We start from the raw sequence: 57,500 nt of genomic DNA on the forward strand, positions 1-57,500 counted from the left end.
GGCTGGGGTGTGTGTGTGTGTGTGTGTGTGTGTGTCCCCTCGGAGGGACACCTCCCCCACACCCCGCAGGGACCGAGGGGACTGGGCACGCCCCCCCTGCCTGATGGGGTCGCCAGGGCCCGGGCTCGCCGTCCCCATTTTTATTTCCCTTCTCTTGCTGGCTGGGCTGCCCGAGTCTCTCCTGGACACAGAGTTCTCTGAGTTCTCTGAGTTCTCCGGCCCCCGAGTGGCCTCGGGGCTGACACCAGCCTTGACCCCTGGGGGAGGCCCTGGGCTTCCTTATCTCCCCGGGAGTCCGGCCCGCGCCCAGCCCCTCCCCCATGCCCGGGCCTGGCCCCTGTGAGTGCCCCCCGCCCCCTCCTGACCCCTGTGAAGGCCTTGGCTCCTGCTGGGACCCCTGTGGGCGGCCTTTCCCCTTGTCAGGTCCCGGTGGAGGCGCCTCCTTTTCTCTCTCACCCCAGTGCTCGAGGGGGAGAAGGCTGACAGGGAGGTGGGGGGAAGAGGCCTCGGGTCTCTGGAAGGGAGGTGCCCCCCCAACAAAACGATAGCCAGATGCCTCGACTCCCTGCACCCCCCTGCCACCCGCACCCCCGTCTCTGTGCTGGGGTCCCGTGAACGCCCCCAGCAGGTGGAGCGAGATTCCTCCCCCATGCGGGGCCGGCCAGGAGCTGCCACACCCAGAGCCGAGATCTTCCCCGGGGCCTCAGCTCTGGAGCAAAACAGGGGGTCAGGGTCAGGGGACAGATGTACGGACGCTCCCGTTCATTTTCGTTTTTCTAAGAAGAGTCGCAAAGAGGTGTTTTCCAGGAAAAAAGTCTCTCCTCCATTTGCTTTGATTTCCAACACACACACACACAGACACAGAGAGAGAGAGAGACAGACACACACAGACACACACACACAGAGACAGAGACACACACAGAGACAGACAGACACACAAACACACTTACAGACAGACACACACAGACATACACACACACAAAGACAGACACACACAGAAATAGACACACACAGAGACAGACAGACACACAGACAGACACACACACACACAGACACAGACACACACAGATACACACACAAAGACAGACACACACACCGAGATAGACACACACAGAGACAGACAGACACACAGACACACATACAGACACACACAGACATACACACAGATACACAAAGACAGACACACACAGAGATAGACACACACAGACACACATACAGACACACACAGAGACAGAGACACACACATACACGCAGATACACACACAAAGACACACACACACACAGACACACACATACAGAGACAGACACATACACAGAGAGGCACACATAGACAGACATATACAAACAGACAGACACACACACAGACATACCCACAACAGGCACACACATACAAACACACACACACACACACACACACACACCCTTTGATGTTCCTCCTGCTGTTCTGAGCTTTCTCCCCCAGGAGCTAGCCGGGGCTGAGCTAACCTCCCGGCTGCGGCTTTCACAGCAACACAAAGGTTATTGACCTCGAACACAAATTGGCTGGGCCCCCAGCAGCCTCAGCCCCTCTCCCGGTCCCCCGGGTTTGTTCTGAGCATGTCCCCCCCCACCCCTCTTAGGTGCTGGGCCTGGCTCAGGCCTGGACAAAACAAACAGGGGCTGTCGGCAGAGAATTGCCTCTTCAAGGGCACAATGAACAGAAGGAGTGGAAACAATTACTCCGATAATTCAGGCCCGGATGTTAAAACACTCGCCACGCAACCCTGAGGTTTACCTAAATTATCTGGGTAATTGCCTCCATTTTCAGCTGGGATTTGGGTTCTGTAAATCCTGGGGGCTTCCAAATGATAAATAAGGAGGCTCTCATTCAGGCCAGAGCTGCGGGGACACATCATTACCGAAAGGGCTTGGGGTGGGGGCAGGGGGAGGCGGAGGAGGGGGGTGGTGAGTTGGTCCTTAATCCCTGCAAGGGAGCTTGGCCTGCGCTGTAGCTCCCGGGACCTCAGTTTTCTCCTTCATCCTCAGGAAAGACTTTTTCCTAGACTAGGAAAGGAGGAAGGAGAGAAGGAGGGGGGAAGGTGGAGGGAATGAGGAGGGAAGAAGGAAAGGAAGAAAGAAAGGAAGAAAGGAAAGAAGGAAGGAATGGAGGGAGGGAGGGAGGGAGGGTGGGCAGGAAGGAGGGAGAGCAGGAAGGAAGGAAGGAAAGAAGGAAGGAAAATGGGAGGGAGGGAAGGAAGGAGGAAAAGAAGGAAGGAAGGAAGGAAGGAAGGAAGGAAGGAAGGAAGGAAGGAAGGAAGGAAGGAAGGAAGGAAGGAAGGAAGGTAGGAGAAAGGAGGGAGGGAGAGAGGTAGGGAGGGAGGGAGAAAGGGAGGAAGGAAGGAGGAAGGAAGGAAGGAAGGAGAAAGAAGGGAAGGAGAGAGGTAGGGAGGGAGAGAGGAAGGGAGAAAGGAAGGAGGAAGGGAGGAAGGAAGGAATGAAGGAAGGAAGGAAGGAAGGTGGAAGGAAGGAAGGAAGGAAGGAAGGAAGGAAGGAAGGAAGGAAGGAAGGAAGGTGGAAGGAAGGAAGGTAGGAAGGGAGGAAGGGAGGAAGGAAGGAGGAAGGGAGGAAGAAAGGAAGAAAGGAAGGAAGACAGGAAGGAAGGAAGGAAAGAAAGAAGGAAGGAAGGAAGGAAGGAAGGAAGGGAGGAAGGAAGGAAGAAAGGGAGGGAGGGAAGAAGGAAGGGAGGGAGGGAGGGAGGGAGGGAGGAAGGAAGGAAGGAAGGAAGGAAGGAAGGAAGGAAGGAAGGAAGGAAGGAAGGAAGGAAGAAGGGAAGAAAAAAGGGAAGAAAGACGTGCAGGGTTGGGGCTGGAGCGATAGCACAGCGGGGACGGCGTTTGCCTTGCACGCGGCCGACCTGGGTTCGAATCCCAGCATCCCATAGGCTCCCCCGAGCACCGCCAGGAGTAATTCCTGAGTGCAGAGCCAGGAGTAACCCCTGTGCATTGCCAGGTGTGACCAAAAAAAAAGAAAAAAATTTAACATTATTTAAGCACTGTAATTTGCAAAGTTTTCACCAGACATTTGTCCCAGGTGTTCAATATTCCTCCTTTTTTTTTTTTTGCTTTTTGGGTCACACCCGGCGATGCACAGGGGTTACTCCTGGCTTTGCACTCAGGAATCACCCTTGGTGGTGCTCAGGGGACCATATGGGATGCTGGGAATCGAACCCCGGGTCAGCTGCATGCAAAGCAAACGCCCTCCCCGCTGTGCTATTGCTCCAGCCCTCAGGTGTTCAATATTCCAACTCCAGCCCGCCCACTCTGCCCTGCCCTCCACCAACGTCCCAGGCCTCCCACTCGCCCACCAAGCCCGCCCCCGCAGCAGGCCCTGGCCCGTTTACTTCTTGTCGCTTCTTACGTCTGTCCGAGTCTCCTAACGGTGCTGCTGCAGTTGGGGCAGAGGGAATTTACTGAGCTTCTCGGCCTCTGGGTTACAAGGGGCTGGGGGAGGGGAGGAGGGGGCCGTCCCTGTCCTCTGGGAGCTCATCTGTCTCCGGGGAGCCGGATACTCAGACTCAGCTAGAGACCCTCCTAGGGGCCAACCACCCTGCAGGCAAGGAAAGGCCTTGGGGTACAATTCTAGTAGACTCGACTTCTAGACCAGAACTCAGGGGGATGGGGGGGGGGCGGGGGGAGGACTGGGGTTCACTGGGGGCCCTCAGCCGGGGCTGCCACCACCCCAGCTGATCCTTCAACCAGCCACGGGTTCAGGGGCAGGGAGCAACCCTTGTTTTCTTGTCTCCTTTCTTCTCCTCCTCCTCCTCCTCCTCCTCCTCCTCCTCCTCCTCCTCCTCCTCCTCCTCCTCCTCCTCCTCCTCCTCCTCCTCCTCCTCCTCCTCCTCCTCCTCCTCCTCCTCCTCCTCCTCCTCCTCCTCCTCCTCCTCCTCCTCCTCCTCCTCTCTTCTTCTTCTTCTTCTTCTTCTTCTTCTTCTTCTTCTTCTTCTTCTTCTTCTTCTTCTTCTTCTTCTTCTTCTTCTTCTTCTTCTTCTTCTTCTTCCTTATCCTCCTCCTCCTCTTCTTCTCCTTCTCCTTCTCCTCCTCCTCCTCCTCTCCTCCTCCTCCTCCTCTTCCTCCTCCTCCTCCTCCTCCTCTTCCTCCCCCTCCTCCTCTTCCTTTTTGGGTCACACATGGTGCTGCTCAGGGGTTACTCCTGGCTCTGTACTCAAATATTACACCTGGCAGTGCTCAGGGGACCATACGGGATACCAGGAATCAAACCTGGGTCGATCGTGTGCAAGGCAAACGCCTTACCTGCTGTACTATCTCTCTGACCCCCAACCCTTATTTTCACTGTTGTTATTATTATTAATACTTTGGGGGGGCGACTCAGAAGTGAGTCCTAAAAGTACTCAGAGGATCACACACAGTGTCAGGGATAGAACTGGGGACAGCAGCATGCAGCCAAACATTTTTTTTTTTTTTTTTTTGCTTTTTGGGTCACACCTGGCAATGCTCAGGGGTTGTTTCTATTATGCCTAGAGCTGCATTCAGGAATTACTCCTGGAGGTGCTCAGAGGACCTTGTGGGATGCTGGGGGTCGAACTTGAGTCAGCTGAGTGCAAGGCAAACGCCCCCTCCCACTGCACTATCCCCAAGGCGAGCGTCTCCACACCTGTGCTATATCTCTGGCCCCTGCAAATTTTTTTTTTTTAACTCCTGGCTTTCCACTCGGTGGCCAATGCTGCAGTGCTCGGGGGACCCTAGGGCATGCTGGGGATTAAGCCCTGGGTGGGCCACATGCAAGGCAAATGCCCTGCCTGCTGTTCTCTCTCTCTCTCTCTCTCTCTCTCTCTCTCTCTCTCTCTCTGGCCCCTTGGAGGTTGGTGCCAAAGACTTGGGCAAGGAGAGGCTCAAGGGACACATTTTGCCAGGGTGTGAGGGCAGCTCCCCCCTCTGCGGGAAGAGCCACAAGTAGGAGGAGGCAGCAGGTGTGGGTCTGGGGAGTCTACAGAGCAGGGTCACTCCAGGGCAGAGCGGACGGAGGGGCGAGGGGTAGAGTGTTCCTTCAGGACTGCTCTCAGGCCGGAAGATGAGGGCCATCTCATCTGTCCATCAGTGTCCCTCCGACCCAGAATACCTTGCCTGGGGTGACAGACTGGAGCTAATGGCTGGGGATGTCATGATGGGGGGCAGGGTGTGGTGCAGTTGGGTGAAGATGCAGTATTTTTTTTTATGCTTTTTGGGTCACACCCAGCGATGCTCAGGGATCTCTCCTGGCTCTGCCCTCAGGAATTACCCCTGGCGGTGCTCAGGGGACCCTATGGGATGCTGGGAATCTAACCCAGGTCGACCGCGTGCAAGGCAAACGCCCTCCCCGCTGTGCTATCACTCCAGCCCCAAGATGCAATATTATTCTGGAACATTCAACGGCAAAGACAGGCTCCCTAAACAAAGTCTCCTCTAGTTGGGATTTCATCATCTCATTCCAAGAGACCCTCTGGAGCCGGCATGCTCAGGGGTGATTAGCTCCTCTGCCTGCTGGGTCATGAACCTCTCCCTCCCCTCTGACTTTTGAGTCACACCCGGCAATGCCCAGGGGTTACCGCTGGCTCTGCACCCAGGAATTACTCTTGGTGGTGCTCAGGAAATCCTATGGGGTGCCGGGGATAGAACCTGGGTCGGCCGCATGCAAGGCAAGCACCTTCCCGCTATCATTTCATTTTATTTTTACTATAATCATTTTTTCGGACGTTCATACGTTCGGACAGGCCTCATGCATGAAGGTACCGGCAGAGGAGCCCAGGCGTGTGTAATCCCATCAACGGCCAACATCCAGAGACTTAAAAGCGAGCTCCCAGAAGCATGGCCAAAGCGGCCACGAGATATCTTGTAGCCTACTTCTCCCTCTGGGAGAAACTGGCAAGCTTCTGAGAGTTTCCTGCCCACATGGGACAGCCTTGCAAGCTTCCCATGGTGTATTCATATGCTAAATCCAGTAACAAGCTGGATCCCATTCCCCTGACCCTGAAAGAGCCCCCAGTGTGACATCATTGGGAGGGCGGAGTGGAAAGAGACTTCTAAGATCTCAGGGAAAGGACAAATGGAGAGGTTACTGAGCCCACTCGAGAAATCGATGATTAATGGGATTTCGTGATCGTGATAATCATTTTTTGGCTTTTTGGGTTACACTCAGCAATGCTCGGGCGTTACTCCTGGCTCTGCACTCAGGAGTTTCTCGCCATGGTGCCCAGGATGCCAAGAATTGAACCCGGGTCGGCCATGTGCAAGGCCAACACCCTCCCCACTGGACTATCCCTCTGGCCCCACCAGCTGTCATTTTAAACTACGAGTGTGGGGGCTGGAGCGATAGCACAGCGGGTAGGGCGTTTGCCTTGCACGCGGCCGACCCAGGTTCGATTCCCAGCATCCCATATGGTCCCCTGAGCACCGCCAGGGAGTGATTCCTGAGTGCAGAGCCAGGAGTAACCCCTGTGCACCGCCAGGTGTGACCCCCAAAAAAAAAAAATAAATAAATAAACTACGAGTGTGGGCCAGAATGATAGTCCAGCAGGGAGAGCGTTGGCCTTATAGCAGCCAACCAGGGTTCGATTCCCGGCATCTCTTATATCCCCTGAGCACCGCCAGGAGTGATTCCTGGGTGCAGAGCCAGGACTAACCCCTGAGCATTGCCGGGTGTGACTCCCCAAAAAAAGGCATAAATAAATAAATTTTATTTTTGTTGAGGGAGACCCAGAAAAGTCAGCCCATCTGACCGAAAGATAGCAGGCGCGTAGATGTCCAAGTCAGAATTCCAGCGGCACAGGTCTTGCCCCCAAATTCCAGGCTCTTTCCCTAGACTCCCCCTGGGCCCAACTTTAAGGGGTACCTGCTCCCCCCGCGTGGATGAATGAATAACTTGTGCGAAAGGCCCCTTGGAGGTTTGGAAAACCCCCCTGCACTTTCTCCATCTCACCAGCAGATGGCGGCAAAGGAACGGCCAAGGCGAAACTGGCAGGCGGGCGGTGCTGGGCGGCTTCTGTTTGGAACCTTCCCTGAGCCGGGCGCGCTGGTCGCTAGAATTTGGTTCCCCGCCCGCCCCCCCAGCCCCCGTGAACCTTAAGGTTCACTGACTGCGGCTCCGCTTCCGTGTGGAGCCCTCTCGAGGCTTTGCTCCAATTTGGAGACCAGGATCTATTAAGAAATTGGGAGAAATAATGTCAAATATATATTTTTTGTGAATTAAAAAACCCAGAACCAGAAAAATGCTGCAGAATCAGCCTGTTTATCATAAAAAAATAATAAAAAAGAGGAAAGCACTGTGTCCTCTACTTCCAGAGCTGGGCACTGGCGATCACCAAATCTAGTCCCATCAGCCCAGTCTTAGCACGGTGACCTGGAGAATTTTCGGGGGGAATGAGGAGAGGGCAGAGATTGGGGGGTGGAGTTTGGGTTTGGACGGTGAAGGCCGCAGAGGGAAAGACAGGACTCTCTTTCCACCCCGCTGGAAGACGCGGATCCCGGGGAAGCCCCTTCCCCCAGGTCTACAGACGCCCTGAGTGGGATGCCGCTGTTGCACGTGGCTGAGCCAGGTTTAATCCCGGGCACCCCATGTGCTTCTGGAGCCCTGAGCACCGTGGGTTTGACCCCCCAAAATTACAAAAAAGAAATCTTGTCGATTTGGGTCATTTAGGCGTGCTGGATTTCTTCCCGGCATGCAAGCGAATTCGGGTTCAACATCCAGTACACAAGCTGGTGAGGGCTCATGGATTCAAGTGACGGCAAAAGGACACTGTCGTGGAGATGGTGGGAACTGTGTGTTGCTTGGGGCGGGGGGGGGGGGGAGGAACTAGACTGACCCTCGGTATCGGTCACTCACCTCAGGCACCCCAAGGCCTTTGGAACTCGGAGCCATTTTTGGATTCTAATTCCAGAAGGGTCTCAGGTGACAGAATCCCCAGGACACCCCTGGACCTCCCCCAGCCCCCTCCCCCTTCCCCCCTCCCCTCCTCCCCCCCTCAGCCCCTCCGCCCCAGACGTCGTCAGCCTCATGCAGTTCGAGCAGCTGAGAGTCAGGAGACTCGGGGCTGGCCTGTGGGCGAAAGCACAAAATACACGAGTGTATGCATATGTGTGAGTGCACATGCATGTGTGTCTATGTGTGTGCTTGCATGTGCATGTGTGCACGTGTGTGTACTTGTGTGCATGTGTGTGTGTGTGTGCTTGTGTGCTTCCTGCCAGTTCAGGTGACTCTGGGGTGGCAGCTCGCCCTGGAGGAGCCTCCGTGTCATCCCCGTGCTGCCGACCCGACCCGCAGGAGGGGGACAGCAGTGGAGGGGCGGGGTGTGGAGGGGCCTCGAGGGGCGCCCTGCTGGCAACTCCGGCCAGCCCGTGAGGACGGGGGAGTCCGGTGGGGGTGATGGTGGAGGCAGCTCTGCTGCCCAGAGAGGGAGGAAGAGAGAAACAAAGCTGGAGTGTGTGTGTGTGTGTGTGTGTGTGTGTGTGTGTGTGTGTGCGAGTGTGACTGTGTGCGCTGGGGACTGGGGCAAAGGTGGGTACAAAGAGCTTGTTCTGGGCTCTCCGGACACCCAGGGCTGAGCTGTCCCGGCCCGCCTGGGTCAGGGGGTGCTGGCCTGATTCTGGGGCACCTGCCCTGTCCTTTGGGGTGCAACACTGGGCCCCAAATTAGACTCCAGGGCATCCCCGCAGGAAAGCCCCATGCTTTCCCTCCCCCCCTCCCCATCCCACCCCACACACACCCGGGACTGCCTGGTCACTGCCCGCCCCAGGGTGCACAGCAGTGCCGCCTTCTCCGCCAGGACAGAAGGGGCCTTGGGTCTCGGTGGAGGAGAGAAACTCTTCCTGTTCTCCCGCACAGGGGCCCGGGGCTCGCCCCACAGCTCACGCCCCCTTCTTAGCACCCCTGTGATGTCCTCTAGCTGTCAGACACTTCTTGTGCCCCATGGGTGCCGGGACTCGCTCCTCTTCTCCCCATGAGCTCGGAAACGGCTCCCAGCCGGGGCCTGGAGGTGAGAGGCAGCAAGCCGGGACAATGAGCTCTGTGCTGGGAGCTGGGGGTACCGGCGTCCTGGGGTTAGAGTGTGTGTGTGTAGGGGGGAGTTGGGGGGAGCAGCCTCGGGAGTTCCGGTGCCCACTGGGCAGTTAGGGCCCAGCCAGTACTAGGAGACTGGGGGAAGCTGGGAAAACAAGGCGATGGAGGGAAGCCAGACACTCAAGTGCGGCTCCCAGCTCCCTGGAGACCGACCGTGGCACCCCGCAGAGGCGCTGAGAATTTCTCCCGCCAGCCCTAACGCGCGCCGGTCATGGGCGCTGCCGGTCAGTGCAACCCCAGGCGTTTCTAACCTGCCTCCCTCCTCTCCCCGCGCCTTCCCCGATTTCGGGGGCCCCTCTTTTTATTAGTCTGCGCCAGGGCCTTCGACCTGCAGTCTGACCGGCCCCTACACTTCTCTCCACCCGGGACGCGCACAGCGGGGCGCGCCCCTCCATGGAAAGGAGAGAAAAGTGGAGCACTACGGGGGTGTGTGTAGGGGAGGGAAGGGAGGAGGTTCGTGGGGAAGCAGCCGGAGGGTTCCAGACTCAGTTTCCCCCCCCCCCCACACACACACACTCTGTGAGTCAGGGGTGAAAGCCAGGGGCGAGGCTGAAGACGCTCCCAACGGTGGGGTGCGCAGCACGGCGCGCGCACGTGCCCCGCGAGGCGGCGAGTTTGATTACAGCCGTCGGGTGAACTTTGAACGGAGACATCTGTAACATATACATGTTGATTACACGCATCTTGATTGTCAAGCAACCAAACGCATCCCCATCCGGCGCGCTCCGGCGCAGGAAACCCCGCGATCCAAATTGGAGGAGACGGCCGCGGCCGAGCGCTGGCGGCGCACGTCCAGCCCCGCGGCACCGCCTCGCACCTGCAGCTCCAGCCGCGCCGCCTGGGGGAGGGGGGGGGGCGTGCAGGAGAGGAGGAGGGGGGGTCCCCGGAGGCCGATCGCCGGCCGGAGCCCAGGCCGAGGTGCGGCGTCACGACCCCCCTCCCCAGCGGGCGCTCATCCCCGCGAGGTCAGACCCGGAGCGCTGCGGGGCCGAAAGCGGGCGGAGGCAAAGCGCGTCGGCGCCCGCCGCTCTGCCGACTCCGAGGAAAGGTCGGGACGCGGCTTCGCTGCCGAGATGGAATTTTTGTGGCAGGGCCGGGCCCCGGCGCAAAAAATGGGAAAAAAAAAAGAAAAAAGAAAAAAAAACCCAGCAAAAATAGAAAAAAGTTAAGATGGGGGTCCAGGGCGGCGCACACGCTGGCCGAGGGGGGCTCCGCGATCCGTCCCAAACGCGCTCCCGAGGGGGCTGCCGGGGACCCCCGGGAAGTGGGGGGTGGGCGCGCGGGGGCAGGGAGCGCGGGGTCGTGACCCTGCCGCGGCCAGAGCGCGCCCTTCGGCCCGGGCAATTAGCGCCGCGAGGTCAGCAGGCACCCGACGCCTCTCCCCGCGGCTCAAAGCTCAGCCCAAGGCGACCTCCCCGCCCCCTGCGCCCGGCCCCGACGCCGGGGCGCTGCCCGGCTGCGAACCGGCTTTCCCGACGGGCGGGGGCTGGGGCCAGGCCGGCTGCGGGCCGCCCGCTCCCCGGGGGGTCCTCCAGGACCCGCGTCTTTTGTCCCCACCCCCGCCCCCCCAGATGTCCGCGAGGAAAGCTCGGACCCGGGGCGCGATTCGGGTCGTGCCTCGGGTGCGCGTGCGGGCGGAGGGCGCGGAGAGGTGGGGGTTGGAGGGGGGGGACGCGGTGCTTCCTCTTGGCACCCACCCAGCAGAGACCCCCAAATCGCTGTCGGTTCTTTTAAAGGGGGAGAACGAGGAGAGACAGCCCCCCCTCCCCGCCCACCCCCGACCCCCGATTCTCCAACTTCCGTGGGAACCGGGGGTCCGCGGGGCTGTTTTCCTCATCGGAGGGCCCCACGGGGGTGAAAGTGATATTCAGGAAAGCGGGGCCGCGGCTTCTTCCCAGGCTGGGGGGCGGGGTGGGGGCTGGGCGGGGGCGCGGGGCTGGGGGGGCAAAGGTCAAGTGCCCCGTCCCAGCGGCCAGCCTCGGCAGATAGGTGGCACTGGAGGCCCGGGACAGACAGACAGACGCAGGCGCCGCCGCCACCATAAAGGCCGGCGCCAGGTGAGTAATAGCCAGGAGAGGGAGCGAGATTGCGAGCGGCCGCCGGCAGCGCACCCGGTTACTCATTAACGTCCCTATGGACAAATAAGATACGCAGATTAAAAAATAAAATAAAAATAGAATAGAATAAAGCAAAAACCTTGAGGGGGGGCCCGACCGAGATGCGGCGGGGGTGGGGGGGTAGGGGTCCCCAGGGCAGGGGGATTCCTCTCCCGGGAAGAGGGGGGAACCTCCAGCCAGCACCGAACTCCCTCCTTTAGGGGTGCAAATGCCTCGAACCCACCCCGCAGTGAGGCCGGGAGCTGGCTGAGATGGGGGAGGTGGGTGCAGGGGCCCCCAGGAGCCCCTGATCTCTTTCTTCCCGGGCTAAGAGGCGGGGGTGGGGGGGTGGGGGGGTGGGGGTCCGGGCACTCTCCACGTGCTCCCCTTTCCAGCACTCATGGGGACAGAAGGTGACAGGGACCCTGGGGCCCGGCTGGCGGGCTCCAGTGTGGGGGTGGAGGCAGGCGTCAGGCGGAGTCCTCAGGTCTCAGCCCCCCAGTGAGAGGGCGCCTGCAGCATGCACACACACACACACACACACACACACACACACACACACACACACACACACACACACTTCTGAGGTGTGGCAGGGAGGGGGGCAGCCCGGGCCTCACCATTTTTTATTGAATGGTTCAGAGATAAATGGGGCGTCAAAAGCCTGGAGACCAATTGTAGGAGGGGGACTAGAGGTGGGCCCTAGGGTGGGGAGAGGGGGGTCCATTGTGAGCCCCCCCAGCCCCCTTTCCTCCCCAGAGCGGACCCCAGTCTCCGGCACAGGCACCCTGGGCCAGCCTGGCCCCCAGGGCGTGGGGGGGGGCACCGCGCGGGGAACCTTCCCTGTGTCTTCCCGGCCCAGCCCGGGGCGCTGCCTGGCCCAGCTCAGGCCTGGTTCTGTACATGCTACCTTGGACCAGGAGATATTTTTTGATTTGAATCTTCCAGGTCACGGCGAAGGGAGAATGAGGCTCAGGAGAAAACGCTTGGCAGTCCCGAGATTTATTTTTGGTTGGGTGTGGGGGGGAAACAACAACAAAAAAAAAAAAGCAGAGGGAGCCGGGCATTCTTTTTTCATTAAAACTTAAGTATCTGAAATTGCGATTCTATCCCATTCTAATCAGCCTCCCTTCCTCTCCCTCGCGCGCTGCCCCCTCATTTAAAGGAAAAGTCATTTCAGATTGGAGCCGTTCCCTACGCCAGAGCTGGGACTTTTGTTTTTAGCTTGGTAACTTGAGTGACATCTATTTGGGTTGCGTGGGGGCGGTCTTAATTATTTAAAGGCAAAGAGGAAACAGCCACTCTCCCGGTTTGCTACAGAAAGCATTTCACACGAGGCCCAGAGACATTTCAATAAAAATTTATTGAAATTTCAACGACGTTTTCAAGGGGCGGGAGGGATACAGGAAGCCAAAGAACTCAACAATGATAACACAAAATATACCTTCATACTTTTTTTTTTGTCTTAAACATCTCTTAGCACCTGACTTTTGAACTGTCAATCTCTAATAGGCACCAATTCCAAACACCATCAACATCGAAGAAGACAGTAGTAAACCCCACTTCGTTCTGCAGAAATCAGAGACTAGCAAATACAAAAGAGAAATTCGAAAGTCAATCCACAGCCTCAATGATTAAGCGAACCCCCTCCGACCTTCAAAGCCTCTTAGAACCACTCTGGGTGGGGGGTTGCTTCAGGAATCAGAGGGGCCGTGGGTTCAGGAGAAGACAAGCAACGGGGCACTTTCCAACTCTTGGATATTAATAAGAGAAAAAGAAAAACTTTGTTTTTTTTAATGTGTGCGTGCGTTTTCTTTCCTGCTTTCCTTCTTTTGCCGATGTGCTGTGTGGGTGCAGAAAGTGTGTTTTTCTAGTTTTAAAAGCGATGGGGAGGGGGTTGGGTGACCTTGAAGTAAACCACAAAAGCCCCCCCACCCCACCGACGCGGCAATCCTATTTACATACAGCTATGTACAATGTCAATAAATTAAAGTTCCATTTCCGAGCATTCATATTCCACCTATTTACAAGCGTTATCAAATAATTACATAAATACTTTGTCTAATAGTCTCACTTCTTTATTATTTTTTTTAAACCTTGTTATTGCATATACAGGAAAGAGAAACGCCCCCCGTCCGGGGCACGGGTGGGGGGGCAGGGGGGTGGTGTACGCTACAGCTCAGATAAAATAAATTCATGTGTGTGTTTCTCCCCCTGCCCACCACTCCTTGCCTTTGTCACCCTCCCCACCCCGACTTGGGGCTGGGTGGGGAAGGGAAGGTCCCTTTCCTCTCTGTATTCAGCAAGCATTCAAAAAGAAAAACCACAAAACACGACCGACCGTGGAACATGCAAGATGCAAGAGACCCACAGGGGCTCCGAAAACATCACAAGAAATAGCAAAAAAAAAAAAAAAAAAAGACACAGATTGTCCTTAATAGAGACTTAAAACGGGGGACCCCAGGCCCCCCCTGCACCCCCCCCCACACCACCCCTACCTCCCCGTCACTTTTCTTAAGTCCACAGAGGCGGCTGGCACTCAAGTTTTGAATCTCCAACCCACACACTTTTGTTAAATGTGTTCACTCGTCCCGGTATTTTTTTTTCTTCCTTTTGATTCTATTAGTTCTTCCCACATGACACAGTGATGGGGGGGAAAATAAGATATTTATCTAGAAATCTGTGCTAAGGCGGGGTGGTGGCGGGTAGGGGGGCCGCTCACCCCTGCCCTCTGGGTGGCCCTGGCTGGCTATACTTTCCTCCTTGGAGGTGGCCGGTGGCCTGGACTGAGGGGGAATCTCCCCTCCCCCACCAAGAAATGCCTGAACCCCCCCCCACTAATTTACCCCCCGGACCCCCAAAGCTCAGTGTCACACGAACACAGGGTCAGATCCCGGGTCCAGAACCTGCCAAGACATTGGCCCGTTTCTAGCTCCTGGTCTCTCGCTGGGGTCGCAGCCCCCATCCGGCGCCCCTGCCCCCTCCTTCCCCCCCCCCCCCCAGACAGGAGCCACACAGAAGGGGGCGGCCGGCCGCTGGTGGGGAGGTGACAAAGTGCACTGCAGACTGGGCTGGAATGGAGAGCCGTGTCCCCAGGCCAGGCGGGGCCCTACGGGGTCGCGCTGCGGGCGCGGTCGGGCTTGGCCTCCAGGCCGCTGACCAACCTCTGGATGCTCTGCAGCTCGCTCGTGGCCGCCTCCTTGTCGGGGCCGAGCTTGGGCGACAAGGACACGGCGGAGCCGGACGACAGCGCGGAGGCGCGGCTGTTGAGGTCCGAGCCCGACTCCACGGCCACCGCGGCCGGGCTGGCGGCCAGGGCGGCGGCGGCGGCGGCCTTGGCGTCCAGGGGGCCCGCGGCGGCCGCCATGGTCAGCAGGCCGCCGCCGTCGGGCACGGGCAGCGGGAGGGAGTAGGGGCTGTACCGCAGCCGCGGGCGCATGCTGTTCAGGTTGAGGAACGGGTGCCGGTGCACCGGGCTGGACGCGGCGGCGGACGAGGCGGCGGCGGCCGCGGCCATGTAGGTGTAGGGGTACGGGAACAGGCTTCCGAAGGGCGACATGGCCAGGCCCTGTGGGAGGGAGGAGGAGGAGAGATGTGGGTGGGCCCCGAGCCGGGCAGGGCCGGGCCGGGCCGGCCGGGCGCCCCCTCCCCCACCCCACCCCCGCTGGGGACTCGCAGGCTGAGGTTCAGTATGGGGGGGGGAGATGCTGAGACCTCTTAGATGTGGGTGCCCCTGGCTTGCCCTCCCCCTATCTAGGAGTCTTGGGAGCCTTATTATTAGGGGCTTCGCGGTTATTAGGGGCGCCAATGCCTGCAGGAACCAGGACCGGGGCGGGTGAAAGGCCTGGAGGTCAGGCCAGCGCTGGCACCTGTCTGCGGGGAAGAGACTGGCTGGGGGGGGCCCTCGGCCTGCGCCCCCCTCCCTTGGGAAGCCTAGAAGTTTTGTAAATGCAAAAATTAAAGAGAACTCCAGGCGGCTCCTTAAGGAAAGAAAGGAAAGAAAGGAAAGGGCTGGGGGGGGTCGTCGAGGGGGGCGAGTGGAAGGGGGTCTCGCTGGCTAGCGGGAGGCGTCACCTAAGTCGGAAAGCTGGGGTCCTGGGGGGAAACTGAGCAACCCCTGCGGGACACAGGAAGTGGCCGGGCTCCCCATCTCCCCAGATCCCATTTTCGGGGATCATTCAAGTTGGCCTCCTGGTCCACCTCTCACCGGCCCACCCTCGAAGGGGTGCCCGCAGGAGGTGCTGGGGGAACCTGGCATGTCTCTCCTGCCCCCCCACCCCTGGCTCCCACCCCCCTCGGCTGGGGCAGGTGCCACAAGGGGAACCTGGGGAAGGAGCTGGGCCACTCCTTCCTTCCCTGCCAGGTGTTTCCAGGGGGGCTGAAGCTTCGCCGCCCCCCCCCCCCCCCCCGCAAAGCTGTCTAAGCCCCTCCCCAAGCCAAGGGCCTGCGCCCATCCCCCTCGGACCCCCTCACTGTCTGCACCAGCCGTTAACCCTTGGAAGGGAAGGGCTGGAGGCAAGAGCAAAGCTTTAAAATGAGGGGTGGAGGGGGGTGTTGGAAGAATCAAGACTTAACCCCCCTCCCCTGGTAACGGGAGCTCCTCCCCAGCCAGTGGGGAGACTCCGGGAATGGTGCTCTACAGACATTTAAGAGACAGCTGAGCTCAGGGGCTGAAAGCCAGGGTGTCCCAGAGCCATGGGCAGGGCCCTGGGCCCTGGGCTCAATCCCTGCTACCTCACAAGGTCTCTGGAGCACCCCCACCCCCCCCTGCACCCCAGGAGTGACCCCCAAGGGCAGCCCCAGGTGTTAAGTCCTGAGCATCACGGGTGGGGGGTTGCAGCCCTAAACCAGATCACACCAACCCAAGCGCAACCGCTCAGGGTCAGCCCTGGGGGGGGGTGGAATTCTTCACGCAGCCGCTGTGTGACCTTGAATCCAACCCTGGCCTCTGTCCTGGGGGTGGACAAGCAGGCGCGCTGGCTGCCCTCTGGGCTTTATGACTATCTAATTGCTCTGCTGAGAAACTGCCCTCGGTTGGGGAGGAGGGGATGTGAGACCCCCCCCACCCCCACTTTCCCCACACCCCCATGTCCCCGATCTGGCCTTCCTGGAGGCGGGGGCTCCTTCCCATACCTGCGAGGCCAGGACGTGCTGCTGGAGGTGGAAGGGCAGGGTGGCCGCGGACGCCCCCGAGGCCATGGCCGAGGAATCCAGGCCCGAGACGCCGCCGGTGGACGCGCCGGACACGGTGGCCAGCAGGGGGCCCATGCCCGCGGCCATGCTGGAGAAGGCGCCCCCCATGGCGAACTGGCCGGGGTGCAGGAAGAGCGGGTGGCCGTTGAAGAACTGCTGGCCGGCCAGGCCGGGGGCGAAGCCCAGGCCGGGCAGCGCGCTCTGGCCCAGGTGCGCGGCGGCCGCGTCCGTGGGCGCTGACAGCGGCGCGAAGATCTCCTTGGCGGGCAGCGCGCGCGGCTCCTCGGCCTTGGCCGGCGCGGCCGGGCTGCGGCGCTCGTCGGCGCCCAGGCCGCGGGTGCTGGACGAGATGCTGGACGAGATGGTGGCCGGGCTGTGGCGCGAGTCGGGCGACGCCTTGTCCAGCCGCCCCGCGGCGTCCCGGGCGCGGCCGCCAACCTCGGCGCCCGCGAAGAGGTGCGCCTTGCGCACGGGGCTGCCCTTGTCGCGGCCCGGCTCCTCCGACGTGGTGGTGGAGATCTTGGCCGCGTCGCACGCCTCGGGGCCCGGCTCCTCCTTGCTGTCGGCCTCGGGGTCGCTCTCGCCCTCGCTGGCACACAGATCTAGCGCGGGGAGGGGGCGACACGGAGAGGCGCCGAGGCGTGAGGGGGGGTCCGACCCGAGCGCGCGCACGCGCGCGCGCGCAAACACACACACACACATGCACACATGGAAGCCGGCTCCCTCTCCCGGGGAAGGGGTGGGTGGGAGCCTCCAGGGTTTCATCTGCAGAATAGAGCCCCCTCCTCTCTCCCCCAGGCCCCCCTGCAGGGAAGCATCAGAAATCGTTGGAGATGGACTTGTGATTCCCCCACAAACTTTTTGGGACTTGCCCACACCGCAACCTGTCCCCCCACTGTCAAAAAGGAAAATGGACCCTAGACTAGGGGCATGCATATTTGCCCTGACTGCTAGCATTTTTGTTCCGAAGGGGGACAGCCCCCCCCCACCGCAGGGCCTGGAGAAGTCTTTCAAAGGGATTCCTTCGGAGAGTGACCCCCACTCCACCCCAAAGGAGCAAGCCTACCAGCACACAGTCCATACACCCCAGAAGTTACTCCACCAGGGGTAAAGGCAGACGAGAACCCCTCATTCTCTGCTGTCACTGCCCCCTCTAAATATCAGAAGGGAAAGAAAATAAAGGAGAAGAGCAGAGAAAGAGGGCGCTGGATTCTCTTTAAAGCTCCACTGTGGGGCTGGAGCACAAGCACAGCGGGTAGGGCGTTTGCCTTGCACACGGCCAACCCGGGTTCGATTCCCAGCATCCCATAGGGTGCCCTGAGCACTGCCAGGAGTCATTCCTGAGTGCAGAGCCAGGAGTAACCCCTGTGCATCGCTGGGTGTGACCCCAAAATGCAAAAAAATAAATTAAATAAAGCTCTACTGCACTAAAGACAAAGAACTTTCATTCTATTTCCCTTTTTTTAAAAATGATAAAAGTTGACAGTTGCAGGAGACACTGGGGACATGGGGGAAGTGTCAGGAGCTTAGTCTGGGGCTGGGGGAGTGTTTCTCTCGGAACCCCCCTTCCCTGGCCCAGGAGGGCAGAGGACACCCCAGCCTGCCCCAGACTAATATCAGTGAACCTCAAGTTTCAAGGTGGTGAAAAGTCAGTAGTGGTCTTCTTTTCTGGAGAATTGCTGGGAGGAGGGAAAGTTCCAGACCCTTTTCTAATCTAAACTGCCTCCCCACCCAAATCACCAAGAAGAAATAAACACCCCCCCCCCCCATCTCATCTGCGTTAGGGTTCTGGGTACAATGCCACCAAGATGGGTGACACTCCGGGGATACTCTGTGCTTCTAGAAGGCCCAGATGTGTAGGAAGGCAAGTCCCCGCCACCCTCCCTACACACACACACTCACACACTCACACCCCGCCCTGCAGCAGCTCCTGCTCCAAGGTGGCCAGGCACGCAGAGACCTTGAGGGGTGAGACTCACCTTTGAGGTTGGACGTGCCCACAGTGGACACGGCAGGAGACGAGGAGTGGGCGAAGCAGCCGAAGGAGGCCTGCTCGCTCGAAGACTCATCCGAGGTGCCGTTCTCCTTCTTGTGTCTGTCCTCAAACACACGCATGGACTGCAGGGTCAGCTGCTTCCTGCCATGGGACACAAGCCCCCCCCCCCAAAATATGTTAGCCCTGGCTGGGCCCCCTGCGCCTCACTGCAGCCCAGGCTGCCACCTGATTCTGAGGTGGCAGAAGGAGGGACCCGCTGCAGGATGGCTGCACAGACCTCAGCGTTGCCCAAGGGACCCTCCTGTCCCTCCCTGGGTCCCAGGGCAGCCCCCTCCCCCAGTCCCCCCTCCCTCCCTCCCTCCCCCCAGCACACACCCATCCCAAAGTGACTGTTTGGGCTGGGAAGTGGGCCTTAGGAGAGGCCCAGAGCAGGCCGGGGACAGCTGAACAGCCGGCTGGCTGGAGGGAGGGGAGCAGGGTGGGGACCCCAAGGCCTTGAACACTAACAGCTTCTCACTCGGGCCGGTTGCTATGATTGCAAGGAAGTGCCTATTTCATGGTGCACTTCGCAGTAATCGGTTCACCAACACATTAATTGGAGTAAAAAAAAAAGAAAAAATCCACTTAGATGTTAGAAATCCGCCCCCCCCCCTCTTTTTTCAAATGCCCATCCCTCCCCCAAGGGGATAGGTAAAAAATTCGAGGGGTGAGTGTCATTTTCTGGATTTTAGAAATTCTTTGAAAGTAGATGGGGGAGGGGAGGGGGACTTTTCTCCACAGCTGTCTGCTGTAATGCAAAATGATCCCGGTACCCATGAAGTGTGTGTGTGGGGGGGGGGCAGAGATTTCTCAGGGGCCCCTGCAGCTTCACGTGATGGCATTTGCAAGACAAGATTGCGAAAATTCCAGAGCTTTTTTTTTTTTTTTTGTGAATGGCTTCAACCTCTTCCCGGGGCCTGCCCAGGATGAACCCGTGTTAATTAGGAATTCATAGGCGTCTGAGGCCAATCTGACTTCTCCAGAAACTTTTTCTTCTAAAGACAGTCTTCAGGGAGCAGTGGGGGGGGGGGGGTAGGGGGTAGGGGGGTGGCGGGGAGACAGGACAGGCTGCACCTTGGGCAAACAAGTAGGAGGAGAAAAACACAGAAGAACCCCAAGGACTCCAGTGCCTGCTGCTGACCCCCATCAGAGCGGGGAGCAGGGGCTGGAAAGGGGGTTTCATGGGAAATAAATAAATGCTCCAGCTCACCTTTTCTCTCTCCTGCCGTTTCCAGTGTCCCGGAAACCTTTTGCAAACGGGTTGTTGTCTATTTTTAACTGAGTTATCTAGAGAAGACACACAGAAGGAAAAAACAGTTGACCTCAACGGTCTAGGGTGCTGGAGGGGTGTTCCTCTCCACTCAACAGTCTCTCAGTCTCTTGGAAATGTGAATGCGAACCAGGCACCTTTGGGTTAATCCCCCCCCACACACGTTTGGAGGAGAAACCAACTCCAGATCCACCCGTAATCCCCCTACGACCCCCTGCAAGTCAGGCCAAGCTAATCAACTTGGAAGAGGTCTTGCTTCGGTGCCCAGCCAACAGTTTGGGCCCAGGATTGGAAAGCAAGTCAAAGTTATCCAAAAGAACAACTTGCTGTTTTATTATGTAGTCTTGGTGTTGTTATTATTATTATTATTATTGTTATTGAAGTATAATTGACAGACAACTTTATATTAGTTTCAGGTGTACGCTGTAGCGTGTAACATTATGCTCTCATTTTGATTTCTTTTTTATAAAGCGCAATTAATCATAAAATACGTAATGGCATATTTCCTGCCCCCGAACATACAGACGCAGCCTATGCGCCAACCTTTTCTGTGAATCTAATAAAATGATTTATGGGGTTCCACTACCTTGTGCTGAGTGGGTTTGATATTTTTTTCCCCCCTAGCTGGGGAGGAAAAAAAAAAAGGGGGGGGAGGTGTTTGAGGAATTCCAATATTGACAATTACAGATTAAAAAGGGTCTGAGTGACCATTTGGAACATTCATTTTCATGAGTATTTCTGCCGCCAGGGCCCTTGAGGTAGGAAAGGCCTCTTTGTCTGATCCCCCAAAGGTGACATTTTTGTTATTATTATGTTAACAACTCAGAGCCACAGGACTGGGGGAAGGGGGGGGGGTGGCTGAAAGGGAGCTGGCAAGCTCAGAAAAATGCCCCAGTATGTAATCCTGCAGATCCCTTCCCTTGGGGGTGAGGAATGCAAGGTACCGAGTTCCCAGAAGCTGGTGAAAGGGCCCTTGGGATGGATTCTGGTTCTTTCCATCAATTCCTGAGTTAGGGACTTGCAGGGACAGGTGGTCTGATCACCTTTCCCCCAGATCAAGAGATACTAGATAGACCGGCCGCCCCCCCCAACCCCTTCACGAGGAACCACCCACAGTGTTAGTGAATTCTGAAGGCAAGGTGTTGAATGGTCAGCTGGACAGGCCCTCTGAGGTCCGGGAATCAGAAGTGGAAGATCTGGGGGGCCTGGATGGCTCCCCCCTCCTCCCCCAGCCCTCCTTACTCGCTGCATGCAGCTAAGCTGATGAGGTGGGGGTGGGGACAGTGTGGCAGTGAACGGAGTGGTCGGACGCTAGCAACAAGCTCGTAACCTTCAGGCCATCCTGCCTTTACGGTCCATGTGTTGCTCGTGTTTCCACTCGGGGGGGTGCCCCAATCCCCAGCCTCCGCCCCACGCCCCACGGGAGGGGAGAAACAACAGCAGAAGCAGCCAAACTTCCAATGGAGTGGGTCCCTTCTCCCCAGCGCCTCAGACCACTTGATGAACACAGCCTTGAGCCGAGGGTGGGTTCTCTCTCTCTCTCTCTCTCTCTCTCTCTCTCTCACACACACACACACACACACACACACACACCATAAAAAACACAGCAGCATAAAAGGTAATAAAAACCAGACCAGCTATTTGAGATTTCTGGCTCTTACGGCCCCGGCCAGGGGGGAGAAAAGCTCTTCTCCGGGATTCTCCTCCCAGAATCCCAAATGGCTTTTGCCTTCAATTTTGAGCTGCTTCCTTGGGATCTCAGTGTCCTGATTTGCCTTCCTCAAAGGGGACCCGAGGAAGGAGTTGGCAGAAGCCGGAGGCATCCAGGCTGCCACCAAGGCAAAACTCAATGGGCATTTTTCTCCCTCAGTATGGGGTCCCTTAGCTCGAGCCAAATTTTCGGCTTCTTCCCCCGCCCCCCTCAACCCCACATCCCCTCCCCGCCCTGTCTCCTAGCAAGGTCAGCCAACAGGACCTCCCACCCCTGACCCCCCAGCGCCCCAGAGGGTTGGATCCGAGAGAGGGGGCAGCTCTGAAGCCTACTTCCCTCCATTCCTGCTCCCCCCAATTTCTCCTCTGCACCCAAACCTGGGGCAGGGAAAAGCAGGGTGCTGAGGGGAAGGGAAGCGCCCCGCGTACCTTGTCGTTCTGGTAGGCGGTCACAGCGATGAACTCTGTTTCCGGGAACAAGTAGGTCCGAAATGTGCTATAAGGGAGTTTCAAGATGTCATTGGCTCTGACAATGTGGAAACGGGGCTGGTATTTGTGCATCGAGTTCAAGATCGTCTGCAGGGGTGGGAGAAAAAGAGACACATCAAAAACCCAGGCTGGCTTGGGACAAAGGGGATCTTCCGAGCCCTACTGGGCCGACCCCACAAAATGTACCAGGCGTGGACCCGGCCCACCTCCTCAGCACCGCTTTGGGGGACATTCTACTCCATAGATGTAATCTGCTGGAGAATCCAAACGGCTCCTTAATTTCCAAAGGGTGCCCCCCCCCGCCCCGCCCCATCTAAAAGGGTTATTCGGATCTGGACCCTAGCCTACCTGAGTACCAAAACTATAATTCCCCTGCCACGTTGCGTGATCGCTTGGGAAGGCCAAAGTCTTAAAAGATAGAGAAAAACATGCATTTTAATTTACAAAATGATTCAGTCCTTTAAGCGCCCACTAATTGACGAGCCCAATCCACTTAAAGCCTTGAAAGGCTGAACTCTAGAGAGGAATATTTATGCCTTAATCAAATCAAGGGCTTCAAATGCAATTCTTGCCCTCGGAGAGGCGTTCCGGACCCATCCGCGGCTCCCTGGGCCTCGTCTTGCAGCTTATTTCTCTCTTATCGCTGTTTATTTCGTTGAAATGTTGGGAGGGGGAGGGGCAGGGGCGAAAGGTCTTTGGCGTGACTTTTACAAGCACTCCAAGTTCTCTGAAAGTTTCTCTACACTGCCACTGACTCCATGTATACAACCCCAACACAAACACGCACGCAGAGGCGCGCACACACTTACAGAGGTTTTTTTTTTTTTAAAAAAAAAAAAACACCAAAGATCGAAGCCTTGTGTTTAAAATAGACTTGTCCCCTCAGCCCCATTCCTCTTGGGGGGGGGAAAAGCAAACCTTTCTAAAAATGTCTTTAAACCTCCAAGTACCCAGAAGGGAGTCCAGGTTCCCTTTAACTCTCCCCCCAGAAAGAAACCGATCTCAAAAGAGAAGCCCTCTGACTTAAAACAGAACCCGTAACTTTCAAGTTGAGTCTAGAGCTGAACGATTTAGGTTGGAACCTCCCGGTCAGCGGAGGCATTTGCCGAGGACCTGGAATTGCCAAAGAATTTTGGTGCCGGTAGGGTTCCTTGCCCCCCGTTTCTTTCAGAAAGCCAGGCCTTCCAGAATCCAGAGAGAATCCTCTCTTCTCTCTCCCCGGCTCAGTGGCGGGTTAAATAAGTTTGCTACACTTGGCCACAGAGAGCAAGGGAGAAATGGAAGTAGAAAGTGGGATTTTAGGTGGACCAGGGGAGCAATAGCCTTTGTTAGCCCCGCTGGAAGGTTTGACTAGAAGGAGCAGTGAAACTTACAAATCCATGTTTGTCCGAAATGTTGTTGGTGAGTTTCAGTTTGTGGAAAGTGACAACTTTAGACATCCACTGTTCCCCAGTAGCCGGGCTGTCGGGGTGAATATACATTCTCTTTGGCATTTCGGGATCAGCCTTACCCGCCACCATCCACCGAGAATTGTGAAATTTATATCGACAGTCATCGGCAGCTATAATGTCCATCAACAGAATATACTTGGCTTTTTTATCAAGCCCAGAACACCTTACTTTAAACGGCGGAAACATTCGCCTACAACAGGAGAGAAGAGACGGGGAAAAGAAAGAAAATCACTCAGAATCTTGGGTTTGACTCTCGGTTCACCAATATTTAAACACAATGTTTCAAGTTTCCACCTGGATTGATGGAGCTTCCCGTGCTTTGGGGCAGGGCAAGCGGGCGAGATTGTGTTTCCCTTCAAGCGTTAGTTGAGAACTGATCAATCTCCCAGCTCCAAACGTGTCCAAATTCAAAACAACATTGCCACCAATTTCTCCACCATCGCTCTGAAAAGATTTCCCTCTTGTTTCACTTTATAGAACACCCTTTTTCGAAATTCTTATGTCTTTTTTTTTTTTCTCCCCTCTCTACTATCCACCAGTTTGGGGTAGGATTTTTCTTTTCTTTCTTTTTTTTTTTTTTAAGTGCGGTCAGACCAGGCTAGGATTTTCCATTCCTTCCAGATTAAAATGTGAAACTTATCTAGGAAATAAACATCAGGCTGCACCAGGCTGTCCGCCCGGGGTGCGGAAGAACCAACCCGCCGCTGGCGAAATGAAACTGGACGTTCAGGAGCACCCCAAACGAATACTGTAGATTGGGGTGAACTCTCCCGGGCCTGAGGACCAGATTTACTTTGCATGCTGAGAAACAGTGGCCCTGTAGCCACTCAGGTCAGCCCCAGATGCAAGATCAGGCCACAGATTGCTGTGCCTGTTCCAGGATTGGTGACCTGCTAGCATTTTTAACTTCAAAAAAGATCCTGGGCAGCTTGACTTGCAACCTTCTCCTGGCTTGGGGGATTTTATGCTCAACTTCAGCCTCCTCTAGCTGCGAAGGATGCAGTTTCAAGGCGTACAGAGGAGAGGAAGGTGCTCTAATTTTTTATTCTTTCAACATTCAGACCTCGATAGTGTTGAATACCACCCTGCACGCGCCCCCCCCAAAAAAAAAAACAACAAACGAGTGACTTTCAATGACAAACAGGTTTCAGCTAGGCAAGAACCTCAGAAAGTTATGTAAAATAGGTTTGCTAATAGTCACACTTTCCCCAGAGCTGCGTGTGTCCCACGGGGCTCCTTGGATCTGCAAACATAATCTTCCTGATCCAAAATTGCCTATTGGGCTCACCCCTGGATCCCGGACACGTGAATGCAGCGGGCAAACACACCTCAATGCCCTAGGATTTCTCTGAGTCCAGCAGGCAGGCTGGGGCAACCCCCCCCTCCCCACACTCCTACACACACAGCAGACCCAGAGGCCCCACTGAAGGACAGAGAGGGGGCAAGGGGCACCGGGTCAGGCCCCCCCCCATCTTTAGATTTCCCTCCGGCAGAAGAAAGTGAAACAGACAAAAACATGCAACATCAGCAAAGAAAGAAAGATGGTCCAGAAAGGTTTCAAACTTCCTGCGCCAGGGGCCTCCTTTCTTTCCAGCAAAAAATAAAAATAAAACAAAAAATAACCCTCTGTGTCTCCACCGCTAACACCCAGAAAAAAAAAATCCTAGTTTGCAGGGATCGCATAGGAAGAAGTAAGGGAGCACCACCGTGGCGGCTGACACCCAGGTGAGCCGAAATTTCCTGCCATCCGGGCACGGCCGGAGAGTTGCTTTTACCCGGCTCCCAGGGAATGAAACTTTTCCTGCCGGCCCAAATGACTGCCAAACCCAGAGTTCTGGAAAGAGAGGGAATGCAAGGAGAGGGTGCCGGAGAGAGAAAGTCCAGTCGCTGGAGGTAGAGGGGGGGTGGTAAGGGACAGGACCCCTGTGCCGGCTTACCTTCCCGACTTGGTGATCACCATCTCTGTTCCCCGTTTGTGAAACTGGTCCCAAAGTTCCTTGGCCTCCAGGTGCACTTTGGGGTCATCTTCCACCTCCTCCTCGGGCTCCATGGTCTTGAGAGGCCGCAGATGCGCTTGGGGCCCCAGCGAGGAGAAGGGCATCCCGCTCTCCGCGGCGCCCACCAACTGATCCATGATGGGCTTGGCCAAGGCCCCCGGCAGCGACAGCGCCGCGGCGCCGTTGGGCGGCAGGGCGAGCGCGGGGAAGAAGGGAGGCTGGTGGCCGAGCACCGCGCTCATGGCAAAGTCCGGGGCCCGGTGAGGTAGGAACGGGTGGTAGGCCATGCTTGTCCCAGGAATAACCGGATCTCTCATGGAGAGGCTCATGCACCGCCGGCGGGGCGCGGGGCTCCAGCCGGGGACAAGTCCGCAGCTGCCGTTCGCTTGGTTTGCTTTTGTTTTTGCTTTGGTGTTTATTTTTCCTTCTCTTGTCTTTCTGTCTTTCCTTCCTTCCTCTTTTTTTTTTTTTAGCAGCCGCACATTTTTTTTTCAAGAAAAAGGAAAAAAATTTAAATAAGTCAGCACGGGAGCACCCCCGAGGGAGGGAGGGTGGGAGCAAGAAGTGTCTTGGGGGGACGGGCACGGTGCTTTTAAAGAGAGCGAGGCGAGAAAATCAGAGACATCGTCGCTGCAGGGGGAGGGACGGTCCCGGCTCCTGGCGATTTTTTTGTTTTGTTTTGTTTTAAAAAGCCGCTCCTGGAAGTCGCTTTCCGAGGCGAGAGGGCTGCGGGGTCTCCGCCCGCGCTGCAGCCCCGGGCCCGGTGAGCTGGAAATTGGCACCGCAGCAGCCCCGCGCGCTCGAGGGGGGAAATCTCTCTCCTTCTTTGTTGCCAAGGCGAACGGTTCTCCTAGGACGCCTCCTTTTCTTTTCTTTTTTTTTTTTTTACCTTTTCTTCTCTTTTCCCGCCCCCAACGCCCCCTTATTTTGGTGGCTCTGCGGCCCGCGTCTGCAGTCTGCGCTCCACTCGGCTGGGGAACGGGGGAGCCGCCGGGAAGCCGAGGTGGGGGGGGGTAGGAGGAGGAGGAGGAGGAGGTGGAGGAGGAGGAGGAGGAGGAGGGAGGGGTGGGAGGGAAAAAAAAAAGTCTCTCTTCTTTAAGGGGGAGAAAAAAAAAAGGCACAAAAACAATCGGACGGCAGCCCTCTCCTCCGAGCGCTATCAAAACTTGGAGTGCACCGCGGCTTCCGTCCGCCCGCTCCTCCTTCCTCCGCGCCGCGCGTCCGGACTGGGTCTGGGTTTCAATCCGGATCGGCCGGCGCTCTCCGCTCGCGCCTCTCTCTCTTCCTTGTCCGCAAACGTGAGCGAATTCGCTTCCTAAATCTGCGTCCAGGCGCGTAGGGCGAGGGAGGAATCGGTGGCGGGGGGGCGGGGGGTGGGGGGCCCGGGGGGTAGGGAGGGGGGGGAAGAGAAGGGGGTGGGGGGGGGAAGAGAATGCAGAGGAGCGAGCGGGCGAGCGGGCGGGCGAGCGGGCGAGCAGGCGCGCGAGCGGGCGCGGGCGCGGGCGAGCGGGCGCGGGCGGGAGCGGCGGAGCGCGAGCGGAGCTGTGCTCGCCACCCCGCGCGCCTCTAGAATTCCCCGGGCGTCTGCTGGGCGGCTCCGGGCGGCCGGGCCGTGCGGAGGGCTGCGGGAGCCGGAGGCCTCTTGATTGGCTCTTTGACGCTTTCGGACCAATTGTGTGGCTGCATAGGCGTGGTTTTCACAGGTCGAGTGCTGGGGGTGGGGGGGGGAATAGAGCCGAGTTATAAAAAGAAGGTGTCGGAAACGGTCACGTCGCTGCGCAGCTCCGTACTACGAGCCCGTCCCGTGAATATGTCAACATGCTCCCAGGGAGGGCGGGGACGCCACTGGGAGGTGGGGGGGGTGGGGGAGTGTGGGGGGGTGGAAGGGGTGGGGGGGGAAAGCGCCGCTGCCGCCGCCGCCGCCGCCGCGCGCGCCCCGGAGTCGCCTCTAGGTGGCTTTCTCGAGCGCTCGGCGCAGCCCCGGAGCTCGGCTCGCTCGGGCGCAGCCCCGCGCCTGAAATGCCTCAGTCATCCCAGCCCGCGATCGGCGGGAGGAGGAGGAGGAGGAGGAGGAGGAGGAGGAGGCCGGGCCCGGCGCGGGGAGGAAGGGGGAGGAGGCGGGCGGAGAGCTCGGCCGGCGCCGGGCTGGGGCGCTCGGCTCGCGCGCGCAGCCCCGCTCGCCTCCCCGAGGCTGCGTCTCCTCCTCCTCCTCCTCCTCCTCCTCCCGCTCGCCCTCCCCCCCCCCACCCCCCCACTTTTTTTTTTTTTTTAACCCCCGGGTGAGAGCCGGGCTGACGGCAGCGGCTCCGGCGAGCGGCCCCTCGGCCTCTGGGCGCCACCCAAGACTCCGGGCTGGCGCTCTCGGCAGCCCCACGTGGAGGCACCAGGCTCCGCCCGGCCGCCGCCGCCGCCGGGTCCCGAGCTCGGGCGTCTCTCGCGGCTGGCTGGGCTCGCGGGCACCGGGGCACACGCAGGGGATGGCAGTATACGCGTAGGGGGAGGCTGTGCGCGCGTGGGTGCTGGGCGGTGTGTGGGGGGGAAAGCTGTTCGGGATCACCCCTTCCCCTTCGCACCCCGGCCCATCCGACACGGCGGCGTGCCAACACCCCACCGGCCCCGCCAGCACGTCTCTTGGCGAACACGCGCCCGCACTCGGACCCCACCACCACCACCCCCGCGCGCAAACGCCAACGCCCCCGGCGTGCCCACCCCTGCCCAGCCCCACCTGGGTCTCCCCGAGAGCGTGGGGGCGCGCCCGCGAGCGCAGGGTCCCGGGCCTCGGCGCTCCTTCTCCGCGCCCGCCCTCCCGCCCCGCCAGCCCGCGGGGGTCGGGGGTTGGGCGAGTTGGGCCTGGGGGGGCGCGCGGAGGGGAGGCGCCCTTTATCTGTCGGAGCCTTAGTTCTTTCTCCGCCCCGGGGACTTATCTGCCCAGAAGTTGGGGCCAGGGCGTGGGGGGAGGTGGAGGGCGCAGGGGGTCGAGTTTGTAAAACAAACCGTGAAACGCCCCTCGCCCCCCGCCCTCCAGCCCCGAGGCGAGGTGACTTGACCGCCTTCGGGGGCCGCGGGCTCTCCGGGAAGGTGAGAGGGAGCCAGGCCGCCGCCCCGTCTTCCCTGCTCGGTCGGGCCCGCCTCGGGCACGGTCCCCGCTGACCCAGCTGAGGCTGGAGGTCTCCGAGACGCACGATTTTCACTTGGGGGGGCTGCGAGGATGCGTTGGGGCGCCCTGGCCTAGCCGGAGGGTTATGGGGAGGGTGGCGGGCGGGAGGGGAGGGGAAGGGGGGCTGTACTTTCACCTCGCTTGAGTCTAGAAGGGAATGAAAAAACGGGGCCAAAGGTCAGGGGCGAAGGGGTTCAGGAACCCAAGCTTTCCAAGGTCCTTGCGGGCCCCTTGACCGCCCCCGTCCCCCCTCCCCAAGCCCCCCCTCCCCCGATTCCGCAGCGAGGACCCCGCGAACGTGGCCTCCAGCCGCACTTAAGGCGCCCACTAGCCCACCGAGCTTAGATGGGGCGGATTCTCGGGGGCACCCGCCCCTCGCGCCTCGCCCCTCTGACGCACATGGTGGGGCCCGTTTGGCGCCAGCGCCGAGGCCCCCCCAGCCCGGCCCACCCCCGCCCCCCGGAGCCGCGGCGACAGCAGCGGCCTGCGCGCTCGGGCGGCCCGACCCCTGGTCTTTCTCGGGCAGCGCCTCGCTCCCCCGTTTTCTGTGCGGGAGAAAGAAAAGGGGCGGCCGGGGGTGGGGGGGTGGCTCCCCACGCCCCCGCCCTCCACGCCGGCGGCCGCGCCCCAAAGGGGGCGCGAGGCCAGACCTCCCCTTACGCGACCCCCGACTTCCCGCCAGGGTTTCTCGGGTCCCCGGCCCGCGGGCGGCCGGCAGCCTGCGGCGCCTGCAGGCCGCGCTCTGAAGGAAAGCGATGGCTCGCGCGCCCAGGACGCCCCCCGTTCCCGCCGCCCCGTGCCCCCAGCGTCCAAGCGCGCCCCGGAACATCAGCCCCCGGGCTCTCCCTTTCTGTCTGGGATGTGGGATGGGGAACTGGCTGATTTTGAGTGTCCAAATAAAATTGCACACAGATTTATTTATCTCTCCCCTGGCCTTCCTGCCCCTCACTCGGGCCCCTCCCTGGATTGTCTTGTGCTCGCCTTTGCCCTAACTTAACCCTGGGGTCGTGCCAGTTAGTTACTGTGCCCCTTTCCCGCTCAGGCCGGGATGGTGGGGTGAGGGCCGCCCGAGAGGAGAGTGGGCGGGGGCGGGCGCGCGGGGAGGGGGGGGTGCTGTTCTAAACAGAAAATGTCGACATCTCGCTAATGGTCTGCAAACTTCCGCCAATTATGGATGACCTCCCAGACGCGGCCCGCGGTCCGAGGGGATCAAACGCGCGAAGGTGTCAAGTCTTTTTTGTCTCTGCGGGGCGCCGCGCCCCCCTCCCGGTGGGTGATAAACCCACTCTGGCGCCGGCCGTGCGCTGGGTGATTAATTTATGAACAAACAGACGCGGCCTGGTGGCCACTGCATTCGGGTTAAACATTGGCCAGCAGCGCAGGCTGCCCTGTGCCAGGCCTGGCCGTGGGCCCCCCGGGGAGTTGAGCTGCCCAACTGCCATCAGCGCCCATGGACCGAGAAAGGGAGGCTAAAGATTGGGTGGGGAGAGGAAGTCCCAGACCCGAGTCCCCCGGAGCTGAGGGAATTGGGTCTGGATTGGAGGCCAGATTGGTGGGTAGAATTTCCAACTGAACCAGATCTCTCCTGGTCTAGAATGTCTGCCTGTCTGCGGGGAAGGCACGCCGGCGTGCGGATGCTGGAGCTGGGTTTCAGAATAAATTTCCGTGCGTGCACACATGAACCCAGAACCGTCCCCAGAAGCCGAGCGCAGAGAGAGGATCTGGCTTTGCTGGAGCTCTTAGCTCTCTTGAAAAAGGGGCAAACCAAGACCCTTTTGTGACCCAAGGGGTGTACATCACACACATACACACACACACACACACACACACACACACACACACATGACGGTGGGGGGGAGAAAGAGGGGGGACCGGGATGGAAGGGAGGCGGGGTCGTTTACTTTGGCAAGTTTGCTGTAAATATTCTCTTCGGCATGTGTGAGGTCTGGCGAGGAACTATTACACGCTTATTCCCTCTTAAACTTTCACCCCGTTTGCCCGGGAAGCTTTTTGCAGTCGGGGGTGTCGCTCCGCTGGGAGCTCTGTTGACAAAAGGACATCGTGTTTCTGTCCGGGGTCTGTGAGGCCTAATTAAGAAGTTTCCTAGGGAGGGGCGAGGGGGGAGGCTGGTGCATCCATAAGCTGTCACCGGGGAGGGGCTTTCTGCTCGGGGTGAGGGGTCTGGATTGAACTCCCGGCTGCCCCTGCTTCACTGGCTGGCAGGGGCGCCAGCCGCCTGTGGTACCGACGGACGAGCTGTGAAATGGGCCCCGGGTGCCTCCATCAAAGGTCCCAGGCGCTTTGGTGCTCGGTCAGTCCAGCTGGTGAGGGTGTGTGTGTGTGTGTGTGTGTGATTTTTCTCAGGGGGTCTCGGGATGGCAGCTCCCTCCAGAGGGCTTCTCTGGGCTGTCTCCCTCTCACGCCCTTGCAGCCTGGCACCCCTGGTCCACACATTAGCACCCCCGTGCAACCCAGCTCCTGTCTCTCCCCTAAGCACTTCTGAAACCCACAGGGAACTTTTTAGCAAACCTGGGATTAGATGTTCCTCTCTCCATCACTGTCACCGCCCTTGGCGTGAAGAGCTTGGGTCCCGGAGGCCACGGATCCGGCCCTTTTGGCCAAGTGCCCCCCTCACACGATCCTGGTGGTCAGCTCATCCTTCCGGTCTCTTCTTTCTCTTCCCTCCCGGCCTCTCTCTCATTCTCGGTTCCTCATCCTCCTCTCCCCACTCCCCACCACCCTGCAGCCCCTAACTTCCCCCCCGGCTCTTCTTTCTGTGATTTATTCTCTTCCTGAGTCTTGTTCCCCTCTCTCCCCTTCCATTTGCTCTGGTTTCCTTAGGAGGCTGTGGATTCTCTCCCGCCTTTGCTATTCCTCTAGCAGCTCTGTATAATCCCCCCGCCCCCCCCCATCTTTCCCCTCCTTCATCTGTTCTAGGACCCAGGACCCATGGGGACATAGTTCTCCCTGGAGTTGAAACAAGCACCTTTCCCTGCTCTCAAATTGGGGGGGTCCAGGGAGATAGAACGAGGTGGGGTCTGTTAGTCTAAGTGGGTCTTTCAGTGTCCCCCAAAGATTCCCTGCCCTCCCTCCCCCAACGTCGGCGCTCACCGCTGGTCCATGCTCGGCTCTCTGTCTCTCCTTCCCGAGGCAGGAGCCTGGGGGTCGAGGGGTGGCCAAGCCCAGCTCCTGGTCTCTGGCGAGCCCCCGTAGCCCAGGAGTTTTTCTGTAAGGTCCATTGCTCTGCCCTCTGACAGCCCTCTACATTATTGATCAGGGTGATTCAGTGTGAGAGACTGAAGTGTATGTGTGTGTGTGTGTGTGTGAGAGAGAGAGAGAGAAGATTGTCAAGTTGTCTAGCTCAGGAAAGCAGTATTTTTAGTCCAAAGGCTCACTTTGGCGCCAGTTGGTTTATGCTTTTCTAGAGCACCATTCATTATACACTTAATCCATGCTTATCATACCTCCTCTTAATGTAAATATGTTTTTGGCAGAGGCGAAATGAAAGGATTTCGGCCTCTGCATTATTCTTATTAGCACCTACCTTTCATCAAAGCTGATCGCCCTGCAAAATGGCAAATTTGTATAGGGTTAGTGATTTAGATAAGTTGGAAGCGAAACAGGGAGATGTGGGAGGGAGGCTCGGAGGAAATGTGTGTGTGTGTGTGTGTGTGTGTGTGTGTGTGAGCCTTTTCTACATCTGTGAAGGGATTTTTTCCCCCCTCTCAGGAAAAGGAACTAATTGTGGTTTCCTAATTTCAAGCCAATCTACATCTTCAATGCTCTCTTTGTGTATTTTACTCAATTACTTAAAAAAAAAAAAAAGATAATGCAGTGGATGTCTCTTAAGTCCAGCAGAAATGAGTCCGTGTGTGTGTGTGTGTGTGTGTGTGTGTGTGTGTGTATGAAGTAAGGGTGTCTCTCATCTTATCTGACCCAGAATCAGATGCTGGCCAGAGCTGACTCCAGCCCAGACACGGTGACCACCCAATACCTCCTTTCCTTCCACCTCCTCTCCCCAGATTTCTCAAACAGGTAAGGGTAGATATGTGTGCCCCCCCAGCCCCTGTCTTGATCTGTCTCAGGAATTTTCCTGGCAGGGTGGGGGTGGAGAGTTAGGAGACAGAAAGACTTAAAAAGGGACTGGGGGTATTAAAGAAACCTTATTTGTTGGTTCTAATCCACCTGCAGGGTGGAGGTGATGTTTGGTGGTCACTTGCTGGTGCTTTTGCTTCTGGCCACGGTGGCTGGCCTTGCCGTGAAGGGAGGGTCGGGGCAGCGAGGGCCAGAGGGCGCCCCGCGCTGGGTAAGGGATAGAGCATGGCAAATTCAGTGGCTGCTACTGTGATCGGCTCCTCCAAATCGGCTGAACTAACGGTCCCCTCCGGGCTGCAGACACGTTTTGTCCATTTGAACGCAATATCCATTACTGTCACCCGTCCCGGGCTTCAGATAGAGAGGGTCAGAGCGGAGAGTAAAAGCTGACCGTGAATGAAAGGGGGAGAGTGTGTGTGTGTGTGTGCGTGCTTGCGCATGCCTGTGTGCCTGTATGTGTGTTCTCTTCTCTCTCCCCATGAATGAAAGGGGGAGTGTGTGCGTGCATGTACTCATGCATGTGTGTGTGTGTGTGTGTGTGTGTTCTCTGCTTTTAAGCCTTCCCAACTCTGCTTTTAAGCCTTCCGGCGCTCCCCTGCCAGTGCTCCCCATGGAGATATCCTTCTGCTGTCCCGGTTGGGGTCAGAAGCAGGGGAAGGAACTGATCCTGTGATTGGTTCTTTCCCGTCCCAGGAAGAAGCCCTGAACCAGGGACCCGCAGCCCTCTCCGTCCTGAGGGCAGGGTGACTGGCAAAGGAGCTGGCTCCCCACCCCCCACCCCGGAAGGGCAGGGCAGAGGCCCGGGGTTTCTGGGATGTTCTAGGTTGCCAGATGGTTTTGGAGCCTCGAAGTCCTATGTCCTGAGCATGCTCGAACCTGCGCCCTCCCGGGCTGGCGGGAGCCCATTGGCTGACTCCTCTGGTGCCCCTGGCGGCTAGAGGGCCTGCCAGGCAGCTGCCAAAGCCAGCGTGGGGGGGGGGGGCTGGCTCCAGGATGCAGGGTGGAGGGCAGGCCTGGCCCATCGAGGTGCTGACCAAGAGCTCACAGTCTGTGGCAAGCCTCTGAGGGCCCTCCCCCCCTCCTCGGTGTCCTGACCCTGGACTGGGGCCACTCGGGTAACCAGAAAAGGGGTCACTGAGCTTCAGAGTCACCCCAAGTTACCTGATGATCCGGGTGGCCTTCTGGAGCTACTGTAAGAAATAGGAGACAGTGACAAGGGGACATTATACAAGCCAGAGGGTCCTTAGACCTTTCCTGAAAATACTCTGGGGGTCTGTCCCACCCATTTATAGACTTACCAGGGCTGTCTGATGGGGTGTCTGGAAGCCAACGACTCTCTGTCTCTGTCTCTCTATCTCTCCCTGTCTCCCTGTCTCTGTCTCTTTGTCTCTCTCTGTCTCTCTGTCTCTCTGTCTCTCTGTCTCTCTCTGTCTCTCTCTCTCTCTCTCTCTCTCTCTCTCTCTCTCTCTCTCTCTCTCTCTCACACACACACACACACACACGCACCCTGGACTAAAGGCTTGGGTGAAAATGGTGTTTCTAGAGGTCTCCAACGCCAGCTGAAGAAGTCACAGCCCCGGGCTTGATTGCAAGAGGGCTGGAGAATTTCTCCATCCTTTCTCTTTCCGCATCTCTTGTTTTAGAGAGGGAGAGGGCGCGGGTACCGCAGGCAGGGAGAGAGGGAATGTTTGGAATGGCCAGCACGCTTGGCCCAAGTCTTGCGTTTGCGGGTACCGCCTGCAGTTATTCTCCTGCGCAAGCAGAAATTGGAACAGCCCGGGCCGGCGTGCGGGCAGGCGTGCGTGCGGGCGTGCGGGCCAGCCGGGCCCCAGACCGGGGGACTCGCCTTGGGGTGCCCCGTGCGCCCGCCAAACTCGGCGGACCCCAGAATAGAGCGCGCCAAGCTCGGGCGCCCCCTCACGCGCTCCCGTTGCGAGGGGCTTCCTTTTAGACCTCCCCGCCCCCGGCCCCCGCTTCCAAATACTGGAGCTGGACGTGCCTCGGGCGTCTCCAGGCCGCGCTCTCGGCTCCGGGTTGCAGCCGCGCCCGCGGGGGATGGGGCGGAGGTGGAGGGGACCAGGGCTCTGATCTGGACGCTTCGCTTCGCCAGCGCCGAGCCAAAGGGCCTCGGAGAATTGGGCCGGCCCCGACCCTCTGCAGCGACCAGGTGTCGCCCGGCCGGGAGCCCGCGTCGGGCGCGCACCGGCTCACCAGACTCGGGTGCGGGTCACCTGGCGTCCCTCGCCGCGCCTGGGACGGAGTGAGGCGGCTCCCGGGCGGGAACGCGGACCCCGGGAGCGCCGGGCAGTGCAGCCGGGCTTGGAGACGGAAGCTTCCTGCCATCCCCGCATCCCCAAAGGCCCATTTATCCTCCCGTACCCCCCTTTATTATTATCATTATTATTTTTATTTTTGCAGCGTTTCTTTGTCCCTCCCGGAGGTCAAGAATTGGTGTGCAATCACCTAGGGAAGGGCGCCACGAAAGAGAAACGTTTTCCCTGCGCGAGGGATGGAAACCGCCGGCGCGGGGAGCAAAAAGGCAGGCGCAGGAGCGCGGCGCGGCGCCCCCCGAGCGCGCGGTGAGCGGAGCGGCGGAGGTGGGGGGCGCAGCGCCTTCCTCGCTCTCGCCGCTGGGGTGCGTTTGTACATGGTTTCTCGGCGGCGAGTCCCATAAACAGGTCAGCCCTGCCCTGCAGTCCTGCCCTGCCCACCCGTCGCCCCCAGAAAGTCAAAGGCGGGAGGGGGTGCCCAGGAAGGGTCCCCCCCCCCCCCCCCGCCTCTCACTCCTAACTTGGAGGAGACGTTTGCTTTGGAGACCGAGCGCCCCTCCAGTCTCCAGCCGGTAAACTAGAAATTCCCCCGCCCGTCCGAAGCGGGTCTTCGCGCGCGCCTGCAGCAGGGCTGGGGTCGGTCGTGGGGGTGGGGCGGGGCGCTGTTCTGATTACTTCGGGGGGCGGAGTGGGGAACCGGGTGGGGATTCTCTCTTTTCAGCCCGGCCTGCTGGGTCCCGGGTGCGTTATTAAACCCAGACGCTCCGTCCAGGACTTGGGGCCATGAGGAAAAGATTTACAATTAAGCCAATTGGGGCCGAATGCAGCCATCCAAAGTTTGCAGGTGTAAATAATGCCTCGCTTCCCCCACCCCTTCGCCCGCGATTTCATTTGAGCCCCCTTCCCCCGCCCCCTCCCCAAAGATTCTGGTCCTTTGGAGAGAAGGGGGGGGGGTCAGGGGGATGGGGAAGGAAAGATGGGACAGCCGTAACCCATTTAAGACTTTTCTCTTAGACAAGTTAAAATATGACGCCGCACTCACGTTTACGTGGGCGTATTAATGCCCCGATATCCGGGCGCTTCAATTCAAGAATTGTTGGAGTCAATGAAAGGCCTTTGGAATGTGGACGATGGTTCTTTCTTTCTTTCTTTCTTTCTTTCTTTCTTTCTTTCTTTCTTTCTTTCTTTCTTTCTTTCTTTCTTTCTTTCTTTCTTTCTTTCTTTCTTTCTTTCTTTCTTTCTTTCTTTCTCTTTCTCTCTTCCTCTTTCTCTCTCTCTTTCTCTCTCTCTTTCTTCCTTTCTTTCTTTCTTTCTTTCTTTCTTTCTTTCTTTCTTTCTTTCTTTCTTTCTTTCTTTCTTTCTTTCTTTCTTTCTTTCTTTCTTTCTTTCTTTCTTTCTTTCTGAAACGGGACAGATTTCTATGTAACAGGGATATTGGCATTGAATTAGCCCGGTTTTAAAAGTCATAGCTATTGGGTGGCTGGGTGACGGAGGGGTGAGTGGGGGATGGAAGTCTCTTTAGCTGGAATCTCTGGCGATGGTCTCTGCTGACTCCGGAGGGGCGAGCCTGACTTTCCGAGAGCCCAGCTACCTACCAGCCTCCTCTAAACCCTCATTCCGATCTTCCTAACGTTTGGCAAGGGCTTCTGGAGGTCCCACTTGAAGACTGGATTCCACGGCATTATTGAAACGTAACAGAATATGTGCGTGTTTCTCAAAAGCTCCATGCAAACGGCAAGTGCGTACATATGGGCATTCCAGGGAGTCCCAAATATGAAATTAAATCTCCGATTAAGAAACGTATTTCCATCACACCCCACGGGCAGACTCCCATTTGATCAGTAGAGACAGAGTTAAATTTGTTTTGCAACTACACAGTTACTCCTTTTCTCTCCGAGCAATAAAGTCTGTCTGTTACAAATTACCAGGGAATTGGAGACTGTGCCCCCCCCCACCCACCACCACCATAGTCGTTCCGTGCTTTTAGTCCTGTACTAACCCGCTCAATAATATATGTAATATGTGTGTATACAGGCACTTGTCCAAAAAATTAGCGATAACATTCCGGGCTGTGAAGAGTAGGGGCTTTTCCTCTCTCTGCCTTTAGGATTTTGTGTGCTAGGTGGTCACCCCCGAGAGCAGGTGGGGGCACCCACGCCCCAAGTCACCATGTCCGGGTAGAGCGGCACTGGCCAGCGTTTCCCGAAAGGGCCGGGGCGCGAAGACACCAGACTCAGGCCAGGATAAGATCAGAGGTGCAGTGTCGGGAAGTCTGGGGGCAGACGGAGCAATCTGGAATGAACTGGAATCAGCTCTGGGGCGGCCACGGGGAAGTTTCTCCACCATGCAGGTGCGAGGAGTACTACTAGTCCCTGAGTTTTAGTTTGAAAGAAAAGGAAGGGAGGGAGGGAAAGAAGGAAGGAGGGAAGGAAGGGGAAAAAAGGAAGGAAGAAAGGAAGGAAAGAAGGAAGGGAGGGAGGGAGGGAGGAAGGAAGGAAGACAAAACTTCATGTAGCATATGTAGGGAACAAATAACAGTGTGTGGGAGATGGTTGGGTGAACCCCAACTGCCTTTAAGCTGCGTGGGGAGTTGGGAAGGAGATATGGAAAGAGAAATGTCCAAATTGTCGGGGCAGAGAAAGGAATTGCTTCCCACTTGGACGGCTCCACATCTGGCTTCTGGAGAGGTTGACCAGGGTCCCCCCATTCCCCACCCATGATCCCCTAGGTCAGCGGCCCACTGGATGGTGCTGTGGGGGGGACCCCCGGGGTTCACTGGGAGAGTCAGGGGCGCAGTGCTGGATATGCGGATATGCGGGTGCTGTGATGCCTTGCTCAGTGGCTGTTCGAGCCAGCGGCTTCTAGAGGTGGGGCAGGGGGGAGTCAAGTTTGTAAGAAGGGCCAGCGGTGGTGGAGGGGAGGGGTCGGGAGTGTGGGGTGGAAGGAAAATTTGGGGGCAAATCTAACGCCTCGTTTCTCCGGCTTCAGCGCCACCCCGAACCCTCTGCCCAGGTTTAGGGCGCGTCTGAGGTGCAGGTTTTGGCGGCTTTACAGAAGTCCCCAAGACTCTCTGTCTCTCTGTCTCTGTCTCTGTCTCTGTCTCTTCGCAAAGGCCAATCCACCCAGGGGATGCTTGCTTGAAACCAAATGTTTGTTTAGCAGCCCTCACTGGTTTGTTCTGTGCATGTGGGGATCTCAGAACTGGGGTGCACTCCAGTCTGGCGGTCTGGAGGAAACTGGGTGCTGTCGGCGGTCAGGCTCACTGGACAGTGCTCCCTCCACCATGCTAAGAGGCGCTGCGGGCTGAGGTGGACGGATGAAGACTTGGCAACAAGGGCAGAAGCCACTTAAAGACCAAAGCGGCGGGCGGGAAAAACAGACCCCCACGCCCGCCCGGTCATAACCCAAGTGAGTCCCATTCCCTGGGCCAGCCGGGAGTGTCTGAGGTGAAGTCGCTGTTTGGTATCCACTCTGGGAGGGAAGGGGACTCGGCTGCTCTCCAAGGCGGGTCACACTCTCTGGTAATGGAGAGGTGCTCAGAAAGGCACCTTTCAACACCGGACTCAGTGTTGAAGATGAAAGGGAAGCGAGAAGGAAGGCCATTCCTCATGCATTTGGAAAACAAAAGACCACTTCCAAAGTGCATTAAAAAAAAAAAGTCTAACTTCCTAATTGCTTCCCCAAACTGATTCCCACAGGTAAAAGGAGCCGGGGAAAGTGACCGTGCAAAGGGACGTCGGAGTTGATGGATAGAAACTTCCCAGAGGTCATTCCATTCGTTTTTTTGGCAAATGGGGTTTTTTCTCTTCCAAATCCAAGTCCCCCAACTTCGTGCTTGGAGACCCACCCGTGGACCAACCAGGATGGTTCCTGGAGATACACTGCAACTGACCACAGCTCTCAGCGGCAACAAGGAATTCATCAGAGCAAATTTACATCATTTCTTTGGTGGGGGGCAGGGGAGGTTTGGGCCACACCCACCTACGCTCAGGGCTTACTCCTGGCTCTGTGCTCACAGGGATCACTCCTGGCAGTGCTGCTGGGTGGGTGGGACCAGACGGGATGCCAGGGATTGAACCCAAGTCGACCACGTGCGAGGCAGGCACCCTGCCTGCTGGACTGTCTCTCTGGCTGCTCATCCCCATTTTAAAGATGAGGAAAACTGAGGCTCAGGAATGGTGAGATTGGGGAAAGGCTTCAGATTCACACTCAGGGGCGCTGGGGTGCAGCTCTTTGTCTTCCTGGCGAGTTTGAGGCTGGGTGGTGATTATGCTGCGTAAGAAGGGGGATTGGAGGGTCTGGGGATTCCCACGGTCGTGTTACTCTCTTCTGCTCCCAGCTGGAGTCTGCACTTGGAGATCATACAGGGTCTCCCCAACACCTGGTCACCCCACCTTCAAGCGTATGCTGTGAAGATAGGGCTTTTAGACTGGGGGGAAGGCGTCCCCTTCATGGGGGGAGGGGGGAATTGCCCCCAAAGGCCAGCGGGAAGACTGACCGCCTTTCCCCAGCGAGCTGCTTGTTGACCCAGTGAATCAATTTTTGTTCGTGTCTTTGTTTTACAAATAAAGCAGAACTTCCAAAAATGGGTCTGGAATCAAATACATGGGGAGCAGGGGAGAAGCTGGTCCCCCCCACGTGCAGCATGGGGGAGCCACTGGCCCCGACAACCCCCTGCCCAGCCACAGGGTCGCTCTCGACCTCCGTTTTACGGCCCCCACCCTCCACCCTGGGATTTGCTTCTGTCAGTAATTCTGTCTCGGCTGCTCCGTCCTGCTGAGCCACGAAGAGCACAAGTGGACCCCCGGGAGGTCGGAGCAATCCACGAAGCCCTCGGCTCCCGCCAATCTCCCTCCTGGCTTCAGCCGGGTCTCACCCCCTAGGGGTGTCGAGTTTCCCCCACTGCGATATGCTTACTTACTCCGCCGGGAGGGGTGGGAGGAAGCCTCCTGTCCCCGCCAGGTGAGGCCCGGGCAGCCCTGGGCATCAGGTCCCTGAGGTTCTCGGCCTGAGGCTCAAACCCCCACATCTGGGTGCTCTGAATACTCCCTGCTCCTCACGTCCCAAATCGGGTTTTCAGGACCCTCTGTGGCCTGGAGGGACCCTCTGTGAAATTCTGCAGGGGATGAAGACATCCCGATCATCAGCTCAAGACCACCCCCGCCCCCCCCCCCGCGCCCACCCCACCCCCCCCAGAGATGGGTCCCTCTTCCAAACTCCCATTTTCTGGCAAAGAAGCTGAAATAGGCAGATGACAGGCTCAAGGGCTCTGGGCGCGTGCATGCATGAGTGCGTCAGTGTGTGTGTGTGGTGGGGGTGCTGGGATGGGGGATGCTGGCTTCAACTCTTTAACTTCTCCTTTCCCATAGGACAACAAGCCCCCTCAACACCCCCCCCCCAACACACACCTACTAGGGCACACGGGGTGTTATCTGCGCCTTTATTCTTTGCCCTTGGGAGGGAAGAAATTCCACTTGAGTCTCCCAGGCTTTTGGAAACGGCCAGGTTCTCTGGTTCCTTCGCTATAAAAGCATGTGCTCTGTGTGTGTGTGTGTGTGTGTGTGTGTGTGTGTGTGAGCACGCGTGTTGAGGAGGGCTTGTTCTCCACAAACCTTCTTAAACTCGGGAAGCAGAGCTTTCAAGATTTTTTTTTTCCAAAGGAAGGAGGGGGCGTGCGTTGTAGAATCAATATGGTCCAGACAAGCCCTTGCACAAAGGGGCTCCAGGCGGGCGCCTGGGCTACCCGGCCCCCGCCCCACCGCCCGCGGCGAATTAATTGCCCACCCCCCAAAGCAAAGAAGGGGGCGAGGTAGCTTCTAGATAATTAGTCAAGAAATGAATCAAGCCCCACCCGCCTGGCATTGGGGCTGCGGGATCCGTGCGGGCTAAAAGCTGCAGGGGCGCGCCCCCCCCCACCCCCAGCCATGGGGAGCAGGGCCCAGGCGCCCCCGGGGCCTCCGCGCGCCCTGCCCCCCCCCCCCCCCCCGGAACGGTTCGGGCACCCGCCCGCCACCGCTTTCTCTTTTTCACTGTCTCTTTGCACGTGTCGCTTTTCGTTTCACACTCTTGGCCCCCGGGGTTCCGTCCCCAGGTCCCTCCTGCTCCCAGCGCTTGGCCCGTTTCTCTGGGCGCCTCTGGACTTTTCCACCCGGACGTCGCCAGCCGAAGCCAGCCGGGTGACTTGGCGCTGCGCAGTCGGGGTGCGGCAGAGACCGGGTGGGAGCGGGCGCCGGCCGCGCGCCGTCCCCCGTGCACTCTCGGCGCCGAGTGCGCGGGGGCTTTAGGAACCGCACCACTTGGAAAGGGCTTGGTGTCGCCGGCGGCCCGGACCTCCAGGCGGCGGGGCTGTAAGACGCAGAGCAATGATTAGCCTCCTGCTGTGTGCCGGCGGTCTGCCGGCCCGGCCACGGTCTGCGTGGCTCCGTCCTGGGCTGAAATGCTGGAGCATAGGAAGGGAAGACACGCAAAAGCAGGGTCACACACACACACACACACACACACACACACGACGCCTGGCCGCGTCTCCCCGCTCCACGGGCTCAGAGAAGTGGGTGCACTTTTGTGGAGCCACACAGCCCACGGAGGCCAGGCTGAGGGCGTGCCCCGGGGGACATCTGGGCCCAGCCGCGTCCTTCCAGGGAGGTTTTTGTCCTCCCTGCCTGGCACCTAATATTTATGGACCTGGCGCGGCTTGTTGGACTCCCCCGGTCCTCTCCAAGGCCCGAATCTCAGTGTCCAGTCCACCCCCAGCTCTCTGTCCACTGCGTTTCTTGCGGGTTTTTTTTTTTTCCTTCTCCCAGTGCTGGGGATCAAACCCAGCATCTCACCCTGGAGACGCGCGTGTGCCAGGAGCGCTCGCGTTTCTGTCTCTACTTTCTCCCCCCCCCCCCCACTTCCCGTGCGTCTCCCCCGCGCCCCGCGTTGCGCGCAGGCTCCGGAGCTGAATCTGCCTCCGTGTCCGGGTGGTCCCGGGAAGCTGCCCACGTCTCCCGGAGCGGGTCCCATGTGCCCCGCGCGCGGGTCTGTGCCGCACAAGCTACCGATCCCAGCCAGGCTCAAGCCCTGCTCGGCCGCTCATCCCTCGCGGCCGCGCGCAGGGGGTCCCAAAGACGCCCGCGGAGAGCCGGGGGACCCCCGCGAGCCCGCCGGCCCGTTTTCTTCCTTCCCGGCGTGACCCGCGTGGACTGTGCAAAGGCCCCGGGGCGGCCGCGCGGCACGCTTGGCCTCGCTGACCTGCGAGAGGCCGCGGCCGGCTTGCCGCATGCTGAGCCTGTGTGCACGCGGCCACCTGGCCGGGACTCCCCGCGCGCGCGCGCACACACACAGCCGCCGCTGCCCAGCGAAGCCACCGACAGCCCGATTCGATTCCCGACGGGGGAATTGGCTTGTCTGTGAGGAGCAGCGGGGTGCCAGGGCCCCCAAGGCCCCCTTTGTGGCTACACCGCTCAGCCCAGCCCCTCCCCACCCCACTTTTTTTTTTCCTTTTGGTGTTTGGGCCACACCTGGTCGGGCTCCATGCTTACTCCTGGCGGGGCTCAGGGGACCATACGGGGTGCCTCACCCCTGGAACTATCCCGAGACCCCCTTCTCCCGCTGGAATCCCACTGGTAGGCTGTGCCCGCACAGCCCCTGCCCCCACCGCACCCCAGAGACAGGGCGGGGGCAGGGCTGGAAGGGGTGGGGGGTATCTGCAGTCTGCAGGGGGGGTGTGGGGGTGTGGGGGTGTGGGGGGGTGTCCTCCAGCAAGGGGGGCTGGGCAATCCAGCCCCAGAACATGGGGAGACGCCTCCCCCCACTCCCCTGGCTGAAGTTACCTCCGCTGAAAAGTGGGGAAGAAGCGGATCTCAGAGGACCTGGCTGGGGTCTGTGAGGTGATTCTGCCCATCCCATCCTGGTGCTGGGTGGATCCTTCTAGAATATACTGACTGGCACTGAGGGCATCATTACTCGGTATGGAGAGACAGAGGCAGAGAGAGACACACACAAAGAGGAAGAGGGGAGAGGGAGCAGGAGAGGGGGAGGGAGAGACAGACAGACATGGGAGGAGAGGGAAAGACAGACAGACACAGGAGAAAGAGAGACAGAGAAAAACAGAGGAGAGACAGACAGACATGGGAGAAGACAGAGTGAGAGAGAGAAAGAGTGAGAGAGAGAAAGAGAGAGAGAGAGAAAGAGAGAGAGTGAGAGAGAAAATACTTTTTGTTTTGTTTGGGGGCCCCAGCTGGCGATGTCCAGGGCTTGCTCCGGGCTCTGTGCTCAGGAGCTACTCCAGGGGACCCTGTGGCATGCTGGGAGTGAACTTGGGTCAGCCCCGAGCGGGGTCAGCGGCCTCCCCGCTGTCCAGGAGACCCGGCTCTGTTCCCTCCACCTTTCCTGCCCCGGCTCCCTCTGGACACACAGCTCGGCCTGAGGCTCCTTGACTCTGCCTCAGTCTCCCCATTCAGGCCTTAGTGCCCCTGAGGAGGGGTCCTGTTGGGATCTGGAACCCTGCAGGGGAGCCCCCCAAATCTCCCCCCCAGAGTTCTGCCACCTCCTCTTTTCCTGGCCGGGGCCTGGGCTGAGACACCAGCCTTCCGACTGCAACCCAGGGCCAGCTCCTCCCCGGCCTTCTCAGGTCTCTTGGGGAAATTGTACGCTGGGGACAAGTGATCAGGGAGGGCCTGGAGGGTCCCCCAAGCTCTGTGAGTGTGGGGGAGGGGTGCTGTATCCCCCCGGACCCAAGCCGATGCCCTGCTGGCTCGGGTAAGGCAGAGCTGGCTTTGCCCTGGACTGAGAGCCGAGGGGGGGAGGGAGGGGGAGGTGAACCCCAAGGCCGAGCCAGGAGGAAGGGGGGGGGGGGAAGAGAGGGAGGGAGGAGACAGACAGACCGACACAAGGAAGGAAGGACAGAAAACAGAGAGGTGTAAGGAGGGGAGATTGGAGGCAGCCCCTGGCCCCGGCGCCCCCCCCACCCATGTGTCACTTAACACACATGCATCACATGCGTGATTATCTAGCAGAGTCTAAACGCTTCCATTAAATCCTGACCGAGCTGGTCCAGCCGCCAACTCTCACAGCGGCTCCCTCCGCCCTCAGGGAATATGGTTTGCAAAACCCTGTAAAGCATCAGTGACTTGGAAGTTCTCATTCATTAGGGGTTTCCAGGGCCCCCTACAAGGCCTTGGGGTGGGGGTGGGGCTGAGCAGGAGTCGGGGAGCTTGCTGGAGGCAAAGGCCCTGGGGTTCCTCTCTGTGCCTTTGGCCGTAGCCTGCAGGGGCCTCTCCCCCGCCCTCAAACCCGCAAGGTGGGTGGGGTGCCACGGGCTCCCCTCTCAACGGGGAGAACCCCTTCTCCGACTCCTCCCACTCCCCGGGTGCCTGGGTCTAGGTGGCCAGGATGGGCTGGGGGCCCTGGGTGGGGAGCAGCCCCCTACTCCCAGGAAGAAGCCCCAGGTTTTAGCAGGCAGGGCTGGAGAGCACAGGAGGGGAGCACCAGGGACCCAGTTCCGGCGGGGAGGCCTCTGCCTGGACTCCCCGCTGACCAGTTCAGATTAGCCCCGCCCCCCCTTCCTGCCTGTCTTCAGCTGCCTGTCTGCCCAGAAAGGGATTTTGAAAGGACATTTAATGGTAGCAAATCAAAGGATTGCTTTTTGGCCTTTCTCCTCTCTCCCTCTCTCTCTCTCTCTCTCTCTGCCTCTCTCTCCTCTCTCTCTTCTCTCTCCCTGCCTCTCTCTGCCTCTCTCTGCCTCTCTCTCCTCTCTTCTCTCTCTGCCTCTCTCTCTCCTCTCTCTCTCTTCTTTCTCTGTCCCTCCTCTCTCTCCTCTTTCTCTGTCTCGCCTTTCTTTCTCTCTGCTTCTCTCTGTCTCTCCTCTGCCTCTCTCTCTGTCTCTCTGTCCCTCCTCTCTCTCCTCTCTCTCTCTCCTCTCCTCTCTCTCTGTCCCTCCTTTCTTTCTCTCTGCTTCTCTCTGTCTCTCCTCTCTGCCTCTCTCTCTGTCTCTCTGTCCCTCCTCTCTCTCTCTTTCTCTCTCTCTCTGTCCCTCCTTCCTTTCTCTCTGCAAAGGCTTGTGTTTGCTTTGCTTTAACAAACAGCTGATAGAGTTTGTTTTAGAGGAACACTAGGGAAGGGGAAAAAAAAATAAAGTGCCCAAAAGCCAGGTCAGGCGTTTAATTGTGAGCATGGACGCAGGTGTGTGTGTGTGTGTGTGTGTGTGTGTGTGTGTGTCCTGCTGAGTGGGCGCACAGCAATAAATAGAACCTGCTTCAGGTGCAGAAAGCTGGGAGGGGGAGGGGAGGCCTCGGGACAGATTTACACCTGCCCGCAGCTGCCATCCCCGACACCCGCGGCCTCCAGAAATGGCCCTTGGTGCCGACTTGTCTGGAAGCCGTCAGGGGTAGTTTTGAAGCTGGAATCTTCAAGTGGATGGTGGGAGGGGAGAGCCACTGCACCCACCCCTCGTCCTCCCAGAGAGTCAGAGCCGCGAGGGCTGCCTGTCCCCCTCACCCCCCGCCCCCCCCCCCCCGGGGTCCCCATCACTTGCCCTGACCTCCAGGCACCGGCAGCTCCTTTGCTTGTGCCTGGGCTGGACAGGGCCAGGCGGGGCGGCAGCTCCTGCCCTCGCCCCCAGGAATCCATGTGGGATTCCTGCCCCTGGCCCCGCCCGCTCCCTGGGCAGACAGTTGACGGACAGATACTGTGCAGAAGCCTCTGGAATCCTGCTCCCAGCCGGCCCGGCACTTGCCTGTTCAGCAGAAGGGCCCCCCCTTCCCTCCCCCCGCCACCGGCGGCCGGCAGCCGGCCCTGTGACATGTTAGCACCTCCGGGAGACTGCTGAAAGGCCCACTCAGCTGGGCCCTTCAGGACGGGGACCCTGGAGCCAGGGCCCTCGGGAGCCTGTTGGACACCCCGACTTGGGTCTACCCAGTCCCTCTAGGAGGAGGCTCCGTGGTGGGGGGCGGGGAGTGACAGGCGCCCAGCAGCCAGAGTTGCACCCGGGAAGGTCCCCTGGAATGAGGGGGCAGATAACCAGCCTCAATTACCCGCTGGGTAAACTGGTCTGGTGGGTGGAGGAGGGTGAGGCGATGGCCATCGAGATGGGGCTACTGGGGGGCCGGAGGTAGCCAGGGGCACAGCCCGCCTGCCTGGCACACCGCCGCTGAACGCTGGCACCACCTCTGCCCCGCTGAGGCCCACCGAGAGGGACCCCGGAGCACAGAGCCAGGAGTCAGCTCTGAGCACTGCTGGGCTGTGACCTCAAAGCCAATCCCCCCAAAACAGAGATGGAGCATCTTATTATTTTTTTGCTTTTTGGGTCACACCCGGTGATGCACAAGGGTTCCTCCTGGCTCTGCACTCAGGAATTATTACTCCTGGTGGTGTTCGGGGGGGCCCTGTGGGATGCTGGGAATCGAATTCGGGTCAGGCCGCGTGCAAGGCAAACCCCTAACCTGCTAGTGCTATCACTCCAGGCCCCCGAGAGGAGCATCCTTAAAGGTGTCCACTGGGGGCTGGAGTGATAGCATAGCAGGTAGGGCGTTTGGCTTGCACGCGGCTGACCGGGGTTCGATTCCCTGATATGGTCCCCTGAGCACCGCCAGGAGTAATTCCTGGGTGCAGAGCCAGGAGTAACCCCTGTGCATCGCCAGGTGTGACCCAAAAGCCAAAAATAAAATAAAATAAAATAAAAGGTGTCCACTGAAGACCACTTTCCACAGGAGAATTTTCCTGGCGGTGCTCAGGGTTTGCTCCTGGCTCTGCATCAAGGATCACTCCTGGCAAGGCTGGGTGGGGGAACCCCGTGGGGTGCCAGGGATGGAACCAAGGCTGGTCCTGTGCAAGGCAAGGGACTGCCACTCAGCCATGCACGGAAGAATTTTTTTTTTTTTTTTGGTGCATGACCCTGGAAATGGTCATGTGCGTGGTCTAGACGAGAGGCATGCGTGTTATTTTCTGGGAATCAATTACACACTGATCCCAAAAACACATGTTTCTCCACGCCCACGCTCAGCTCCTCGACTCCGAACGGGGACACTACCCACAGTCGGAGAAGCAAGAAGTGGAGAGCCAGAGTGATCGTGCAGCGGGGAGGGCGTTTGCCTAGCATGCTTGCCGACCCGGGTTCGATCCCTGGCATCCCAGATAGTCCTCTGAGCTCCGCCAGGAGTCATTCCTGAGCGCAGAACCAGGAGTCAGCCCTGAGCATTGCCAGCGCATCGCCAGGTGTGACCCCCAAAGCCGCCCACAAACAAAGAAGCTAGAATCTAGGGGGGGGGCTGGAGAGATACTGCGTGGGTTAAGATGTTTGCCCTGCATGAGATTGATCCCAGGTTTGATCCTGACACCCCCATGGTGTCAGGATCCACCAAGCACCACCAGGAGTGATCCCTGAGCACAGAGCCAGGAGTAGTTTCTCAGCTCCAGTGGGTGTGGCCCAATACTCCTTCCTCCCACGACCCCCCAAAGAAGCTAGAATTGATCACACTCCGATCTTAGATGTCCCGGTGTAGCTTTCGAATGATTTCTTTCCAGGGCTGGAGTAGAGCCCCCCACCTCAGGGCTCCCCTCAACCCCCCATCCCTGCTCGGTTTTCCCAAACTTCCAATTTGTCAAAAACGAGGATTCAGGGAGTGTAAAACAAACGTCATCTTACTCGCGGAAGCTCAAGGCCCTGGCAGGTGCTGAGTCCTTTGATGAGCCTGGTGGGAGACGTTAGCACTCGCGGGGGTCAGCCCTCAGCAGGACCACCTCAGTCTCACCGAGAAAGGGGCCGAAGGGGGGCTCATCTGAACGCAGAACCGGGAGTAGCCCCTGAGGTCGGCTGGGTGGGGCCCCGGGCCTGCCCCCGAGTAAATTTAAAACAGAGAATTAAGTGGCCCCTGTTCAATTTCTATCAGTCTTCTGGAGGGTGTTTGCCTTGCACACGGCCGACCCAGGTTCGATCCCCGGTGTCCGGTAGGGTCCCCCCGAGCACTACTAGGACTACTAGGAGTAATTTCTGAGTGCAGAGCTAGGAGAAACCTGTGAGCATTGCTAGGTGTGGCCGAGAGAGAGAGAGAGAGAGAGAGAGAGAGAGAGAGAGAGAGAGAGAGAGAGAGAGAGAGAGAGAGAGAGAGAGAGAGGAGAAAGAGAGAGAGAGAGAGAGAAGAGAGAGAGAAGAGAGAGAAGAGAGAGAAAGAGAGAGAGAAAGAGAGAGAGAGAGAGGAGAAAGAGAGAGAGGAAAGCAGGGGCCCAGGCTTTGCATGTGGAAGCCCCTGGCTTGCTCCCTGGCACCCCGAGTTGGGCTTGGGAATCTTCCTTACACAGGGGTCAGGGCGCTCACTCGGGGTGTCTGCTGATCACCCGGGGATTGGGTTTGCTTTTAAAATCTGGGGGCCAGGGGCTGGAGTGATAGCACAGCGGGTAGGGCGTTTGCCTTGCACATGCCGACCCGGGTTCGAATCCCAGCATCCCATATGGTCCCCTGAGCACCGCCAGGGGTAATTCCTGAGTGCATGAGCCAGGAATGACCCCTGTGCATCGCCGGGTGTGACCCAAAAAGCAAAAAAAAAAAATTAATTAATTAAAAAAATCTGGGGGCCCCTCGAAGACTGGGCTGGGGTGTGATGGGGTCCACCCAACTGCCAGCGCTGGGGCCCGTTTGGGGGACTGGCCAGGGGGACATGTCCCAAGCCAGGAGACTCACAGACTGGAAAGCACTTGAGGGGAAAACTGTGCTTTTTTTTTTTTCTTTCTTCCCCCTTTCTGGTTGTTTTCGTTTGATTCCATCTTTCCCTTGGAACCCTCCCTTCCTCCCTGCTCGCAGAAGGCAGGCCTGTCGCTCATCGGAGAGACTTTAAAGAAACCGCACTGCCCGCAGGTCCTGCTTGGAGGAGGAGGGATTTACCCCTCACCCGTCAGCCTGAGGAGTGTTAACAGGGGAATTAAGGCTGGGGAATCTGGCAGGGCGGAGGAGGGCGGCAGGGGCTGTGCCTGCCATTTTGCAAGGCATTAATCACTTGTTTAGAGAGAAAAGATACCCCCCCCACCCCAATAAAAGCCAGAAGGAAGATGCGGTGGGCGGGGCGGCTCAGTTTGGGGTCTGGGGTGAAACCTCTGTTCCCTGGGGAGGGGCTGGAGCAACAACACAGTGGGCGGGGCGCCGGCCTTGCATGGGGCTGACCCCGGTTGGGTCTCCGGCACCCCCTAGGGCCTGCCAAGCACCACTAGGAGTGACTCCTGAGTGCGGAGCCAGGAGTAAGCCCTGAGCATCGCCGGCTGTGGCCCCCAGACCCAAACAACAACAACAAACTCCCCCCAGTTCCTCCCGTTTCGCTGCCTTTACCTGCTCCGCTTGTCTTGATTCTGGGGTGGAGAGCCGAGTCTGGGGTGGGGACCCCCCTCTGGAGAGGAGGAGTTCTGAGGATCCACTTTGGCTTTTGCGGGGGGGGGCAAAACCAAACACCCCCGGCTTTTGACTTCGCTGTCAGCTGGTACCCCGCCCATGAGCCCTGCTTGACTTTGGTCCCCTCTGACTGCTGAGTTGGGAGCAGTGACATCCTTAAAGAGGTAGCAACCTGGGGCTGCAGTGATGGCACAGCGGGGAGGGTGTTTGCCTTGCACACGGCTGTCCCGGGTTCGATTCCCAGCATCCCATAGGGTCCCCCGAGCACCACCGGGAGTGATTCCTGAGTGCAGAGCCAGGAGGAACCCTTGTGCATCGCCGGGTGTGACCCAAAAAGCAAAAAAAAAAAAAAAAAAAAAGTGGAGGGTTAGCAACCAGAGGGGCCAGAGGGCTAGGACAGTAGGACAGTGGGCAGGGCTCACTCGAGTGGCCGACCCGGGTCCCACCCCAGGCATCCCACAGGGTCCCTCCACAGGGAAAGAGGAGCAAGAGGCAGCAAGAGGTAAAACTTGCTGAGTACAGAGCCAGGAGTAACCCTGAGCATCTTTGAGTATATCCCTGACACCCCCCCCGCCCCCCAAAGAAAGACAATGCCTGGAACAGTTGCATCCCCAAATTCTCCAAACCACCCTGACCGTGCCCGTGGCCATGCCAACTGTGAGACAGAGCCCACCTCCCTCCATCCACCGGCAGGGGAGGCAGCCAGAAAGACCTGTTTGCGGGCACCATCTCACCCTCTCCTCACCCTCAGAAGGAGGGATCGTCCTGTGCTGCCCGTGTCCGACCATCGCCCCCCGCCTGGGCAGTTTCTGTCCACCTGAGACCACCGTGGGGCAGAAGGCCAGGAGGGGCGGGGGACATCCCAGTGTGAGGAACAGGAGAAACCAGGCGGGGGCCACAGCAGGGCCGAGTCTGTGAGGTGGGGGCCGGAAGCGCCCACGGCTTCTCCCCTGTCAGCCCTTGGGAGCAGGAGTGAAGATTTACTGCCCGACAACCTTCCGCGGGCATTGCAAGTGGACGGGAGGCAGCCGGGCTGGGGAAGGAGCTGACCGGGGAGGGCCTGCTCAAGGCTCCCTTAAGACCCCTCCGAAGAGCTGGCCTCAAGCGCGAGGCGTGGGCGGTGGGGAAAAGGCAGTTGGGACACAGAAGGGACCACTAGGACAAGGATAGTTGGAAATGATCCCTCTGCGTAAGAACTGGGTGCTGAAAATAGAGGGAGAGGGAGAAACGCGATAAACTCTCAGTGTCTGGATTGCAGATCCTTAAAGGGGGGGGGGGAGAGAGGAGAGAGGGGAGAGAGAGGAGAGAGTGGAGAGAGAGGGAGAGAGAGGGAAAGGGAGAGAGAGAGGAGATAGAGAGAGGGAGAGAGAAAAGAGGAAGGAGAGAGGAGAGAGAATGAGAGAGGGAGAGGAGAGAGAGGGAGAGAGGGAAAGGGAGAGAGGAGGGAGAGAGGGAGAGAGGAGAGGAGAGGAGAGAGGGGGAGGGAGAGAGAAGAAAGGAAAGAGAATGAGAGAGGGGAGAGAGGAGAGAGAGAGGAGAGAGAAGAAGAGAAGAGAGGGAGAGGGAGAGAATGAGAGAGTGAACGAGAGAGAGAGAGAGAGAGAGAGAGAGAGAGAGAGAGAGAGAGAGAGAGAGAGAGGGAGGGAGGGAGGGAGAGAAAGTGCCTTCCATGGAGGCAGGCTGGGGGGTGGGGGATGGGGAGGGAGCCGGGACATTGGTGGTGGGAAGAGTGCACTGGTGGAGGTTTGGGAGTTGGAACATTGTATGACTGAAGCTGGACCGTGGTCAGCTTTGTAACTGTGTATCCCATGGTGATTCAATTAAAAAAAACCCGACACAAATTGCCCAAGAAGGATACCCAGGACTCAGCGGGAGGCTGTGGGAAGTCGGTGCTCTCTCCCTCCCTCCCTCCCTCCCTCCCTCCCTCCCTCCCTCCTTCCTTCCCTCCCTCCCTCTCTCCCTCCCTCCCTCTCTCTCCCTCTCTCTCTCTCTTGGTTGGGGGGGGGGGTCACACCCAGTGATGCTCAGGGGCTTCCTCCTGGCTCTGCACTCAAGAATTACTCCTGCCAGCTCTTCCTCGGGGACCATCTGGGATGCCGGGGACGGAGCCCAGGCCAGCCGTGTGCAAGGCCAACGCCCTCTCCATGTACTATGGCTTGGGTCTCCTGGTGCTCCTAAAGCTGGAGCCAACTTGCTGCGGGTTCAAGATGCGCCTGTTAGCTGTTCGCACCCTGGCTGGGCCAGGGTGTTTCTGTCCATTTAGCAAGACCTGCTTGCAGCATCGGCAAAAGTCCTGAGGTCCGTCAGCCCCGGCAGCACATCTATTACTGATCAGGGCGGAGGCGGCTGGGCTGGTGTCTGCTTAGCACCTGCCTGCAGGCTCAGTGTTTATGGAGCAAATATTTGCAGCCTGCCTCTCCCTGCTGCCTGCTGCTCTCAGCCTGTGAGGCTCGGATTCCACCTACCTCAGTCTCTGTTCGAATGAGGATGACTAGCCTTGTGTGTTGGATGGGCTGGAGCGACAGCACAGCAGGTAGGGCACTTGCCTTGCACGCGGCCGGTTTGAGTCCAATCTCCGGCATCCCATATGGTCCCCTGAGCACTGCCAAGGAGTGATTCCTGAGTGCAGAACCAGAAGGGACCACTGAGCATTGCCGGGTATTACCCAAAAAGCTAATAAACAAACAAACAAACAAACAAAAAACCAAAAAGCTAAATAGAAATGATGGCTCTGTGTCTAGAAATACACACTGAAGAGTTAATCACATTCTAAATTTTCATTTAAATTTAAGAATTTAGATTCTTTATTTCATTTTTATTTATTTTTTGCTTTTTGGGTCACACCCGGCAATGCACAGGGGTTACTCCTGGCTTTGCACTCAGAAATGACTCCTGGCGGTGGTGCTCAGGGGACCGTATGGGATGCTGGGAATCGAACCCGGGTCAGCCGAGTGCAAGGTAAACGCCTTCCCCACTGGACTATCGCTCCAGCCCCAAGAGTCTCATTTGAAAGAGACTGTTTCAGTCACTAAATGAATATTCATTTTAGTTTTTAGCAGCCTGGGAATTTGGGGGTGCCGGGGCCCCTCTCCCTCCCCATCCTTCTCATCTTGCTTCTGTTTCTATCCACAACACGTCTTGCCTTCTGATTTCCTTATGATTACTATTATTTCCTTGTCATTTTTTCTTATTTTTTTGGATCTCACTTGGCGATGCTCAGGGGTTACTCCTGGCTCTGCACTCAGGAATTACTCCTGGCGGTGCTCAGGGGACCATAGGGGATGCCGGGGATTGAACTCGGGTTGGCCACATGCAAGGCAGATGCCCTACCTGTTGGACTATTGTTCTGCCCCCATCTTATTATTTCTTAAATGTCATTATTATTTTGTCTTCATTATATTTCTCCCCATATTAAAATATCAGCTCTGAGGTTAAAGATATAAAGGAGCCCTTAACTCTTCAGCTCAGGGGTGAAGACACTTGCCTTGCATGCGGCCGACTGTGGTTTGATTCCCAACATGACACAGGATCCCCTGAGCACAAAGCCAGCAGTAATCTCTGAGCATCGTTGGGTGTGACCCTCCAATTAAAAAAATGTAGCACTATAGCACTGTCGTCTGTTGCTCATCGATTTACTTGAGCGGGCACCAGTAACATCTCCATTGTGAGACTTGTTACTATCTTTGGCATATCAAATACGCTACAGGTACCTTGCCAGGCTCTGCCGTGAGGGTGAGATACTCTTGGTAGCTTGCTGGCTCTCTGAGAAGGGTGGAGAAATTGAACCTGGGTCGGCTGCATGCAAGGCAAACGCCCTACCTGCTGTGCTATATTGTGCTATAATTGTCGATAGCACAATAAAAAAATAAAAAGAATAATGGGGAGGATGCTTTCCTTGCACACATCCGACCCCAGGTTCCATCCTCAGCATCCCTGAACACTACCAGAAGATATTCCTGAGTACAGAACCAGAAATGATCCCTGAGCACTGTTGGGTATGGCCCATGAACCTAAATCATGAATCACGAAATCCTGTTAATCACCGATTTCTCGGGCGGACTCAGTAACCTCTCATTTCGTCCTTTCCTGAGATCTTAGAAGTCCATCTCGACTCAGCCCTCCTAACGATGTTGCACTGGGGGCTCTTCAGGGTCAGGGGAATGAGATCCAGCTTGTTACTGGATTTAGCATATGAATACACCATGGGAAGCTTGCAAGGCTGTCCCATGTGGGCAGGAAACTCGCAGAAGATTGCCAGTTTCTCCCAGAGGGAGAAGGCTAAAGATATCGCATCTGGGAGCTTGCTTTTAAGTCTCTCTCTGGATGTTGGCCGTTGATGGGATTACACACATCTGGGTTCCTCTGCTGGTACCTTCATGCGTGAGGCCTGTCCAAACGTGTGGAGTGGGGCCTCCAGCATGGCTGTGGCTAGGTTCCGGTGGTCTTTGGCCGCCGGGAGCTCTGCTCGGGGTGGGGAGGGAAGCTAGAGCCCATCCCCTCCGAGGAGCCCCGGGGAAGACAGCCAGTCTTGCGGGGCAAGAGACTCTCTGCCTAAATGAACCTAAATAAATCAGTAAATAATTTAAAACTAAATGAGAATATCAGCTCTGTGGGTTATATTATTCTTATTGTTATCATCATTATTATTTGCTTGTTTAGTGTTTGAGAGGAGAGGTTCCTAAATGCTCCTCGGAAGGTCTGGGGTTCCTACTCGTGACTCTCAGCCAACTCAGCCTCTGTTAAGTGTAAGGACCAGAGAATTCGGGGATGCTCTGGCCGTGGGCCCCCAGAGGCTCCTGGGCGTGTCCAGGAACTGCGCCCGCTGATGCTCGGGGGAGCCATGTGGTGCTGGAATTAAACCCTCTGCCTGGCACAGTTAGGCCCCCTTAGGCCTGGAGCAGTAGCACAGCGAGGAGGGCGTTTGCCTTGCGCACGGCTGACCTAGGTTCGATCCCTGGCATCCCATGCTGAGCCAGGGAGTGATTCCTGAGCGCAGAGCCAGGAGGAAGCCCTGAGCATCGCTGGGTTTCTGAAGAAACGAAGGTCAGGCCCGCTCCCCACAGCTGGGCCGCCTCCGGGCCCTCTGCAGGCTTGCTGGTGCTTTCTCCCTGGAACCCAATCTTGTAGCCACGCATTTCCCAAACAGCTGCAAATGTCCCAGAGAGGTGGCTCAAGGGGCTGGGCAAGGCATGTGGGAGGGCTGGGTTGGATTCCTGGCACCGCTGAGCACCCCAGGGAGCACCCCTTCAGCATTGAGCCAGGATTAGCTCCCAAGACCCCCCAAAAAAGAAAAAAACAATCCCCCAAGCCCTGAACAAGGATGACTGAACCCACATGTCCAGAAAGAGCACCTGTAACTGCTCATCAGAGATGGACCTGGGTGGGCATTCTGGGGTCAGGCTTGGGCGAAAGAGCAGCGTCTTACCAGTGGGAAGACAAGGCCCCATAGGTCCTGGGCCCGGGACCCCATTGGCTTCTCTGTTCTCCTGCCTGGTCTTTGGTGGCTGTGGTGCTGCTGCTGCTCCTCCTCCTCCCCCCTCCTCCTCCTCCCCCCCTCCTCCTCCTCTTCCTCCTCCTCTTCTTCATGTTCTTCTTGTTCTTTTTCCTCCTCCTCCTCCTCCTCTTTTCTTCTTCTTCTTCTTCTTCTTCTTCTTCTTCTTCTTCTTCTTCTTCTTCTTCTTCTTCTTCTTCTTCTTCTCTTCTTCTTCTTCTTCTTCTTCTTCTTCTTCCCCCCTCATTCTCTCTCTTCCTCCCCCTCCTCTCCTCTTCCCCTCCTCCCTCCTCCCCCTCCTCCCCCTCCTCCTCTTCCTCCTCCTCTCTTCTTCTTCTTCTTCTTCCACCCCTCCTCCTTCTCCTCCTCCCCTCCTCCTCTTCCTCCTCCTCCTCTCTTCTTCTTCTTCTTCTTCCACCCCTCCTCCTTCCTCCTCCCCCTCCTCCTCTTCCTCCTCCCCCTCCTCCTCTTCCTCCTCCTCCTCCTCTCTCCTCTCCTCTCTTCTTCTTCTTTTTCTTCTCCTTCTTCTTCCCCCTCTCCTCCTCCTCCCCCTCCTCCTTTTCTTCCTCCTCCTCTTTTTTCTTCTTCTACTTCTTCTTCTTCTTACTCTTCCTCTTCCTCTTCCTCCTCTTCTCCTCCTCCTCCTTCTTCTTCTTCTTCTACTTCTTCTTCTTCCTCTTCCTCTTCCTCCTCTTCTCCTTCTCCTCATTCTTCTTCTTCTTCTTCTTCTTCTTCTTCTTCTTCTTCTTCTTCTTCTTCTTCTTCTTCTTCTTCTTCTTCTTCTTCTTCTTCTTCTTCTTCTTCTTCTTCTTCTTCTTCTTCCTCCTCCCTCCTCCTCCTCCTCCTCTTTTATTGAATCACCATGAGATACAGTCACAAAGCTTTCATGACTGAGTTTCAGGTTTCAGTCTTACAATGATCAAACCCATCCCTCCACCAGTGTACATTTGCCACCACCAATGTCCCCAGTATCCCTCCCACACACACCCCTACCCCATCCCACCTCTATAGCAGGCAATTTCCTCCTCAGTCTCTCTCTACTTTGGGGCACTATGGCTTGCAATACAGATACTGAGAGGTCATCACGTTTGGGCCTTTTGTCTACTCTCAGCACACATCTCCCATCCCGAGCGATCCCTCCAACCATCAGTGACTTGGTGGTCCCTTCTCCCCCCCAGCTCACCGGCTTCCAGCCGTCGGCTTCTTGGCCGGTGCATCACCCCGAGTGACCAGGCGACTGCTTCATCACTTAGAGTGGTGGCCGAATAATTGAATTGTTATTGGTTGGGTGGGGGTAAGAGGATGGGAGAGATTTTTGCTAAATTGTTTCCCTTTGGCTAATGCTCGTGTCCTGCCCGGGGTGATTTATTTCTGTGGCAGGCAGTCTGGCTTTCTAGAATGAATTCTCTGACTGGGATGACGAAGAGGGGAGCGCACGGAGGCAGGCCCTGGGATGTCTGTTTTGTGGGTCTCCCTTTGTACAAGGACTGTGAGTTCCCCTCGGTCTGGGTGGCCTGGGGCAAGGCTGGAGGGAGCGGGGTCACTGATCTCCGGGGGCATCTGCTTTGAGCTCAGCCACACTTCCAGACTTGGGTTCCATGGGTCTGACCATCTGCAAGGAGTGGGGCTGGGCACAGGTGGCCCTGAAATTTCTCTTTAATGATTGAGGCCCCCAGTCATTAAATCTGGGCTGAAGCGATAGCACAGCAGGTAAGGTGTTTGCCTTGCACATGGCCGACCCGGGTTCGATTCCTCCGCCCCTCTTGGAGAGCCTGGCAAGCTACCGAGAGTATCCCACCCGCATGGCAGAGCCTGGCAAGCTCCCGGTGGCGTATTCGATATGCCCAAAACAGTAACAACAAGTCTCACAATGGAGACATTACTGGTGCCCACTCGAGAAAATCGATGAACAACGGGACGACAGTGACAGTGACAGTGAGGTCCCCACGGGGGGCTCCAGAGCCAGGTTCTCTCTCTCTCGCTCTCTCTGGAGTAGGACCAGAGTCTCACCTGGACAACATGGGAGACAGAGCTAGGCTATTCCTCCCACCAGCCTGGGCGAAGGATGGGTATTCATTCATTCATTCATTCATTCATTCATTCATTCATTCATTGCGGGCCTCCCAAGCCATGCCGAGGAACCCCACTGGTGACCCCCAGCCAGCTGGACCAGAGGTTCAAAGTGAGGGCCCCGGGAAGAGAGGCTGTTTGGACCCCACCATATTTGGAATCTTGCCCCCCCACCCCCGTTTCTGACCCTCAGCAGTGCTGGGGGACGCCAGGGCTGCACCTGGTAATGTTTGAGGGACCAGGTGCTGCTATAGGGATCCCACTCGGGTCAGATGCGTGCTGGACATTCGCCCTAACCACTGCACTCTCTTCCTGCCTGGAAATGCGTGTTTAAAAAGCCACCTCAGGGCCTGGAGTAATAGCACAGCATGTAGGGCGTTTGCCTTGCACACGGCCGACCTGGGTTCGAATCCCAGCATCCCATATGGTCCCCTGAGCACTGCCAGGAGTAATTCCTGAGTGCATGAGCCAGGAGTAACCCCTGTGCATCGCCGGGTGTGACCCAAAAAGAAAAAAAAGCCACCTCAGGAGGCGGGGAGAGAGTCCATTTGAGAGCTAAGGCATTTGCTTCGCATGTGGCCAACCTGGGGTCAATTCCCAGCACCACGTGGGGTCCCCTGGCCACTGTTAGGCGTGATCCCTGAGCGCAGAGCCAGGAAGGTGAAGGTTCCAAGCAGGGCTGGGTGTGGCCCCCCAAAAAACCAAAACAAACCAAACCCATAGGAAGGCTGCC

At 57.9% G+C, this 57,500-nt stretch overlaps 1 protein-coding gene across 2 annotated transcripts; it reads right to left on the reverse strand.

Moving 5' to 3' along the window:
* Positions 1–14,209: 14,209 nt before the first annotated feature.
* TBX3 (T-box transcription factor 3) lies at positions 14,210–26,616 on the reverse strand. Of its 2 annotated transcripts, XM_055147010.1 has the most exons (8): positions 25,269–26,616; positions 23,254–23,521; positions 22,229–22,288; positions 21,821–21,967; positions 19,622–19,698; positions 18,356–18,513; positions 16,317–16,978; positions 14,210–14,751 (listed from the first exon to the last, which is right to left on the reverse strand). In XM_055147010.1, exons 1-8 carry the CDS (start codon positions 25,655–25,657, stop codon positions 14,293–14,295), a joined length of 2,220 nt encoding a protein of 739 aa, XP_055002985.1. In that variant the 5' UTR covers positions 25,658–26,616; the 3' UTR covers positions 14,210–14,292. The 2 variants fall into 2 exon arrangements, with proteins under 2 accessions (XP_055002985.1, XP_055002986.1); XM_055147011.1 differs by lacking the exon at positions 22,229–22,288.
* Between the last annotated feature and the right edge of the window lie 30,884 nt (positions 26,617–57,500).

This window comes from Sorex araneus, chromosome 9 (genome assembly GCF_027595985.1).
Source record: "Sorex araneus isolate mSorAra2 chromosome 9, mSorAra2.pri, whole genome shotgun sequence".
Lineage (NCBI taxonomy): Eukaryota > Metazoa > Chordata > Mammalia > Eulipotyphla > Soricidae > Sorex > Sorex araneus.

Coding starts and splice junctions, on each gene's coding strand:
- TBX3 (XM_055147010.1), bottom strand. CDS start 25,657: ATGAGCCTCTCCATGAGAGATCCGGTTATTCCTGGGACAAGCATGGCC. Junction 22,289..23,253: donor TTTCGGACAAACATGGATTT/GTAAGTTTCACT, acceptor CTATCTTTTAAG/ACTTTGGCCTTCCCAAGCGA. Junction 18,514..19,621: donor AACGGCAGGAGAGAGAAAAG/GTGAGCTGGAGC, acceptor GTCCCATGGCAG/GAAGCAGCTGACCCTGCAGT.